The 72,089-nt window shown below is 44.3% G+C and overlaps 1 protein-coding gene across 1 annotated transcript; it reads left to right on the top strand.

The window, feature by feature from the left end:
* The first annotated feature begins 26,740 nt into the window (after nt 1-26,740).
* Nucleotides 26,741-71,411, top strand: uba2 (ubiquitin-like modifier activating enzyme 2). The gene is made up of 17 exons (XM_084317175.1): nt 26,741-26,920; nt 28,531-28,614; nt 30,268-30,338; nt 31,011-31,075; nt 31,298-31,398; nt 31,826-31,947; nt 32,914-32,981; nt 41,222-41,343; nt 42,141-42,240; nt 42,844-42,995; nt 43,980-44,073; nt 44,470-44,582; nt 55,136-55,291; nt 56,713-56,809; nt 60,305-60,410; nt 64,488-64,636; nt 69,846-71,411. The coding sequence occupies exons 1-17, from the start codon at nt 26,780-26,782 to the stop codon at nt 70,061-70,063; spliced, it is 1,959 nt and encodes a 652-aa protein (XP_084173301.1). The 5' UTR covers nt 26,741-26,779; the 3' UTR covers nt 70,064-71,411.
* The last annotated feature ends 678 nt before the right edge of the window (nt 71,412-72,089 follow it).

The following is a 72,089-nucleotide window of genomic DNA, read 5'->3' as shown; positions in this document are numbered from 1 at the left end:
ACTCTCCTGCAGGTCATTAGGACAGCAGCACTCTGTGGAACTCTCTCCTGCAGGTCATTAGGACAGCAGCACACTGTGGAACTCTCTCCTGCAGGTCATTAGGACAGCACTCTGTGGAACACTCTCCTGCAGGTCATTAGGACAGCAGCACTCTGTGGAACACTCTCCTGCAGGTCATTAGGACAGCAGCACTCTGTGGAACACTCTCCTGCAGGTCATTAGGACAGCAGCACTCTGTGGAACACTCTCCTGCAGGTCATTAGGACAGCAGCACTCTGTGGAACACTCTCCTGCAGGTCATTAGGACAGCAGCACTCTGTGGAACTCTCTCCTGCAGGTCATTAGGACAGCAGCACTCTGTGGAACACTCTCCTGCAGGTCATTAGGACAGCACACTGTGGAACACTCTCCTGCAGGTCATTAGGACAGCACTCTGTGGAACACTCTCCTGCAGGTCATTAGGACAGCACACTGTGGAACACTCTCCTGCAGGTCATTAGGACAGCACTCTGTGGAACTCTCTCCTGCAGGTCATTAGGACAGCACTCTGTGGAACACTCTCCTGCAGGTCATTAGGACAGCACTCTGTGGAACTCTCTCCTGCAGGTCATTAGGACAGCACTCTGTGGAACACTCTCCTGCAGGTCATTAGGACAGCACTCTGTGGAACACTCTCCTGCAGGTCATTAGGACAGCACTCTGTGGAACACTCTCCTGCAGGTCATTAGGACAGCACTCTGTGGAACACTCTCCTGCAGGTCATTAGGACAGCAGCACTCTGTGTAACTCTCTCCTGCAGGTCATTAGGACAGCACTCTGTGGAACTCTCTCCTGCAGGTCATTAGGACAGCACTCTGTGGAACACTCTCCTGCAGGTCATTAGGACAGCACACTGTGGAACACTCTCCTGCAGGTCATTAGGACAGCAGCACTCTGTGTAACTCTCTCCTGCAGGTCATTAGGACAGCACTCTGTGGAACTCTCTCCTGCAGGTCATTAGGACAGCACTCTGTGGAACACTCTCCTGCAGATCATTAGGACAGCAGCACTCTGTGGAACTCTCTCCTGCAGATCATTAGGACAGCAGCACTCTGTGGAACACTCTCCTGCAGGTCATTAGGACAGCAGCACTCTGTGGAACTCTCTCCTGCAGGTCATTAGGACAGCACACTGTGGAACACTCTCCTGCAGGTCATTAGGACAGCAGCACTCTGTGGAACTCTCTCCTGCAGGTCATTAGGACAGCACACTGTGGAACTCTCTCCTGCAGGTCATTAGGACAGCACTCTGTGACTCTCTCCTGCAGGTCATTAGGACAGCAGCACTCTGTGTAACTCTCTCTTTTATTGTCTTATTTGTCTTTATTTCTATAATTTTTACTTAAATATTTTAGTATAATTTGTATCATTATTTTATGTCGTTTTTAAAAAAAATTATTCATTTATGTCTTATTTTACTGTTATACATTTTTTTCTTATTGTTTACTATCTAATTTAGCTATTTTATTATTATAACAATTTCACTTTTCGGTCTTTATTATTATTTTATTTGTAATAATTTTTATTGTCTTATGTTATTGTCTTACTTTTCGTCTTATTTTGCTATTTTTACTATCTTATCTCGTTGTTTTATTCCCGTTTTTATCATTTTAATATCTTTATTATTTAATTAATACTTTTGAATTTTTTTTAAATGTATCCTTTTTTTTCGTTTTTTCTGTAAAGCGCTTTGAGCTGCAATCTGTATGACACTGGTGCTATATAAATAAAGTTATTATTATTTTACATTTATTTTAATTTAAATTACATGTATTTTATTTTAAGACTTTAAAGAATGTGTTTTTAGACATGTCTATATTATTAAAATGGGAGCTAAATATATTATACTTTATTATTATATTACATTATATTATAATATATAACATTACATTACATTATATATCATACATATTATTTATATTATTAAAATGGAACTCAAACATGTTCCGTTGTGATGTCACAGTATGATGTCACAGTATGATGTCATAATCAAACATTCTAGAACATTTGTGTATCTATTCAACAATTCTCTCAGAAGATCTCAGATCTCAGAAGACAAGTGACGATATCACGTGACTTGTTGTGTCTGGCTACAAGCACAATGTCCTGTACAATCCTTAATGAACTGCGTCTGGAGGGAAGGTTCTGTGATGTGGTTATTAAAGTCAACAGCACTGAGTTTAACGCCCACAAGGCAATCCTGTGTTGCTGCAGCACATATTTCAGGTAAGTTTAGCTTGGTTCATGTTAGCTTGGTTCAGGTTATATGGTCGTACTGGCGAATCGCGTCTCGCTCTTTCGCCATATCGAGATATACCTCATCTCCAGTACCTACTGTACTACATGAACGAAACAAAGCACCCATGCACTTGACCAGGCCCCGCCCCAGTGACCTCCTATAAGGCACCAGGTGTGGTTATACTCGCCCTTCCTCTTTTTCCTTTTCCATCATGGACGTGCTTTGCATCCCATGTAACTAGCTGTGATGAAATGCAGAGAGAAATTGAACAATGTTGGTTTTCGCCAGAGATTTTCCAGCCCCTGGAATCTTCTTGGCATGTTGCAACGGCGCGTCGGGCCTGTCCTGGGGTTTCCTCGACTTTTGACAGCAAATCGAGGGACGTCACGCGATGTTTAGCTATCGGGCTAACTCGCGTCCAGGTAGGATCTGCGCCACTAGGCATAACAATGCTGGCGTTGGTGATGCTGCTCGAGTTGTCCCGGGAGACAACCAAGTTGTGTATTGGCGCAAGGGGCAGGATATCTGGGTAAACGTTGTTGTTTTCCCGGTTATCCTGGAGCAGGCGGCTAACGCTATGCTATATGCTGGGTTACTGTTTCTGTTTTTGATTCTCCGCTGAGGGCTGTCTTTCTAAAAGGTCTTCCCTCCTCTTAACCATTCATGCTGACGGTCAATCGGTGTCTACTGTTGGGAGTATTGACGGGGGCTTGTTTACCTTTTTCATGGGTGAATGGGCTGAGGCCTAGGGCTGGTGTGCTTTTTGTGAATATTATGAATGGTATGCGGGACTGGTGTTCTCTGGTCCGCATTCCTTTAACATTGTGTGTATGGGCTAGCCCATTCTACAGTGTATTGGTGGTGTTTTAGTTCATTTATTCATTAACCCCTTCATGGGTGCACACCACAGTGGAGGTTGCTGGTTGCAACCACCACTGGTTCTCCGTGTTTATGAAGCAGGTGGCATCAGTCCTGTGCCTCTGGCATGTTGAAACAGTGCCCCGCCCGGCCGACGCCATGAGGTGAGTCGGCCCGGCGGGTGGCTGGTGGGCTGTTAAGCCTATGGTGTCTGGTGGCGGGGCCATGAGGGCCAGCCAACGTCGAAACATCGCGCGAGGTTTTTGACGTTATTAGCTTTGACCTAGCCGCAAGCTATAACCGCAGGGAGGGCTAGGATGCTGTCAACGCTTGTTTACAGACATCTTGGTTGGATTAGTCTCCCTTTGAGGGGGTGAGAAGTTAAAAAAAATGTTTCCCTCCTCAGGGCTCCCCTCTCCGCAGAGGATCTTTGGTCTTCCGCTGGAGCGCGGGCGGTATTTGACCTAGGCCCCACACCGCCTCACGCCGCGCAGCCAGAGGTGAGAGCACGGCCTCGCCAGCGGCTGTGGCAAGGCCCTCGACCAGCGGCCATGTTTCCCCCGCCTGAGGTACCCTGGGCTCAATGTCAACAGGTGTCCACAAGGCCGACAGCCTTGGCGGCCAAGGGATCGGCTACATTGGATGAGCACGCCCTAAAAAAACGTCGCCGTCCGGCTGTGTGCAGCCCGCTCTCCGGTCACTCCCTACCCCAACACCAGCGGAAAAGGGGCTCTGATTTGTTTCCTTTGGCTGCGGGCCGCGTGTCTTCAATGAAGCGCAAGCGGCCCCACGTTCGCTTCTCATGGGGACAGGGGCTGACACCCAGTTGATGACTGAGACTGGGTCTGTCCGTGAGAATGTTGTGCTGTCAAGCGGCTCCCAGACCATAAGCTGTGTTTGGTTGAGCCTGGTGTTACGTCTGTCAACTACAAGGGTTGTCAGCAGGGGGGCTCGAGACCTTTTGAGGCAAACAGTGCGGGCTTCCCCGACCTTGCCTTCGCCAGGCCGGGTATCACGTTGGTGCCTCCCACTCCCGCAAGATCGGCAGTGGTCTGGCAGCCGCGCGTGATTTGGGTGGTAGTAATATCACTGCAGGGCTACGGTGTGTAGGAACCCATGGGGGCCTCACACCTTGCATGTCCAGCTGCAGAACAACTCCTCAGCATGTTCTGGAGGGGTGTTCAGTGGGGGAGCTTTTGTCACCTAGTATGATGTCAGTTTCCCCCGTATCAAACCGGCCCTTTCTGTCGGGGTCCCCCCTTGGGTGCGATTGCCTCGTGGGTAGTGTCAGGGTCCGATGTCCCGACTCCACGGAACGCTCTGCTTGCACGGTTAGCGGGTCCAGGGTTGGCTACGCACAGCAGGTGGGACCGGGCCGCCTATCTACAGTTCCTAGCGGACCAGCGCCAAATGGCGGCGGGTGCGTTTGGGAGTATCATCACATAATGGTTACGGCAGTACCATATGTCGAGGTGGATGGAGAGAACGCTGAGGCGGGGACTTGTGTTTACACAACCCCACCCGTTTTCATGTTTGGTACAGACCCTATTGTCAGGGTCACCAGCAGTGACAGCTCTGGTCAACGAGATCCAATCTCTGTGGGCGAAGCAATCCATCGTCGTGGCGTTTTCCTCCCGGTATTCTCTGGTGCCCGAGAAATCGGGAGGGGGGGGGGGGTGTCAGACCCATGCTGGACCTGTCCCATGGGAAGGTTCAGAATTTTGGACCATCTCCTACCTGTTGAACACTGTCAGGTGGGGGCCTGGTTCTCCTCCATAGACCTGTAGGATGCGTATTCGCATCCCCGATCTTCCATCCTAGGGCTTACCTACGCTTCCTTTGCAGGGTTTAGCGTATGAGTACCAGAGGCTGCCGTTCGGCTTTTCTCTGGCTCCCCGCATCTTCACCAAGTGTGTGGAGGCCGCACTGGGGCCTCTGCATCGTCAGGGGTTACGAAGTGTATTCTACCCTGACGACGTTCTGGTCCTTGGCGGTCAAGGTGGATCGTCAGGTCTCATACCAGGCAGGTGGTGGAATTCCTCACCAGCCTGGGGTTTGCTGTACACTGGAAGTAGAGTACTCCTCTTCCCAGTCAACGGGTGGAGTACTATGGGCATCCCTCTCAGAGCATGTTATCGACATGCTCGGGAGGTTCCGTCCTAGGACGGTTACGGCGCTGTCCGTGATGCGCCTGCTCGGTATGATGGCATCTGCTCATTCCGTGGTCCCTCTTGGCCTCCTCTTCACCTCATGAGGAGGATACGGAGGTGGTTTTCCAGTATGGAAATAGACCCGGTGAGAGGCAAGTGGAAGCGGCTAAGGTTCCCGTGTCAGTACTGGGGGACCTCGCCCTCTGGGGAGGTCCCCATGGGCAGTAGGCTGTCACACATCACGGTTTTCACCGACGCCTCCCTCACTGGGGACGCGTCGGGCCAACGCAGTAGGGGGCAACTGGCAAGACCATGCTGCCCTGTCTGCGCTACGCTCAATGTGTTGGTATTGAAGGCGGTCCTTCTGGTCCTCAAACGGTGTTTTGATCAGGACGGACAATACGATGTCAGCGTCGTATATCGACAGACAGGGAGGAGTACGCTCCCCCCGTCTGCACCGGGCGGCGGTCGGCTGGCTATGGGCGTTCTCCATCTGCGCAGCCTGAGGGCTCTCCACATCCCCGGCAGGGTGAATGTGGGTACAGGTGTGATGTCGCGGGGCGGTCCTCACCCTGACGAGTGGGGATTACGTCCGGACATAGTCGGGCAGGTCTGGGACCGATGCCGTGGCCGCCTGGGATTATGTACGTTTTCCCCCCATACATCTGATAGGTCAGTTGTTGGTGCGGATACGTCGGGAGCGCAGGACCTTGGTCCTGTTCGCGCCGGACTGGGGCACAGCTGTGTGGTTCCCGGTCCTGATCCAGCTCTTGTTAGCCCCGCCGTGGCCTGTTCCTTGGTCGTCGCGGGCCCTCTCTCAGGCGCACAGGTCTCTGTGTCAGTTCCCTGTGCTGGGCCAGCCTCTGATGGTTTGGCTGGTGAGAGGGTGAGTCTGGAGAGGATGGACCCTTCTGTGGTCGACACCATCCGGAACGCGCATGCTCCCTCCACTATCGCGGGTTACGCGGGTAGGTGGCGTATTTTCCAAGAGTGGTGTAAGGTGGGGGGCTGAGAACCGGTGTCCTGCCCCCTGGATGCTGTCCTTTTCCTTCCTTCAGTCTATTTTGGATAGACTGTCGGCTTCGACCGTGAGGGTATATGCCGCGGCTATATCCTCTTGTCATGAGGGGTTTTGATTCAGCCACCCTCTTGTGAAGCGTTTCCTGCTTGGCGCTCGGCGCCTTAAGCCGGTGGAACATTCTCTGTCTCTGAGTTGGGACCTCCAACTGGTCCTCGGCCGGTTGTCCGAGGCCCCGTTTGAGCCTCTTGAGCAGGCGTCTTTGGAACAGCTGTCTTCAAGACTGCATTCCTGCTGGCCATCACCTCCGCTAAGCGCGTGGGTGAGCTCTGTGCTCTCTCGGTGCGGCCTGAGTGCTTGTCTATTCGTGTCAATAGCGGTGCGACTCTGAGGCCTAATCCAGTCTTCGTGCCAAAAAATATCCGGAGCTCTTTTCGCTCCAGGGATATTGTGGTTCAGGCGTTTCATCCGCCTCCTCACGCTGGTGAGTTAGAGGCGAGCCTTCACCTGTCGTGTCCAGTCCGGGCTTTGGGGGTTTACCTCAGCCGGACTCAGGACCTCAGGGCTACCGATCAGCTCTTTGTTTGTTACGGTGGCTCTCACGCTGGTAAGGCACTGTCGAAACAGCGCCTATCACATTGGTTGTGCGAGGCCATTGCCCTTTGCTACATGTTGGCTGGGCTCGGTAGAGGACATCTGTGCTGCGGCCTCCTGGTCCTCCCCGGATCCTTTCGTTAGGTTTTACCTCATGGACATGACTGGGGGTTCTGTCTCCCAGGCGATTCTGAGGTCTGGGACCTCCCCTGCGTCCCGCCCTTCGGTGGGTTAGCAGGGATGTGTGGGTGTGTGCCACGAGGTGATGTGTCACACGTGGTCCCGCCTGTGCTGTGCGTTTTAGGGGTTTCTAGTTCCCCCTTTTTGCACTTGGGTGGAGTTGACTGCCGCCCCCTCTTCGCTAGGAAGGGGGGGTGACGGGACTCCCCTCCCCCTTGGTGGTAGGGCTTGCGGGTCCTCAGGGGGTACATTTGTACATTTGTGCCCTGACACCCCCAGGGGGGGCCAGCCCAGCCAACGTGTAGCAAAGGGCAATGGCCTCGCACAACCAATGTGATAGGCGCTGTTTCGACAGTGCCTTACCAGCGTGAGAGCCACCGTAACAAACAAAGAGCTGATCGGTAGCCCTGAGGTCCTGAGTCCGGCTGAGGTAAACCCCCAAAGCCCGGACTGGACACGACAGGTGAAGGCTCGCCTCTAACTCACAAATGTACAAATGTACAAATGTACCACGCCTGGTGCCTTATAGCAGTGGTTCCCAATCCTCTCCTCGAAGCACCCCAGCCGTTCCATGTATTTGTTAAATTCAACCACCAGCACACCTGATTCAACTTAACTAGCCCTTTATTAGTTGAATCAAGGTGTGCTGGTGGTGGAATTTAACAAATACATGGAACAGCTGGGGTGCCTCGAGGAGAGGTTTGGGAACCACTGCCTTAAAGGAGGTCACTGGGGCGGGGCCTGGTCAAGTGCACGGGTGCTTTGTTTTCGTTCATGTAGTACAGTAGGTACTGGAGATGAGGTATATCTCGATATGGCAAAAGAGCGAGACACTCAGCCAGTACTCATATAACTAGGTTATATACATAACGTTCAGTTCAGTTCAGTTCAATAGTTTTTTATTTCGGGCTTTGGACACATAACAACGGTCATTCCTTAAATCACCAAAGTTTTACCAGCTGCTATTGCAGCATTGTCCAATTGTCCGAAAAGGGCTAGGGAGAAGCACTAGGCTTGTCGGGCCCTACCCCTGAAGACTTACGTTTCATTTTTTTTTTTTTTTTTTATTTACATACATACATATTAGATACATATAGTACACATTACAGTACACACATATAGTACACATTACAGTACACATTACAGTATATTATACCTGCAGTATATAATAGTATATAGTACATAATAGTGTATACAGCACATATATAATGTGATGTGAGATATATAGTACATGATATATACAATATAATATAGTACCATAATATAATAGTATATATTGCAAATATAGTTCAATATAATATACAAATTAACTATAATATGATTATATAATGTGATATGATATAGCGTACAATACAGTATCATACGTATTTAAAAAACTAAATAAATTATTATATGCAATTAAAGCTCTTCTTCCCTTCTGTACCTATCAAAAATTGATTTTTTTTGTCTAGATTTGAATTGATTCATGTTTTCACAATATTTTAGTTCATCCTCTAGCCCAGGGGTGGCTCTTTGCCCGTCAATGTGCGGCTCTTCCATCCATAAAAAAAGAAAAAAATATATAATAATAATAATAATATATATATATATATATATATTTTTTTTTTATGTCACTCATTCCATAAGGACGTAGAATAAACATTTACAAAAAAAAATTTAAATGGTCCATTTGCATGTTCTTGGTATCTGAATCTAGGGACATATATGGATCAGTGTCAGAAATAGTGTGTCTGTTACTAGGCTTGAGTAAATTGTAATGAACCAAAGGAGAATATCAATTCTATTTAAAAAAAAAAATTATCTTTGACTGTGAATAACACCATGCTAAAATTGACCAGACCTGAAAAATCTAAGCAAATGAATAAAGGGAAGATGATTAAACAGAAGTGTTGTGAAGGGCCAGATTAAAGCTGAGAATCTACATTTATTGTTTTATATACATTGTATATTATTTATATATACACGGTATATCCCTTTAAACCTGCGTTCGAACCATAGTAATATTCGCTCTCCTTATTGGCTAACGCCCGTAGGCGCCAGCCCGCAAGCCCCCAAAGTCAGGTTCAAAGACGAACCCAGGCATGTCGTAACATGCCCGGAGACAGCGTATTGATTCCAGACAAGAACTGAGGTTTGGGACTAGATAATCACTTAAGTATATATACGGCGCAGGTGTACACGGCAGTACGTGTTCGGTAACAGTGAAGTGAGCAACCGTGCGTCTAACAGAGCGTTGAGAACCACGTGCGAATTGAATAGTAAAGTGTCAGAGTTTAATGCAGTAACTTCAAGTTCGACTTAGTTTAATGTGAAGTAAATAGTTGTTCATTTATTGTATATCGTGCCAACCACAGTTAGTTCGTGTGTAGCATTACCCAGCGGTTCGTTCTTGTTAGCTAGTGGACCTTAGCCAGTGCGCGTGGACTAAATACCTTAGTGCCAGCACACGAGGAGGCCTAGTCGGAGAACCTGCTAGACATGTGCACAGGAGAACCAGCGGCGGCGATTGCAGAACCATTACTGGTTGGATTATATTGATTGTGGAACGTGTTACCCGGAGAAGAGCATCGTTAATTCCCACTGTCGTTTGGGATTTAACCTCGTGAGGATTTACATTCGGGCTGGCCTCATGGACCGAGGCTGGCTGGCTATCATCGTTTGCTATCGAGCATTGGATTACAGTTATTGCTTTTGTTGCTGATCGTTGGATTTACAAGGACTGGCTTCTGTACGTGAATCCCCTTATTCTTCATTGAATCAGACTGAGTATCCGAACATTCCTCTATCCTGAGTCCAGACCTTACAACTCTGGGAGGAACCCAGTGTCTCCAGGCGGTACCAGCGTTGCCTTCTATAATTGCTATTATACGCCAGGTGGCGTCAGCCTAGTACCCATCATAGGAATCATTCTATTCCCAGTGACTTATGCTACTGACTGACTTTATGCATATTCTTCGCCATACAAGCGCGACCCTAATTCTCATTCTGTAACCTAATGTTGCATAATAATAAAATACCCTCAAATACTATTTCTTTGTCAATGCCGTGTTATTATGAGTGCCCACCATATCTATTCGATGTACTGTCTGGCCAGTAATTAAAGTACATACCTAGCAGTGGTTTAATCTATCACAATCTTTAATACAGTCAGGGTTTTGTAACCCCTCAGTTACAAGAAGGTTTTGTAGATACAGTACTGAATTTTGCCATCTTTTTTATAATGTAAATATCTCCACAATTTTTCATCGTATTGCAACACCGTTTTTTGCAAGACGTTCACAGAAAGGTAGAGAAACTAACTGCGTTCTGTTTTATGGCAATAACGTTCAGGTTTGTGGGAGATAATCCCAAAAAATAAGAGAAATAAAAAAGTAAATCCAGAAGTCAGATGATTGACAGGGGCTGGTGTGCGCTGGGTAGGGTAGTTTTTCTAAATTCGAAAGCCCTGAATCTCTTCCTTCAAAAGACTACACTCACTTTTGGCTGTCTCACTTCCTCCTGTCAATATGCGCCGGTTTCCGACTCAATGCCCTGAGATTTCTATAATCTTATATTTCACTAATAACAGTTAAAATAATTGGTAAACAAACGTAATGCTGAAAATATACACTTTTACTGTATATCTCGGGCTTAAGAGGTTAACCCTGTGAGGCCCAAATTAAAAAGACATTAGCAACTTCAGAGGCCAGAGGGTGGGACATATAAACACATTTACTATCAAATAGCATTGTGAGGCTGAACAACAGGACCAATTGACTATACTTGTGCTTAATTTTTTTTAAATAAACATTCTTTTTTTAAATGGATTTAAAGTGATTTTGTAATTTTGCAACCGTGGGTCTCACATGGTACTTTTAACCCTGTGAGGCCCAAATAAAAAAGACATTAGCAACTTCAGAGGCCAGAGGGTGAGACCTATAAACACATGAAGGGTGCCGTGACTGAAAAAAACTGTGAAAAGACCTTATGCTTCTGTGAAAATACCCTATACTGTACTTCTACTGTAAACAGATACTATACTGTACGTCTACTGTAAACTAAATATTATACTTCTACTGTGCTAAGACCCTATACTTCTACAGTGAAAATATATTACTACACAGGACAGAATGTTGCTTACTGTTTACTCATCAGATATCTCTATACTCTGCGTCCCACAGAACCCTCTTCACTCGCTGGAGCGTCTCAGAGAAAGCAGTCTACACTATCCCTGGGGTGTCCCCTGGTATGATGCAGCTCATCATAGAGTACGCCTACACACGCTTTGTGCCGGTGACAGCAGAGAACGTGGAAGAGCTTCTGGTGGCTGCAGACCAGCTTCTCGTCACTGGCATAGTACGAGCGTGCTCTGACTTCCTAGAAGGCCAGCTGTCTCTGGAAAACTGTGTCGGCATCTGGAGGTTGGCGGACATCTACTGCTGCCCTGACCTGAGGCGCAAGGCCCATCTCTTCATCGTGTGCAACTTTGAGGAGATTCTGCGCGTCTCACAGGAGTTTGTGGAGCTGTCCCTGCAGCAACTGGTGGAGATCATCGAGAGAGATGACCTGAACGTGAAGAACGAGGAGACGGTGTTCGATGCCGTCCTCCGTTGGATCGACCACTCCCGTGAGGAGCGTAAAACACACATCTCTTTGCTGCTGCCCAAGGTAACTAATTGTATCACTGCAGTGGCGTTGCACAATATGTCGGGGCGCAGGTCGGACCATGGGGCCCCGCCCCCTCCCCTAAATCAATAATATAGTGACATGGGATAGACATCGCGGCCACTTTTTTAAATGTTTATTTTTTCAGGCATCTTTTGTAAACAGTATAGGGTCAGTAGGAACTTTCTGTATAAAGATACATCTGATTTAAACAGTAGGGTCAGTAGGAACTTTCTGTATAAAGATACATCTGATTTAAACAGTAAGGTCAGTAGGAACTTTCTGTATAAAGCTTCATCTGATTTAAACAGTATAGGGTCAGTAGGAATGTTTTGTATAAAGATACATCTGATTTAAACAGTATAGGTCAGTAGGAACTTTCTGTATAAAGATTCATCTGATTTAAACAGTAGGGTCAGTAGGAACTTTCTGTATAAAGCTTCATCTGATTTAAACAGTAAGGTCAGTAGGAACGTTAGGTTATGGCTATAACCAAGTTCTGTTAGTTAGGGGCGACGCTTGGCATCACCTTACTGCACTATCTCGCATATGTGCACGCGCACTGAATAAAGACCACAATGTACCTTTAATCCCAATATTCGTCTGACCACACCCCTCATCAGCTTACCTTCATAAGCAGGTGTGTGGTCACCTGCTCTCCTCCTTCCCAAGCTTTCACCACAAGGTGAGGTCAAGGGCTGCAGCGGCCGTCTGATGCCAAGCGTCGCCCCTGACTAACAGAACTTGGTTATAGCCATAACCTAACGTTCTGTTTCGTTAAGGGGCTCAGCTTGGCATCACCTTACTGCACAAGGGGAGGCCAAGCGGAGCCGCTGGCTGACAAATACACCCCGCTGACAGCCCCCCAAAACCATCAGAACAGGGAGGGCCGAGCCCCCCCGACCCCCCCTAATGGAGGGTATCCCCCCTATTAGGGGCTTCACGGGAAGGCGACGGACCCGACCGTGCGAAGAGGCACTCAAGCAACTCAACGCACAGGGTGAGCAGACCGTGGCTTGACCCCACGACTACACACACGCACAACCCGCATGCCACCCGGGAACGAACACAGGCCCCTCTTCGCCATGCGTGAGAGAGGAGCGAAAAATAATGGAGAACCAGCCCCTAAGCACACCGTACTTGGTATTCCCAGGCGGTCTCCCAACCAAGTACTAACCAGGACCAACCTGTGTAGCGGCCGAGATCCGACGAGATCGAGCGTGTACAGAATGGCATGGCTGTAAGCCATTACGACAGTGCTGAGTAAAAACGTACCCAACCAGGGTCTCCATAGCGCTTAACCCTGTGACACCCAGACCGACCTGGCATTTTTCCCCCTGAAAAAAGCCCAAGTCCCTCAGGGTACCAGAACAGCAGATCTGCATCCCCGGCGGACAACGGGTTCAACTGATCTGGACCAGCGTGACCAGAACCAGTCCCGTGCCCTAACCACGCCGACATGCCTACTCCAGGAGAAGGGCAGATATGCGTGTCGATCTTAACATGAAAAGAAGGCGCCACCCAGACGTTCGGGCGAACCGCGCCTGGTGGCCCACCCCAAGGGCGTGAGACCCCTCTACATATGTTCAGATCCATTCCGTCATCATCCCCCAGACATGAACGAGAATCCGTCGAAAAACCAACCCAGGTCGTGGGATTTGGTCGTCGGAAGAGGAAAAACCCCCATCTCAGCTGCTTTATAAAAACGCTGTTTCAACCACAAGCAACCAAGGCGTGCCAGTCAATCGCCTGTTTACAGCGAGCTAGCACTATACGTGCGTCGGGACACACCCCCATCAATGAACAGGCTATTTAGACCTGTCATTGAATCCCCAAGGCGCCCAGGGGAACGACAAGAGGGGTGTGACACTCCCTAACTCCAACACTTCTGGAATAGAAAAGAAGGAAGCATCAACAGTATGTATCCCAGTCTACACAGCCGGGGTAAAAAATGTTCACATTTTTACATCCCACCACCCTCCCATAGGAAGGAGACGGGGATCCCCAGAGAGACTTCCCACGCGAGCTGTACAGATTGAAAAGAATATATTGCACCTTGAGCCATGTAAAAAATTGGTTTTAGGGCTCTCCGGGGAAGAGGCACTGAACCCATACACACTCAATAAACGAAGTGAATCGAATACATATACAATAGAATAGGACCCTTCTAGAGGGTCCACTCACTTTGACAATCTGAGGAGGAAGGCTCTGTACTCTGATGGAGGCTCCCTCACATGGAAGAAGGAGTCCGAACTCACAGAAGGCCCGAATAGGCGCTTGGTGAGGAGGAGCCCTGACCACCCCCCTGAAAACAGATCCATCACATGGACCTGAACAGCACACGGAAGTCCTACCAACAGAGACGCGCACGGTGACGTACTCTATGGCGGGGGAATTCCTGCGGTGCACACGCCCAAAATACCAGGCCGTGGGACCAGGAACTCCCTACCCCCCCCCCCGTAACGTGCCGAACCGCCACGTGACGGGAACCTTGAAGGACAGGGGGTGTACCCCTGACCGACAGAAAACAAGGGGGAAAGGAAAGGTTACCAGTTCACCCCTTTACGACCCCACACCCATGATACGATGTAATGACAAAAAGAGAATATGACACAGTCATAGTCAGCTCTATGAAGCGTTTGACAGCTCCACACAGCGCATGAGCTAACCTGCTATCTGATTTTTACTAAGGAAAAACACAGAATAGAGAGGGCTCTAAGAGCCCCGGTCCAACATACACATGTGCTTCTGTGGCCAGTCCAACCCAGTTGTAGGTCACATGACACACACAACCCATCATCACCTACAAAAAATGGCAAAAAACACTCAACAGAGGAACGCCGTTTTTTCACAATGAGAGAATACATCATTCTCGATTAGTACCGGCCACAGGCCTTGCTAAGCACACATGACAGCGACCAAACCATTTTCTCTTTTAGGAAAATAAAGTTTCTCCAGCAGATTTAGCACAACCTCAGCAATCAAGCTAAGAGTTACATCGCATCCCTACCACACAAAAGACACAATTAGTGCACAAACATGTCTGATAGGAGGATGAAAAAGTCCCCAGGGAACCGGGGGGAAAACACAATCCTCCTATTTTACCCTCAATACGGCCAGTTAAAACAGGAAAACCTGTTAATATGTGAACACACTGTTCATTGTCATCACAGTTTGAGAAAAGAACATTCTTTTACTCACTTGTCACCAAGCATAGCTTCATAGGTTAGTTACCTTAGTTGTGAGTACACGGTACATATAAACACCATGATGTTTCTCACACAACAACCAGATCATTACATCCCGATTTGCACGGAGAAGCTAACTGCCAGTGACAAAAACAGCTCACACATAACCCGCAACGTATCCTAAATGCATTGCAGCAACACACATTTTGGGAAAAACATCGTTATTCACAATACATCTAGAAAGGTAAAACCAGAAGACGTGTTATAAGGTCTGGTCAAACCCGTTCCTACCCGGAACGCAGATCAGCGAAGTGCAGTCACAGACACCGTAGGAACACAGCCGCTCCTGTGTTGTCCGAACTGGGCAGCGTCACCGCTCCAACCCGCACTACAGTCCTCTGTTGATGCAACCTTGCCGTCCTGGCTCAGGGCAGGGTCGACGAAACATCCCCTGTCAAGGATGACGTCGTAGTCAAGAGTGTAAAACATGTTAAAATCAAAGCACGTTCAACAGAATAGCATCAAGCTAACGGCCGCTCCAACCGTTCGGGTGCTACTGCTTCTGCTCGCGAGACGCCGAGCTAACGACGCACGCGATCAGAAGCGAGCTCACGGCGGCGCGCGAGAAGCTAAGCTACCCCGCGCCAGGCCATGGCCTATAGCAGCAAGCTAACGTTACCTAGCGATCACGACATGCTAGCCCCGCAGCTAACAGCTGACTGGCTAACAGTAGGCCCAACCTGAGCGATCCCAGCAGGCTAACGCAGCAGTTAACAGCTGACTGGCTAACCGTAAGCTAAGCAGCTATCAACTGAACCTGTAACAATGACATAACACTCACCCAGACAGGCCGCCGTTCTGAACCTCTCCTCACTTTTTAAGAGAAAAGAGAAAACAAGATGTCAACACCGCTTCACAACGGTGATTTTACCAACACCCGACGGAATCAGCACAATACCAACTGGCCTGTGTAGCTGACTTTGAACATGAATCTGCCGCTATCGCACATTCATGCACATATCCCCTCGTGAAGGAATACTCTCATTTGGATATGAAAGATGGGGCCTTAACACGGTGACAGAGAGAATCCACTCGTCCAAAACACACAGGGATCACCAGTGTTAATGGTCGCGGCCCACTAGTTAAAACTATAATGGTCTTCAGACCAAGGCCTTCTGTCGCCTAGGTGGCTGAACAAAGGACCCTAGCCTGGGGCCGGTTTCCATAAACATTGTCAAGTAGCCCCCATAGCACTAACAGACAAGTGGAGCCTGCCAGCAAAACACTACTCACCCAACCTGGAACGCACCGCTTCTCACAACAGCGGCATGTCCGACAGTTCAGCTGTGGCCTGACAGGTTTCACCCCAACAAACACAGCAAGGAACTGCAGTTGAGAAGCATGCAGCGGCGTGCTCCCAATACGAAAACCGGTGGAGGATTTTTAGAATGATCAACATCTTCCAGACACTCCAGTACGAAGACAATATCGCCGTATTTTCTCGAAAATAGTGAGAGAGAAAATAAAGATATGATGTCAACGTATCCTTGTTTCCCAAAGCTGTTCCTAACCCAATTTCTTCCATCATCATGGTGTCAAGTGTGGGGATCTACCGAGGCACTTATTCCTTGTGGTGAAAGCGAGAAGGAGGAGAGCAGGTGACCACACACCTGCTTATGAAGGTAAGCTGATGAGGGGTGTGGTCAGACGAATATTGGGATTAAAGGTACATTGTGGTCTTTATTCAGTGCGCGTGCACATATGCGAGATAGTGCAGTAAGGTGATGCCAAGCTGAGCCCCTTAACGAAACAGAACTTTCTGTATAAAGATACATCTGATTTAAACAGTATAGGTCAGTAGGAACTTTCTGTATAATATACATCTGATTTAAACAGTAGGGTCAGTAGGAACTTTCTGTATAAAGATACATCTGATTTAAACAGTATAGGTCAGTAGGAACTTTCTGTATAAAGATTCATCTGATTTAAACAGTAGGGTCAGTAGGAACTTTCTGTATAAAGCTTCATCTGATTTAAACAGTAAGGTCAGTAGGAACTTTCTGTATAAAGATACATCTGATTTAAACAGTAAGGTCAGTAGGAACTTTCTGTATAATATACATCTGATTTAAACAGTATAGGGTCAGTAGGAACTTTCTGTATAAAGATACATCTGATTTAAACAGTAGGGTCAGTAGGAACTTTCTGTATAAAGATACATCTGATTTAAACAGTAGGGTCAGTAGGAACTTTCTGTATAATATACATCTGATTTAAACAGTAGGGTCAGTAGGAACTTTCTGTATAAAGATACATCTGATTTAAACAGTAAGGTCAGTAGGAACTTTCTGTATAATATACATCTGATTTAAACAGTATAGGTCAGTAGGAACTTTCTGTATAAAGATACATCTGATTTAAACAGTAGGGTCAGTAGGAACTTTCTGTATAAAGATGCATCTGATTTAAACAGTAGGGTCAATAGGAACTTTCTGTATAAAGATACATCTGATTTAAACAGTAAGGTCAGTAGGAACTTTCTGTATAATGATACATCTGATTTAAACAGTAAGGTCAGTAGGAACTTTATGTATAATATACATCTGATTTAAACAGTATAGGTCAGTAGGAACTTTCTGTATAAAGATACATCTGATTTAAACAGTAGGGTCAGTAGGAACTTTCTGTATAAAGATGCATCTGATTTAAACAGTATGGTCAGTAGGAACTTTCTGTATAAAGATTCATCTGATTTAAACAGTAAAGTCAGTAGGAACTTTATGTATAAAGATACATCTGATTTAAACAGTAGGGTCAGTAGGAACTTTATGTATAAAGATACATCTGATTTAAACAGTATAGGTCAGTAGGAACTTTCTGTATAAAGATACATCTGATTTAAACAGTATAGGTCAGTAGGAACTTTCTGTTTAAAGATGCATCTGATTTAAACAGTATAGGTCAGTAGGAACTTTCTGTATAATATACATCTGATTTAAACAGTATAGGTCAGTAGGAACTTTCTGTATAAAGATACATCTGATTTAAACAGTAGGGTGCGGGGGCCTCCGCTACGCCAGTGTATCACTGTATATCTTATGTCATGTATGTCATACATGTCTTGATGAATTAAAAATGGGGGACCCTGATGTAAACAAGACAGAAGTCTTTTTCTGGTCTGCATCATTACAATTGTTTGTATTGAGCCGTACTGTACCCATCTACCCATTCTGCAATCTGTTAATAAAGTTTTCAATCAATCAAACAATCAATACAGTGGTTCTCAAACATTTGGGTCCAAACTGTTCCCTAGAAACAGAATTCCAGTGAAACCGTCTACAACCGCTGTCTAAGTTGTACCCGCTGTCTGCTTGTCTCTTCCCAGGTTCGCATGGGTTTGATGAGGCCTGACTACTTCAAGAACAACGTCCAGAACAACCCTGTGGTGAGGGACAGCCAGGACTGCAGGCCCCTCATCCTCAGCATCCTGAACCCCCCTGGCTCTGACAGGCTCCCAAACCCCCTGACCCGCCCACGCCTGCCCCAGGAGGTCCTATTGGCCATCGGAGGCCGGACCAATGACGGAGGCAGCACGAACAATGACATGGAGGCTTACGATATCCGAGCCGGTGGATGGATGGATGTGAGCGTTGAGGCGGAGAGTCGCCGGGACTCCCACGGCACCGCTTATCTCCACGGTCTGGTCTACTGCGTCGGCGGCTGGGACGGCATAGAGTATCTCAGCAGTGTGTGCAGGTTCAACCCCGTCACTCGCAGCTGGCTGCAGGCGGCTCCCATGCACTCACGCCGCTGTCACGTCAGCGCGGTCGCGTTGGACGGCTGTATCTACGCCATGGGAGGGTACCACAGACACGTGCAACTGAACACCGCCGAGCGCTACGAGCCTGAAACCAACCAGTGGACAGTGATTTCACCCATGCTGGAACACAGGAGCCACGCCGGCGCAGCAGCCCTCCACGACAAGGTGGGTGGAACTGAGGGGCACAAGGTGGTAGATGAACCCAAGGAACGTTAGATCAGAAATCATAAATGTCTTTATTGCCAAGTAAGCTTGCACAAACAAAAAATTTGTCTGAGTCCTTTGGTGCATCAACATTAACAGACAATTAAAGTAGAATGAAATAAAATGGAATATATAAACTAAATTAGAATATTCTTTCTTATTACAGGTTTACATCTGTGGTGGCATCAACAGGATGGAGTGTCTGTTCACAGCTGAGTGCTACAGCCCAGACACCGACCAGTGGACTCTGATCGCACACATGAGCAGCAGGCGTTCCGTAGTGGGAGTGGCTGCGTACGGAGGACAAGTCTATGTGGTAGGTGCACACAGAGACAAATGTTTTATACTAGATCTTTTTATAGTTATGTATCATTTGACTTGCAATGCTGCTGTGACGCCCTCATTTCCCTAAATGGATTAATACAGTGTCTGCCTGCCTGCCTTAACCACACACTAAAACATTCCTCTCAATGTGTCCTGTCCTCAGGTGGGAGGGACTGACGGTGAAAACCACCTGCGTAGCGCGGAGGCCTACAGCCCCTTGACTGACTCCTGGCGCGCCCTGCCCACCATGCTCACCCCCCGCATCGACTTTGGCATCGGGGTGCTGGACGACCTGCTCTTCGTGGTCGGAGGCCATAATGGCTTCACCACCCTCTCCAACATGGAGCGCTACGACCAGAGCAGCGACAGGTGGGCTGTAGCCGAGGACATGAAGATCCGGCGCAGAGGCCTAAGCTGCTGCATAATGCATGGCCTGCCTAACATGAGCCAGTACGCTTTTCCCCGTGGCGCCCTGCAGTGACCCCTGGAGGAGGAGGAGGAGGAGGAGGAGGAGGAGGAGGAGGAGGAGGAGGAGGAGGAGGAGCAGGAGGAGCAGGAGGAGCAGGAGGAGGAGGAGCAGGAGGAGGAGCAGGAGGAGGAGGGGGAGGAGGAGGAGGAGACAACGGGGGGATCCATCTAAGAACCTTAAACATGTATTAGACCAAAAGAAATCCTAAGAAATTAATAAATGACTATCAGCCAAAGGTGGTGATGTTTCTTTCTTCTAGTAATTCCGACAATATCTGTTTTTAGTTTGTGTAATGTAATGTAATATCTGTTTTTAGTTTGTGTAATGTAATGTAATATCTGTTTTTAATTTGTGTAATGTAATGTAATATCTGTTTTTAGTTTGTGTAATGTAATGTAATATCTGTTTTTAGTTTGTGTAATGCACATAATATGAGTACTTACGCGACCAAGGTACCCATGTACATGTCAAAATACTTCCCAAAGGTCAGTGAATACCACGATCACAACACCAGAGGGAGCTCCACAAATCATGTAAAACCCAGATTCGGCTCAAACAAGGGACTAAACACGTTTCGCAATTATGCCACATCAATGTGGAACGCCCTGCCTAAAGCTGTAAAGGAATGTGAATCACTACCCACCTTCAAAAACACTCTCAAAAAACACCTACGTGAGACTGCAATTCGAAACTGGCCCCTACAAATGTCCTAACCTAGTTGTACAGTAAATTACCAAGTAAGGCTTTGTCAATATTCCAATGTACAGTGTAAAATGTGTGTGTGTCCCCTACCCAACCCCCCCCCCCCCCCCCCCCCCCCCCACCTCCAATGTACAGCCCTCACCCAACCCACCCAACCCCACCCCACCAACCTCCTCCAATGTACAGTTTCTACGCCAAATGTATATACACTCCTTTTCTGGACACTTGTATCACAAACAGTACTGTATTTGCAAATCTGATATGTCATAAATGTATAGATGTAGCAGTACTGTCTATCTGTATGTCATGTATGTCATATATGTTATGATGAATTGAAAATGGGGGACCCTGATGTAAACAAGACGAAAGTCTTTCTCTGGTCTGCATCCCCTTAACAATTGTATGTATTGAGATGTACTGTACTGTACCCATTCTGCAATCTGTTAATAAACTTTTCAATCAATCAATCAATTACACCCCCAACCCAAGCAGATTGCAGATACTGGACAGTGTTTATTAGTAAGAGTCAGATAGTCCTAACAGTGTTTATTATTAACACTTTCCGTGCCACACACGAGAATACTCTGGTTTATTTATAGGTGGTTGAAAGCCACTCACGAGATTTCTCGGAATTATATATATATATTTTTTTAGCGATCTGAAATCATATTGCATCACCCGAGCCTACCCGAGTATAGCCGAGCGGCGCCGGCGATCATTGTGGAAAAAAGCGCCCCCTGTCGTCTCCCAGATGACATAAGTGATTTTGGAATGGACTCAATGAAAATGAATGGGGGAAAAAATCTGGTACTCCACATTTTCCAGTCCACTGATGCAGCCGGGGTTACCACAGTTCATTCTGGATCCTCTGAGCCCCGCGGATCATGGAGTTCTACTGTATCGCGTTGGATCCATACACTTATCGATTTTTTCGAATGGTGATCAGGAATTGGAATATACCAGTTGGATACCATCTGATGTCAGGTAAGGACTCTATGTTATCAGTGTTAGGATAATCAGAGTAAGTTTGATGAAGTTATAAGCTGTTTTGTGAAATGTCTTCTTTCGGTTTCACTGTAAAAGTCCGAGAGGAAATCAACGGGGCGATTATCCGTGCGCGGCCGTAATGTGCTTGCGTGCACGTATAATATTGATCATCTAGCGTTTATTTGAAAACGATTCATAAAAAGGCCGACGAATATCAACGTTGTGGAATATTCCAGTAAAAGACGATTTTCATAGAATGCTCCAGAATGGGCTGTTTTTTATCTGAAACGGGTGCTTTTCTAAATGCTCTGAAACGGAAACGACGCGATAAAAAAACAATCTGCCTCGACAGCACTGACTGGAAAATAGTCTTTGATAATGCGATGGGCAGATTAGACACATAGCCATAATTTAAAACATAGATTAGGCGATATTAACGTTAACATTGGCGCAGATGGTGGCATTCAGCGGGTAAAAAGGAAAACCCGGCGTGAGTCAGATAGTCCTAACAGTGTTTATTATTAAGAGTCCTAACAGTGTTTATTATTAATTAACGTCATAAACCAACTACCAGATTTATTTTGCACCAGGGAACTTGAAGGTTCCTGCCGCTTGTGCTCTTGGCAAAAGGGGGCGGGCTAGCGGCATGGGGTCGTGGCCAATCAGAGAAAAGCTGAACACAAGTTGGTTGCCTTTAATATTCACGCATACTGGACACCTGACAAACACGCACACACACGCACACACACACACACACACACACACACGCACACACGCACGCACGCACGCACTCACGCACGTAACATGAATGTAGTTCAGTGAAGTGTGTGCTCTGTTGCAGTGGTTTTTTTTGTGGAGGCTGCGACATGGTGCACAGCATGCCAGCATACGCCCCTTTTGCCGGGGTGCTGTTTCAGCAGACCCCTTTGGCACCTGTCTAGTCCGCAGTGCTCCAGGCTCAGGTCGAGTGGCCTGTTGCCTGGATTGAGGGATCGACCTCTTTTGGGGGTCGTCTCCCCGGTACGCTGCCTGGTCCCGCTGTGGGTGTAGCCTCTTGAGTGCTTCGGGCGGCGTGCTGTAGGGGGGAAGGGCCTGCTCTTGGATGGGCCCTGTCCGAATACGCTGGCGATGTGGGGGGTGGTGTCACTAGAGACCACCTGGTGGGGTCTCGATGCTGCGGCGTCGTTGGCCTCTCCAGGCCCCCTTTTCCGGGGGGTCCAGTCCCTTCCTGGGTCTGGGTCCTCCTTCACGCTCCGCTGCTACGGCCTTGCCACGGGGTTGGGCTTTTGCTCTTGACCCTGTGATGTTGGGGTTGTAACAGGGGTTTGTTCCTTCCGTTCGTTCCCTAGTGGCATGTGGGTTGCGCGTTTGTGTAGTCGTGGGTAAGTCCCACGGTCTGCTCACCCGGTGTGTTGAGTTGCTAATCTCCTCTTCGCACAGTCGGATCCGATATTAGGGGGGTCCGGGGGCTCGAGTCCTCCCCGGGTCTGATGGTTGTGGGGGACCTCAGCAGGTACATTTGTCGAGCTCTCGCTCTGCTTAGCTCCTGTATTACAGTATGATGCAGAGCGGAGCTATACGATATATAACGTACGGTTATGTATATAACCATAGTTATATGAGTATAGTGACGCTCTGCGTCGGACTCACTGAGGACCCCGTGGTCTTGCCTTTGTGGTGAAAGACTTGGGAAGGAGCTGTTAGTATGGCCACACCCCTGCTTATGTAGAGGAGCGGATGGGGGTGTGGCCAGACAGATGAGGTGTGTAAAGGTGCATGTGAAAATGTATTCAGTGCTAACACTGACATGGAAGAGTATTACAGTATGACGCAGAGCGTCACTATACTCATATAACTATGGTTATATACATAACCGTACGTTATATGTTGTAGGTGCTGTGTTGTAAAAGAATATGCTGCGTTCAGAACATGCCACAGCACTGAAACTGCTCTTATTAGTCAAGTAATTAGCTGGTCTACTCAGATCTAAGCTTTAAGTCCCACATTAACAAGGTGACAAAAGCATAATTCTTACACCTTAGAAACATAGCTAAAGTACAACCATTTATGAATCAAAACGCTGAAAAACTGATCCATGCCTTTATTTCAAGCCGACTTGACTACTGTAATGCACTCTTTACTGCCCTCCAGGGAACATTTATAACTCATTTTAAGGTCCTCCTCCTTAAAGAAAATCTGGGATGCAGCCGTTGCTAATTACACACCAAAGCTATGGAAAAGTAATCTCTTCACCGTAGCCTTTTAATTCATTCTGCAACTTTGTCTCTTGTTTCTGTATCCGATGTTGCTGGCTCTGATGAAAGAAGAGGAGGAGGTAGCCCTCAGGATCAAAGACTCTGAGAAAGAGGTATGCTACTCTGTGTTTGTGTGTGTGTGTGTGTGTGTGTGTGTGTGTGTGCGTGCGTGCGTGCGTGCGTGCGTGCGTGCGTGCGTGCGCACGCGTGTGTGAGATCAGGCAGCACTGGTGTGGACTCAGACTACAGGGAAAGCTAGCTTGTTTGGAGTTTGCTGACCACTCAGTCTCACACTCAGTGTATAAGAACGCTGCTGTTGCCTGTTGGTGAGGATGTTTTAAAATGTACCATCAAAGCAAGACTGCAGGTATTACCCACTCAATACAATCTGTCCACTTGGTATCCTCAAACTCACAGTCCATTCTGTTTAAACAATCAGGATTCACAACACCTAGAATCCATTGCACACATAACAAACGGATGTAATGCATACAAACACCTGCACATCGCTCGTCATGACCGTATTGTGGACATTGTGTCTGATGTGGTACGGAACATATCACCATCTAGTGCAGCAATGTACAAACATGCCAGAGTGAAACCAGAGTGGTTTGGCCTTACCAACAATGTTTTTGCTAACATACCAAATACACCGGACGTTGTTTTTGTTGACACCAGCCACAGGGAGGTGCTGGTCATAGAAGTAGGCTGTACCTTTGATCTGTACATGGACCAGGCCTTCTGGGACAAGTATATCAAATACCAACCACTGCTCAGTGTGATGGCTGACCTTGGGTATAGATGTAGTGTACTTGTGTTTGGAAGTCTTGGCCATGTACACAAATGCACCATGACCGGTCTGAGAATTGCTGCAATGTCTAAAAGAAAAGCCAAACAAATTGCCAAATATTGCTCTGGCTCAGCTATTATTGGCAGCTTAGCCACGTGGAGAAGGAGGTGCTATGTGTACCCTTAAGTGTTCAGTGTGTGTGTGTGTGTGTGTGTGTGTGTGTGTGTGTGTGTGTGTGTGTGTGTGTGTGTGTGTGTGTGTGTGTGTGTGTGTGTGTGTGTGTGTGCGTGTGTGTGTGTGTGTGTGTGTGTGCGTGTGTGTGTGTGTGTGTGTGTGTGTGTGTGTGTGTGTGTGTGTACCACAGCACCAAAAAAACAAAGTTATTATAAATCGGATAGTTCCAGCTAAGCGATCTGATTGGTCAAACGTAATTGGGCATTTACTCTGCAATTACTCTGACTCTTGTGGTACAATGAGTTGGTAACTGCTGTAGAAAAGCCATTATACCCTGGCAGGCATTCTACACTGTGTCTGTGTGAATCACAATATATGAATGTTTGTACAACCAAACAAAAAAAATTACCCCTAAATTGCTATATATTTATGAGCATGTGTGTGTGTCTTTATTAATAGTAATGTTAGTTCGTTTAGTAATGTCAGTCCTCCTCGCGACGTGTCTCCTGGTTCAATTGTGACTGTCAAATGAAGATTGAGGATTGTTGCTACAATGCTGCAAGATAAACTGGCCATGAGAACCAGAACCAGAAATTTGCAAGCAGCTTGACCGTTTAATGCGGAAATATTGCAGGGATTGGTCAAATTTGCAAGCTGTCGCTAAATCCTGGAGGAACTGGCTATCTACGGTGCATCCACAGACCTGAGGTCACAAGATGAAATGTTGCTTTCCACCTCATCCTCGTGGACACTTCATGCAATGGAAAAATAAGTATACATACTCTTTAGGCCTCCACCTTTTAACCAGTGTGCTTGTGTATGTGCTGTATACTACATTGTAGTCTGACCCTATTAGCAGACGACACTGCAGACAGTTGGTTAGAAATCATTAGGCACAATCACTGATCCAAGCGGGAGATTAAAGGCACACATTTATATCAAGGCATTTGCTCTTAGAGTTATGAACAGTGCAGAAATGGAATATATGGACAAATTCACCAACAGGTCATGAGTTAAGGTCTATATTTTCATAAAGCAGCAAAGGTAGCATGGTAGGCCAATTTGGCATCAACTCACAAAGATTAGATTAGATCATGATGCAATGTATTTGTCATTGCATCTAAAAAAATTAGACTCACATTCAAAACACTCTTAATCAAGAGCAAGCAAACATTTAGGGCAATATATCAGAAGTCGGCAGACAAAGCACCACAGTCGTACTCAAAATAAAAAAGCAGGCCAACAACAGGCACATTCTATGAGGCAGCAAAGTTCTTAAGGCCAGTTTGGTATATTTCTCTCCCACCCACCCACCCCCTCCTAATGTACAGTCTCCTCCCCATCATATACTCTGTCAGGATCTATAGGTAACAGTACTGTATATTTGCATATCATATATGTCACAAATGTAACAGTACTATATACCTGTATGTCATGTATGTCACTATAATAATAATAATAATAACTTTATTTGTATAGCACTTTTCATACAGGGGTTGCAGTTCAAAGTGCTTCACAACAGTAAAAAATACAGGCATAAGCGAGCATAAAAAGATAGACAGGTAGCAAGGTATGGCAAATCACAGTGTTTCACATTAGGATCTAGCATCCCAATAGGCTCTCCGCTTACAGTTTTCAGTAACACAAATAGTAAAAATTGTTTAAAATGATTCAGTTTAAAAATAGTCAAAAAATTATAAAATAGAACGGACATAAAAAATACAGGCATGAGCGAGCATAGCAAGGTATGGCAAATCACAGTATGTCATGTCATACTCATACAAATGTCATGTATGTTGTGTATGTCATAAATGTCACTATGAATTGAAAATGGGGGACCCTGATGTAAACAAGACAAACGTCTTTCTCTGGTCTGCATCCCCTTAACAATTGTGTGTATTGAGCCGTACAGTATTGTACCCATTCTGCAATCTGTTAAATAAAGTTTTAATTCACTCATTCATTCATTCATTCATTCATCATTGGTAGCACCCCCACGCCTGTCCAACAGGTGTCGCCACCGGTTTACTCCCACCCTGTGCCCCAAACATATCAGTGGGTTTTCCCCCCGACAGGCAGCTACTGCTAGCAAGTAGCTAACCGGTGTTCTGCTGTTTCTGACCCGAGCTGATCATCACCACCATCATGGTACAACTAGTGGGTTCACTCCGAAAAGAGCTCGCCGACTCCCTCTCCACCTGTCGGGTACTGGTGGTCGGAGCGGGAGGCATTGGCTGTGAACTTTTGAAGAACCTCGTTCTTACCGGCTTCAAAAACATTGAAGTGGTGAGTAGTAACGTTGTGTGTGCAGCTAGCTAGCTAGCTCCTAGCGTTAGCATGCTGTGTCTTTGTGTCCAGTGGAGACCAGTGCAGGCAGCTAGCTAGATGGATGGATTAGAAAGAGGAACACATGATGGGAGGGTTTTGTTGTGTAGCTGCTTAGCTGTTACTATCTTCCTTGTTGTGGTACATCATGGTTTATTGATGCTACTTGCTACGTTTTGAAAAAGAGCAGTTGGTTTTATAGGAATCCTTGATCAATGACGCGCCATGCAACATCTCACACTGCACAGAGGTGCTGCCCAGTGCCTTTCTTTGTCATTTGCCTGATTGGTTTAATGCCAAAATACTAGTTACGTTATTTTTAAATAAACAAAATAAATAAATAACAATGCCCCCCCCCCATCACCACTTGTCTCTTGTATCTACACAACTATCTCGAAAATGAACACGTCTGTATGAATGAAAAACTTTATTTAACTGATTGCAGAATGGGTACAATACAGTACGGCTTAATACACACAATTGTTAAGGGATGCAGATGCAGACCAGAGAAAGACTTTCGTCTTGTTTACATCAGGGTCTCCTGATGTGTGAGGCAATGCAACAACCAATGTTGTCCAACAAAGTCTCAAGCTGCTGTAGGCTGTCTACACTGGAGTGCAGTGTCACAGTAGACAGGACTACAGACAGTCAGGTACCCTGAGCATCTCAAGTAGATCCAGCTGCACACAGACAGTCAGGTACCCTGAGCATCTCAAGTAGATCCAGCTGCACAGTGTAGGTTCGTTTCTCTTATGCAATGGCTCATAACAGCTGTAAGGCATAACAAAAAATATAGTTTGTTTCCTGTTGGTTGTCAGTTAAGGCCATGGGTAGGTAGGGAATTTATTTTATTTTTTATTTTATTCTTTCCCACGGCGACTATGGATAATGGAATTTCTTTATTTAATAAAAATGTACTCTGCCAGCATGTTTAATATCCATAATACTAAAGGTTAAAATACAAAGACACTGTACTACAAAAGTACAATGTACAAAGGTAGTAGTATTAAAAATGCCACACCTAAATACTACTCACTAAATAAATATTGTGAAATACTTGCTTTTTATATATTCTCATTATTGACATGGACTGCACCGGAAACAAACCATTTTTTAGGCCTAATCAATGGCACGAATAGGCCCACTAATCCGTTTCAAACCATCCCTTACAATGGCATTGTAATATCAAAGGTGTGTGGTGTATAACGGATGGTATCGTGAAGCGCAGTCAAGAAGTGCTGGTGTGAGTAGCGGTGCTATGGGTTAAACGCACTCTCACATCCTCAAAAGACGCATAAACCCATTACTTAGAAGTGGATTCACCTCTTGGTATAGCGGTCTGTGTTGCTGCCTGCGGTGTGGGAGACCGGGGTTCGACTCCCACTCGGGGCATCGAAGTTTGAGGTGACGTTGTCACAACCGTTACATATACACCTCTAACCGTGTAGTTGTAAATTGGGAACGTGATTTATCTCCCAGACATTTCGAATGGAGATTTCGCATCCCCTGCCTGTAAGTGTATTATATCCCTGCGTGACTGAATTACCAACCTGTTGCTTGTTGCTGCCTAGATCGACTTGGATATCATCGACGTCAGCAACCTCAACCGCCAGTTCCTCTTTCAGAAGAAGCATGTTGGCAAGTCTAAAGCACAGGTACCGTCATGCCAGTTTCAATGAACTAACCTTTCGCAGGTGCTCTGTGGGTCAGCAGCACATCTGGACGCATGCACTTAATGTGACATGAGTCTTAAACCCTGTGTGACCTGTCCATTTCCCCCATTGTCACTCTCCAATGTAGTCTGGTATATCAGAAATGCATAATAAATTATATTAAAGTAAATGGGACTGCTGGGTACTATTGTTGTAAAATGTTGATATACCAGCAGTGACTCAAATTCAACAGTTTGTCAATGTTGTAACCGTTAACCACCTGTAAGAATCTTGACTGATCCTCTCAGTTAAATGGCTAATTGCCCTATTTCATAATGTCTGCTTGTGTGAGATGTCGGTAAATGACACTTGCTCTTATTGAAAACTAGCTGTATTGAAATTAACATTGTGCATTGCCAAATTCTAACAAAGTCTCTTAATTCATTGTGACTGTAAAATCAATTAATAAACACATCAAAGCATTAGGGATGGGTACCGAATTCGGTACTTTTGAGGTACCGAACCGAAACACGTCGGTACTACCGAGTATCGATTCAAGTGAGATACCAAAAAAATTAAACGTTTTTTTTTTTACCTTTTTTTATTTTCATGTCAACGTTCACACGCACAATATATGCTTACCTAGGATTTGACTTGATTCAACAACAAAGCAGTCGGAGCAATGGCAAGCCGAAAACGGTCGAAATTGTAGTTATTTGAAGTTTGGATATTTTTTTTTCACGACTGAGGTAGGTAAATTAAATTTCTTGAGACTAAAGTACAGAAAAAAGGTACCGTTGGGTACCGGTATCGATTCACAGGTACCGGTACCGTATCGGTTCAAATGTGAACGGTACCCATCCCTACAAAGCATCGTCTTTGGCTTTACCCACACAATATCTTTATTTTTTATAAATAATTTTTCCATTTCATTGCTAGAGATCAATGATGTGTTTTTGTTTTATATTGTTTTTATTTACATGTTCAAAATAAAGATTTCAAATAAAATATCTATCTCCAAAGACAATATCTATCCAAAAACAATATCTCTCTCCAAAACAATATATATCTCCAAAAAACTATCTCCAAAAATAATATTTATCTCAAATAATATGTAGCACCAAAAACAATATATATCTAAAAACATCTGGCGCCAAAACATCTGATATCCAAAAACAATATCTTCAAAAACCACATCCATCTCCAAAAACCACATCCATCTCCAAAAACAATGTTCTCCCCAAACAAAAGTGAAACTGCTCTGTGGTACTTAACTAAGTGATGTTGTGAGTGATGTGTTTTTTAAAGTGCATTCATTCATAAAGATTGATGAGCCTGATGAGCCTGCAAAGCCAATCAAGTGATATATTGGGGAAATTCTGAAACTACTGGCAATTTGTATTTATTTGAAGCTTATCTGTTAGCTGCTGATGAATGTCCATGGCATTTCATTGTATACCTGTATGCCGTGACAATTAAAACTCTTGACTTGATGACCTGTTAGAAAACAGCCACAATCTGAATTCCAAGGGATATACTTTTGATGCATATACATTGTATTGTTGAATTAAAGCAAAAGAAAATGTCAGGGTGAATAAATAATTGTCTGTCTCTTTTGGTGCGTGCCATTTTCATCTCTGTCCTTCTGTATTGCAGGTGGCCAAGGGGAGTGTATTGCAGTTCTGTCCAACAGCTAACATAACAGCCTACCATGACAGCATCATGAAGTAAGAAGTCAGCCCACCTGTCAAAAACACTCATTGTGTGTGTATATATATATGTGCGTGTATGTATGTATGTATATATATATATACACACACCATTTGTTTTGGTTGTAGGGCTAATAAATGGTAAATGGTGCATTTATATATTTGCATATTATATATCCAATGCAATTTGTTCCTCACATTTGACCCATTCACTCACACACCGACGGCGGAGGCAACCATGCAAGATGCCAACTTGCTCGTCGGGAGCAATTAGGGGTTAAGTGTCTTGCTCAAGGACACTTCGACATGCTGCCCAGGAGGAGCCGGAATCGAACATGGAACCTCTGGATTGCCAGACGACTGCTTTACCTCCGCCACTGTCGCCCCAATAGGAATAATAGGCTATTGTGTATTCCCTGAAATTAACTTTCTGACTAGATGGCATGACAAATGATGGCATGCAGACAATCTTTTCATTAGTTTGGTTGAAACCCGGGGCGCAGCGTAAGTTACTGAGGCGATATACCCCAGTTAGAAGTGAACCACCTCAGTGACACTGACGGTATACCTCAGTAACACCATCATCTAGCTTCATAGTATAACCCCCCATCTCCATATAGATGCAGTATCTGCTCTGACCTGCTCGTGTCTTGCCAAGTGTTAATTATGGTACGTCTGTTTCCATGGCAGCCCGGATTATAATGTGGAGTTCTTCAGAAACTTCACACTGGTGATGAATGCTCTCGACAACAGAGGTATGAACATGCACATACACACACTGTCGATGCCCACATACAGAAACCTACTTCACTGAACCGTAATTTCATCTTATACTCACTCACTCGCCCATCGCCGCCCTCCTACCCTTCCTCTCATTCACATGCATGTTACATTATGTGAGTCAAGATGTCCACTGTTTTATCACTGAAAAATACTATTATAGACTGATTTAAATGTTAATATTTCTGTGTCGCCAGCGGCCCGTAACCATGTCAACAGGATGTGTCTGGCAGCGGACATCCCACTGATAGAGAGTGGCAGTGCTGGCTACCTGGGACAGGTCACGGTCATCAAGAAGGTAACAGGCCTTACACTAACCCTAACCCATACCATTACATGCCTAACCTTATAGTAAGTCTAACCTTAACCCCCAAAACAACCCTTAAACCTAAAATGGCCTATTTATAATTGAGGACGGGGATAATGTTCACTTGAACAGATTGACCTCATCTTTCTGACTCTGATAATACCTGTCTCCGCTTGAATTATTTATTAAAGGGGCACTTCACCCAAAAAAACTGTGCAGATTTTATTTTGCACATAATCTCACACACATCCAAAAACTAAACAGTTTTGCACACGGTAATTTAAAGTAGACCAGTAAAATGCATGTTGTAATCTGTGGACTTGACATGAAATGTAGAGTTGCCTCTTGGTTATTCTGTTAATAGGTTTGTTCATTCATTCACTTATCAGTAATTCTCATCCTCTTTGTCTGTCTGCAGGGTCTAACGGAGTGCTATGAGTGCCAGCCGAAGCCCACCCAGAAAACCTTCCCAGGATGCACCATCAGGAACACTCCCTCTGAGCCCATCCACTGCATTGTCTGGGCCAAGTACCTCTTCAAGTAAGGGTTAGGGTTAACACGACCCACCTCTTCAAGTAAGGGTTAGGGTTAACACGATATAATATAATTTTTTTTCATACAGTCATACCTTGCTGACATAATACCCCGGTATTATGCTAAGCGGAGCTAAGTTAACAATATACTCGTTATCACCATACATAACGCTTACCGGTATATTGAAACACGTTGACATTAGGGCCGTTCTTTCAACTTTAAAGTGCACTTTCTTCAACCTCGAACCTAAATTCCTTAGCGACCCGTGTTGCCAAAGTAAACAAATCAGCGCGCACATTCGAGACAACACGACTCACCTCTTCAAGTAAGCCCAACACGACCCACCTCTTCAAGTAAGCCCAACACGACCCACCTCTTCAAGTAAGCCCAACACGACTCACCTCTTCAAGTAAGCCCAACACGACCCACCTCTTCAAGTAAGCCCAACACGACCCACCTCTTCAAGTAAGCCCAACACGACCCACCTCTTCAAGTAAGCCCAACACGACTCACCTCTTCAAGTAAGCCCAACACGACCCACCTCTTCAAGTAAGCCCAACACGACTCACCTCTTCAAGTAAGCCCAACACGACCCACCTCTTCAATCAAGGCTCGCTGGCGTCCTATTTGATTCTTTAAACTTTTCTCATCTCCACGTGGTTATCCTGCTAATGCTGAGGGAAATAATATAAAACGGTAGCCTGTGCTTTAGCCTTGCCAAGCACTTACCAGGGCCACATAACTGAAAGAGTTCTGACATTTTCTATTGCTTTCTTTTTAACTCTATACTTTCCCCTGATGACTAACACTTCAGTAGCTTCTCTGCTTTTGTCAGACGGAGCCCTATACCCTCTAGTCTAGGGTGTGGTACTATATTAGACCCCAGTGCTGGGGGTCTTCCAGGCGGTGCCTCAGGCTAATTGTCTGTGTTGCCGTGGTAACCATGCATTGTGTTTTCTATGCCAACCCCAGTCAGCTTTTCGGGGAGGAGGATGCAGACCAGGAGGTGTCACCTGATACGGCAGACCCAGAGGCTTCATGTGAGTACAGCACTGTCATACTGAACAGCACTGTCATACTGAACAGCACTGTCATACTGAACAGCACTGTCATACTGCACTGTCATACTGAACAGCACTGTCATACTGAACAGCACTGTCATACTGAACAGCACTGTCATACTGAACAGCACTGTCATACTGAACAGCACTGTCATACTGAACAGCACTGTCATACTGCACTGTCATACTGAACAGCACTGTCATACTGAACAGCACTGTCATACTGAACAGCACTGTCATACTGAACAGCACTGTCATACTGAACAGCACTGACATATACTGAACTGAACAGCACTGACATACTGAACAGCACTGTCATACTGAACAGCACTGACATATACTGAACTGAACAGCACTGACATACTGAACAGCACTGTCATACTGAACTGAACAGCACTGTCATACTGAACAGCACTGACATATACTGAACTGAACAGCACTGTCATACTGAACTGAACAGCACTCACTGTCATACTGAACTGAACAGCACTGTCATACTGAACTGAACAGCACTGTCATACTGAACTGAACAGCACTGACATACTGAACAGCACTGTCATACTGAACTGAACAGCACTGACATACTGAACAGCACTGTCATACTTAACAGCACTGACATATACTGAACTGAACAGCACTGCCATACTGAACTGAACAGCACTGACATACTGAACAGCACTGACATACTGAACAGCACTGACATACTGAACAGCACTGTCATACTGAACTGAACAGCACTGACATACTGAACAGCACTGTCATATACTGAACTGAACAGCACTGCCATACTGAACTGAACAGCACTGACATATACTGAACTGAACAGCACTGACATACTGAACTGAACAGCACTGACATACTGAACTGAACAGCACTGACATACTGAACTGAACATCACTGACATACTGAACTGAACAGCACTGACATACTGAACTGAACAGCACTGACATACTGAACTGAACAGCACTGACATATACTGAACTGAACAGCACTGTCATACTGAACAGCACTGACATATACTGAACTGAACAGCACTGTCATACTGAACTGAACATCACTGACATACTGAACTGAACAGCACTGACATATACTGAACTGAACATCACTGACATACTGAACTGAACAGCACTGACATATACTGAACTGAACAGCACTGACATATACTGAACTGAACAGCACTGACATACTGAACTGAACAGCACTGACATACTGAACTGAACAGCACTGACATATACTGAACTGAACAGCACTGACATATACTGAACTGAACAGCACTGACATACTGAACTGAACAGCACTGTCATACTGAACAGCGCAGATATCACTGACATACTAAACACAGCACTGACGTACTGAACTGAACAGCACTGACATACTGAATAGGGGTGGACGATACATCGATCCAGATCGATACATCGATCTAATTATCAATGATCCAATAGGATCGATGCAACATAAAAAGATTGGTTCATATCGATCCTCTTACGATCATCAAGCGAGATGTGAAAACAAACCATCTGGCAGAGTCAGGTTAGCGGGATGGCTATACGCCCAACAACTGCAGCAGAAATAGGCTCTGTCACCGTGGACAAACGTATCCGGGTCTATCCCAATACGAAGCTGTGGATGACGGGAGAGGTGCAGCGTCTGCTCAGAGAGAGGGACACCGCCTTCAGGTCTGGAGATAAGGAGCTATACAGCACTGCCAGAGCCAACCTGAAGCGAGGTATCAAGAGGTCCAAGGCCGACTACAAGGGGAAGATTGAGGACTGCTTCCAGAGCAACAACACCAGACGGGTATGGCAGGGGGTCCAACAGATGACCAACTACAAACCCAGCCACTCCTCAGCCAACGAGGGGGACCCTCAGCTGGCGGAGGAGCTGAACTCCTTCTTTGCACGATTCGAGGCGGACGGAAACAGCCACACTGCACATCAACGCCACCCCCGAGGTGTTGCCGACAGAAGCAGCCTCACCACACTCGCCAGCCCTCAGCAGCATCATCCTCACGGAGCACGAGGTGAGACGCACACTGAAGGGAGTGAACCCGAGGAAAGCAGCAGGGCCGGACGGTGTCGTGGGACGGGTGCTGAAAGACTGCGCCGACCAGCTGACGGGGGTCTTCACTAAGATCTTCAACCAGTCCCTGTTCCCGGCCATCGTCCCACCCTGCCTGAAAACCTCCATAATCATCCCGGTCCCGAAGAAGAACTCCATCAGCTGCCTGAACGACTACCGTCCAGTCGCACTCACCTCCCTACCCATGAAGGTCTTTGAAAAGACACTCAAGCCCCACATCATCTCTAGCCTCCCACCCGGACTAGACCCCCTACGCACAGCTGCTCTTCGTGCACTTCAGCTCGGCATTCAATGCCATCCTACCTGTAACTGAGGGGTACAATTCCCTGACTGTATTGATAAGTATGGTATTATTAAACCACTACCGCTTGTACTTTAACTTCTGGCCATCCAGTACATGATATAGATATGATGAACACTTTCCCACCTGATGAAACGAAGTCCACACAAATGTATAAATCGAATATTTTATATAGCAAAGGGTATATACAACGTTCACTTAATGACATTTATGATTTGAAATGCACTTGTAAGGCAAATGAGTATTCGTAGGTAAATCAACATTGAATGTCCAATCTCTGGTTACGCAGGGAGCAAGTATACAACCTGGTTCTTTAGGGAACTATAGCGATGGTACTTAAATGATTATAGCTGGATACACTAAAGGGGGGGTCCTGCTGGTTGTAAGACAGTAGGGGGGGTTAGGCGCACGGTGCCCACAGAACCTCGGTCCACAGATGAATACAGCTGGACCCTCTGGTGGACGGTAGCTGCCGGTCCACAACGAAGAGACGTGAGGCGACCTCACTCGGGGTAGAGCGCCGTCTCACCTGGACTCCTCTCGGGGGGGTAGTTCCAACACTCAGCAGTGTTGGCCGTTATCCATGGAATAATCAAAGCACCCAAAGCATGTAGATAATCCAAGCCGTGGAAGGCTCGCCGTCGTCCGGGTAAAGTAATCCAATGTACAGGTCCACTCGTCCTGGCCCGGAGCTCCTCGGATGCAAGCACCACACGTGGTCTGCCCAGCCTGGTTAAGACTCCAGATAACGTCAGGAACGATGGGGGTACTGCTCACTTTATAACTCTAACCGAACGATGCACCATACATAATAGACTATTATTAACTTAATAGAAATACGTCCCACTCGACGGTATAGTGCCAAACTATGACAATTCAACTATTAATCCACACGATGTCTCAATGCCTATTCTGAGGCCAAGTAGGCCTTACTGCACCACACGTGCGTCGTGGGTGAGGCTTCGCGTCTGTTACTAGGTTGGAGGGTAAAGGACTAATGGACTAAAAGAAAGTTCTACTTTACTTGCGCCATATATATATGCGCTGTGAACAAATAGTACCATTCGTATTTCGCCAGACGTATTCCTACGCGGAACCGGGCTTGTAACGACATGTTTGTCGGCACGATTGAACTTGAACCAAGGGGCATGGCTGCTGGTGCCAGGTTCTCGTCCAATGGTAGAATGAAACTATTATGGGCTGTTAGTAGACTAAAGGGATATTCAGTGCATATTGTACAAGGAATATACAGGGGATATCAAACGATATACAAATACTATTAAATATATATCCATAAATAAATATATATATTCGGTTTAATCTGATCCTTCACAACACTACCTGACAGACTAGTGCCTAAACGCCTATATCTTGGACTAAACCACCCCCTCTGCCGGTGGTCCAAGGACTTCCTGTCTGACCGCCCCCAGAGGGTCAGGATAGGCCCCCACACCTCCACAGCCATCAGCCTCAGCACCGGATCCCCCCAAGGCAGCGTGCTGAGTCCCTTATTTTACTCCATTTACACCCACGACTTCACCGCAGTCCACCCCAGCAACACCATCATCAAGTTCGCTGACGACACCACCGTGGTGGGCTGTATCTCAATAGGTGACGAGACTGCGTACCGCGATGAGGTAGAGCAGCTATCAGCCCTGTGCAAAATCAACAACCTGCAGCTGAATAAGCTAAAAACCCAGGAGATAATCGTGGACTACAGGAGGAAGAAGACCGACATACAGCCCCTGTACATCGACGGGGGAGGCGTGGAGAGAGTCTGTCATGAAATTCCTGGGCGTCCACCTGGAGGATGACCTGACCTGGAGAACCAACACCAAGGCGATCGTGAAGAAGGCACAGCAGAGACTCTACTTCCTGAGAATACTGAGGAATTACCACCTCAGACAAGACCTGCTTGTGTCCTTTTACCGCTGCTCCGTGGAAAGCATCCTCACCTACTGCATCAACGTGTGGTTCCTCAGCTGCACAGCCGCAGAGAGGAAGGCGCTCCAGAGGGTTGTCAACTCGGCCCAAAAAAATCATCGGATGCCCTCTCCCCTCACTGGAAGAACTATATAACTCCTGCTGTCTTAAAAAGGCAGTCAAAATACTTAAGGACCCACACCACCCTGGCAACAAACACCTCATACGGCTGCGCTCGGGCAGGCTTTTCAGCGTCATGCCCATCCGGACTTCAGTTTTTATCCCAGGGCCATAAAAGCTCAAATTTAAAGCAACAATCTCCCCTGCACCAAGGGAATAGTGCAATCTTCTTTTATACCCCCCTGTTTATGTCTATTATGTCTCACTCTTGTCTTTATTATTTTAATACTGTGTTTTAGGACTGTGTTGTTATTATCTAGGACTGTGTGACTGTTGGCATCTAGGGCTGCATTTTAAATTGCGTTGTACCATTCTTGTGACAATGACAATAAAGATCATTCATTCATGTGAAACGCCCGTGTGTGAAGACGTTACAGCAGGGCTCCAGAGTGCGCCTATTTGGTTGCATTTTGCGACCCGAAATAAGTCCCTGCTTTTTTCCCCTGCAACGGGTCCAATGCATCTAACATGCTTTGCATCCTCGCCATTCCTGTATGCCTAACGAACCCTGCACAGAGAAAATAGCGGAGTTCCATTAGTGAGGAAAGGGGGGGGCTGAGGCTTTCTCTCCCTCTCTCTACATTCAATGATTTTAAGTAGCAACACGTTACACTATCAAAACTAACTGGATAGTTGATGATAATAACAGGGTTCGTACGGGTGCTGGAAATCCTTGAAAATGCATGTATTTCAATGTGCTGTTTTCAAGGTTTTAAATGTGCTTGAATTGTGTATAAAGTGCTGGAAAGTTATTGAAATTGTAATTGCACTTTATACTTTCATAATAAATCGCTATTGACTGAATAGTTTGGTTTTTAGATTAAGAAATAAAATAAGTCGGAGCGACTCGAGCAAGCCTAATTGCGTTCGCCTTTCACGCAAAATGAAATGTGGCTGGGCTCGACCCGTAGTGTTTTAATGAGCTCTGGCTTGGCGATATAAAATATAATTCATGGTTAAAACATCCCAGAGTAGCCGTGTGCAAAATATGCAGAAAGATTTTTACCATGGGGGAGAGTGCACTTTCGAGCCACATGAAAGGTGAGCCAATGAGCCATGGGTGTTATTAACGTGTCTTGGCCTGGCTCGCCAGGTACTACTAAGTTTGAGACTACAAGTGCTCCACACCTGTCTCCGTAAATGTTCGTTATAAAAATACCACTTCAATAATCGAAATAGTCAAGTAACAGGCAGAATACACGATTTGAATTACAAACTTGTGTTTACCGCACTCTTTTCACCGCAGTGTTTTGAAATAGGCAGCATGTAGCCCTAGCCTAACGTTAGCTAATTCCCTTCCATGTATTTCAAAACATGAAAACTTGTTGTGTATTGAAATGGTATTTAATTTTTATAACGGAACATTTACGGAGACTGGTGTGGAACTTGTGTGGGGCAGTTGTAGTCTGGAACGCAGTAACGTACTGTATATGTGTCATGTATGTCATAAATGTTTTTTTTTTATCCACTTTTTCTCCCATTTTTCTATATTTTTCTCCCATCCCAATTTCGTATCATCCAATTCAACCCTCCCCTGTCACGAACGCTGTTTCTTGCCTCCCACAAGCCGGCTGCAATGTGGACTAAGTCATACATAGCACAAGTCCCCTCCGGTACTTGAGGTAACAGCAGTCGCATCTTTTCACCTGCGCAGCTCGATCTCTCAGTGTCGAGGAGTAACGCGTGGGAGGCTCACGCTGCCCCCGACACTTCCTGATTCTACTGCGCAGGCGCACCAACCGACTTGTAGGAGTCGCTTGTTCACAACGTTCGATCCCCACCCTTCAGTTTTCCCTCCCCGTAATACGGCCAATGTGTATTACTGCGGACGACCAGCTAAACTGAAAACAATGTGGAGAGCTGGATTCGAACACGCGAATCCTAGCGTCTCCACACTGGTGGCGAGTGCCTTGCCCACTACACCACCTAGCCGCCCTTGTATGTCATAAATGTTATGATGAATTGAAAATGGGGCACCCTGATGTAAACAAGACGAAAGTCTTTCATTATCCATGTAATTTGCTGTAAAGTTCACCTTCGCTGTTAGATTGCATATTCCATAAATTAACATGCTAAAATTGGCCTGGCTCGTCACGTTTGATTGATTGAAAACTTTATTAACAGATTGCAGAATGGGTACAATACAGTACGGCTCAATACACACAATTGTTAAGGATGCAGACCAGAGAAAGACTTTCGTCTTGTTTACATCAGGGTCCCCCATGTTCAATTCATCATGACATTTATGACATATACAACATACGTACTGCATAACACATCGGCTCAGCCAGGTTATATATGATGCCAAGTCTACATAATTTTGGTTGTTTATAGCACAATAACATCTGATTTAATGTGATGGAAGAAGTGAAAGAATCATTTTGAGTAAATATTTAATTTACCACAGCCGCATAAGATGCTGGAAAATCTTGAAAATGCACCTTGAAAATGCTTAAAGTGCTTGCATTTTGCCTTGGAAAAGGTGTACAAACCCTGTAATAAACATTTAAATTCATTAGCTGAAATATTCTAAAATCATTAAGTCTGCTATAAACCTTTCTGTGTGTGCGTGCACGTGCATTCACGTCTCATCTCTGGTCTTCGGAAATACCAGATGAGGTCAGAGGAGTTTAATGGTATTTACTGAGGATGGCCAGATAATATTGATATTTAAACATAAAAAATACATAATAAATGTATACATGATCATGCAACATAAAGTAAATTGTTGTAGGAACGGTTTGGGAGAGAGAGGTAGGGAGGGGTTTTATGTCTGGAAGAAAAATGTCAAATAATATTTTCGTTGCCTTTTTTGAGTTTATCTAAATGTTACTGATTGTGTTAAACGGGCATATGATATAGTCTCATAATATCGATCGCAGGCACCTGAATCGTATCGTATCATATCATGGCAGACTTTGTGATATCGGCAAATATCGTATCGTTGTCCAAAGAATCGATATCGTACCGTGATGAAACTGGTGATTCCCACCCCTAATACTGAACTGAACACCACTGACTCACTGAAGAGAACAGCACTGACACACTTCATACCATCATTTGTGTTTTAACTATCCGCTCATATTGTCTTGTACTCCAATTATCTGTTCATATGTGAACTTTGTACCTTAGAACGGGGGGAAAGGCGGAGTATATGAGAGAGACCTATGGCTCTGACAGCTCTAAACATATAAATGTCTATATTATGTGTACCAGTGATAATCAAACCGTAAACCAAGAGGCCTATTGAGATGTTGGATCCTAATATGAAAAACTATGATTTAATGTTCTATGCCATACCTTGACTTTGTCTATTTTATGCTCGTTTTATACTTTATATCTGCACTTTATGCATTGCTTTGATCTGCTAATTTTATGTCTGTTTTTTTTTTACTGCTATGATGTGAAGCACTTTGAGCTGCAATTCCTGTATGAAAGGTGCTATACAAATAGTTTATTATTATATTCTATGATTAAAAAAAAAAAAAAATACAATAAGAAATAAAAGAAAAAGGTGTGACCCTGGGACCGAACATACATACATCATACATACATCAAACATAACATTGTAAAATGTCAAAGGCTTAGGTGTCAAATAGAGTGTGTGTAGGACCGCAATGGAAATAAGCTGTAAGCTTTATTGCGTTTTTATCCTTTTGATAATGGTGGGCCTTATATGTATACTTGTATATGTTTCATTATCAATAAAGATCTCTATCTATATCTATCTACACAGGGAACCCAGAAGATGCAGCAGCTCGTGCTACAGCTTCAGAAAAGGATGGGGACATCAAGCGCGTCTCCACTAAGGAATGGGCGCGGTCCACAGGCTACAACCCTGTCAAACTCTTCAACAAGGTACCTCACAGGCAAATGTAAACGCATACCTTACAGTCCCTTGTAGGGCTGTCAAAATCAGCCTAAAATGCCTATTCATTCCAAAAAAATTATTAACACATAGGTTCGAACCATTCAAATATCTATTATTGCACTTAATCCACAAAAGGGCAAACCAATGCAACGTGAGCCATTGTGAGGAGAAATTGTTGCTAGATTGAGAACAGGCTGTCTCGGAGCAAGATCAAGTGAAAAGTTGACTGTACATGGAACGGACATTCATACACGGCAATACGCCTCCGACACTGTTTGCTCGAGAGGCATAATCCATCACTGTGTAATATTACTCTTTTTAGCTGTGCCCTGATGTTTCTCTGGCAGACTGAACACTCATCATCAAAGACACTTGCATAGCTGAATAAGGTGCTTGGGTGGAGCAGAATTGATTGGAGGATCAAGAAAAGAGGGCAGGGTTTGAGATGGGTAAATTCCAGACTGATATGGAATATATTACTTCATTGTACTTAGGTTGTACTTTAGTCTGTATATTGTGTAGTTATTCTTCTTTTACTTACTTTTTTACTGTATGAAGCACATTCTCAGGGACTCATACAGAACCAAGCATTTCACTGTAATGTACATGTACCTTATACGTGATGAATAAAAACAAACTTGAACTTTAATAATAATAATAATAATAATAATAATAAGGAGCAGGTGTGGGCATCTGAGAGGAGACTTATTGAACACCAGCGGTTGGTTGAAGATGCTGCTCAGGGCTGGTGTGACTTCCTGTTCTTGTGTTTGATTGGCTGTAGCTTTTCAAAGATGACATCATGTACCTGCTGACCATGGACAAGCTGTGGAAGAAGAGGAAAGCTCCGCTACCGCTGGACTGGCAACAGCTGGAGAAACATGGTCTCTGTCTCTCTCTTCATCTTTCTCTCTCTCGCTCTCTCTCTCAAAATATTTCATAATGAAAGCTCCTCTACTGCTAGACTGGCAACAGCTGAGATAACCATGGTATCTCGCTCTCTGTTGGTCTGGTCTGTCTGTCTCTCTGAATCTGTCATAACAGCCCAATCTCACTTAAAATATGTAAATAAAGTACTAATTGTCCACAGGAACATCATTTTATTGTTATAGCATCTGCAATGATTGTTGGTTCTACTTGGCTCGTTTTGGACCTTTTCTGATACAATACATAAATATATTACTTTGGCTATAACATAACCTACATTATGTACCTTTTTTCCTGTGATTGATTAGTACTTTATTAAAATGTTCTGTGTTGATCATAATGACAGTGGAAAGCATTACTGCTAGACTGGCAACAGCTGGGAGAACCATTATATCTGTTGTACTGATCACTAGTCGCAACGCAGTTGGAGAGGTTTGACTTTGTGATTCTAAAATTCAGTTTATCTCTGTCTGTCCCCTACCCAAACCGCCTCGCCCTTTGTATGTGTGCGTGCATGGGTCTGAATCTGTGTGTCCTTGTGTTCGTGTGTCTTACCCCAGCCTGTCCTCAGAAGGAGTGTCCACGCTCGGGGCTGAAGGACCAGCAGGTGTTTGGTGTGTGGGGCTACTGTCAGCTCTTCCAGCACAGCGTGGAAACTCTCCGCTCACAGCTGAAGGAGAAGGGCGATGCGGCCGAGCTGGTCTGGGACAAGGTCCGTATAAAGACACACGCGCACACACGCACACACACGCACACACACAGACACACACACACACACAGGGGAGGATTAGATGTAGAACAGCAGTTCATCTGTCCACTATCACTTTTGTTAAAGGGGCACTTCACCAAAAAACTATTCTGATTTATTTGGTACATAATCTCAACACATTTTCGCACATTAATTTAGTTATGTTATTGAGAGTAATTAGTTTGAATATGGCCATCACCAGTGGCATATAGAATCATTGTGTCGTGATAGTTACAGTTTACGTTCAATGTCCCAGATGACATCACTTTTGGCCATATTCAAACAAATATACTCTTAATAACATAACTAAATGAATATGTGCAAAACTATGAGATTATGTGCAAAATAAATCTGCATTGTTTTTGGAGATGTGCCTCTTTAAATGTATGGTGACAAACCTACATTACATGAAACTAATTGGTACTGTAGTAGCCACTTGTCAAAGAAATCAAAGCGCACATTGGACCAGAAAGGCACTACAAAAAGCGGGGCGTTCTTGAACGTAAATAAGGAAGTACGTGCACACAGAGAGAGAGGGAGAAACATGTTTTCTAAGGAACAACCAGTTTGTTAGCACAACCAGGAGGGTAGATTTTTATATATATATTCTTTTTTTAATGTAAAAAAGAAAAGAAAAAAAAGTAAGCTATGCTCAGGGACATGGGGGTTATGGAAGATATGTGCAGTAAATGTGAAGTAATATTATTTTCAAATGTGAGCAGATCACCCACTGTGCACATGTAGACACAAAACTAAATGGAATGTTTCCATGTTAAATTGTGGAACCTGTAGCTTCAATGTGCTGGCTTTATTTATGGATGGATTGGATACGCACATGTGCACACACACTTACAAATACACACTTGAATACATGTAGCGAGTACTGGCGACATGTATTTTGAATGGCTGATCTATATCTGTGTTGTTCCTCTACCCTGGTGTTGCCAGGACGAGCCTCCAGCCATGGACTTTGTTACGTCTGCTGCCAACCTGCGCATGCACATCTTCAGCATGAACATGAAGAGTCGCTTTGACATCAAGTGTAAGTTGGCTTATAGGACGTTAGTTACATAAGAGCGAATGCAAAGTTAGGGTTGCCCTCTCTTTAATCGATTGGTTTGGTTTTAGCCTACAGTGAAGTCGGTGAAATAAACTACCGGTAGTCAATTAGTCGACAAATCCTATGACTGTTAGTTGAAATAAGAATTTCTTTAGTAGAAGACAGCCCTAGCAAATTACAAGATTCTCTTAAATACATTATGTCATTGCCAAGTTGTTTTAAGATCACAGTGCTCCTAAGCCTCTGGGGAAAGAACTTTAATGTAGGATTCCTTCCTTCTGAGTTTTTAAATGGGTTGGGGATGGATTTATAGGCAGAATCTGATAAAAATGTTGTGAGTCATGTCATACATTTATCATGTTTGTTTATTGTTTGCAGCCATGGCGGGTAATATCATCCCTGCCATCGCTACAACCAATGCTGTCATCGCTGGGCTCATCGTCTTGGAGGGCCTGAAGATCTTGTCTGGGGAATTTGAAGCCTGTCGCACGGTTAGTTATCTACTGCTAGTCTGCTACTTTATCCTTAACTACCATACATAACCTTATACCTGGCTTAAGGGGGCATTTTCCCATCATTTGGGATCTAAATGAATAATGGGGACAACAATTTTTGTAATTGCTCCAGTATTGCGAGAGATCGCTTTGTAATCACATGGGACATTCATGCACGTCAAAGTACGTCCACTAAAAGTTCATGCCTTTGGCACTAGTGTTGCACAATACACGGATACTAGAAAAGTATTGTGACACCCAGCTGCTAAAAACGGTTCAATACTCCATTTTATTAGTATCGATACTTTTAGAATAATAAGCCGGATGTGGTATTTTCTACGAGTTGAGTGGATGCGTGACTTGCGCCGCACCTGTGTGTGTTTTGTGTGTGAGAGAGAGATGGCGCACACTTTGCATAGTGGGCGTGTCGACAGTGTCGACTGAGCATAGGGAAAATAGTCCCAGACATCCCCGAATGTTGAACGTTTCTGAATGGACGTTTGGATTAAACCAAGTTGTATGCAGTGATGAACAAAGTTGTATGCAGTGATTAACAGTCTTTCCCAGTGGAACACAAGTTACTTAACGTTACACAGGTCATGCTCCAGTATGTATGCTTAGCTTGCTTGCTAACGTTAGATGGCAGGAGCCGTCTGCCAACAAAAATGTTTCAGCAAATTTATTCACAACCAGGGGTTCCCAACCTTTTTTCCCCCAGGGACCCCCAAACATCTCTGATGAAATTCCTGGACCCCCCTCCTCATAAAATACCATAAAATACTTTTTTTTGTCATTTTAATAACACACTGCTTATACACAGGCATATGCATCATAATTAGACCCACTATGCTTCTTTGACTTGTGCCTTCAATCAACAAATCTCATCTTGCACCATATGTATTTCAAAATGTTGGCCAATATTCAAATCCTGTATTCATCCTCTCAAATCAGGCCCTAATGGTGAACGGTTTGCATTTATGTTGAATGAAATAAGAATCCACTGCAGTAAAAATATCCTCACCTCGAGTGGTGGTAGTAAGGTTGACTGCCATGAGAATGTCCTGCTTCAGATCCTCATTTTCGATATACTGCACATAAACAATGAGCACAGCCTCGTCTACGACAGTTGTAGTTTCATCAAGTTGTATGGCAAATGGACCCTTTCTAAGCTTTTCTGACAGCTGCTGCTCGCAATCACTTGACATCTTATCAATTCGGTCTTTCACTACATTGTTCGAGAGTGGTACTGATTTTAGTTTATCCGCCACCTGTGGGCCGCACAGTTTCTTTTTTCTTTTTTTTAACTTTGGCCATTCCGCTGGCTCTTTTTTGCGTTTATCGCATTTACTCTGGTCAAGGATGACCGACAGAAACAGGCTGAATGGGGTACAGATGGGGGGAAGACACTCTGGGAAAGGCACGGCTGCAGTCCGGGATTCGAACTCGCTAAACCCCAGATCCGTGACGAGCACGGTTGTCCCCGGCGCCGAAATAGCGCTCGAGGTACGCGGTGAGCTACTGGAGCTCCCCGGGCCGCACAGTTTCTAAACCATTTTGATGCAGGCTGGTTTGATGAGCTGCTCGCCAATATTGTGCGGTTTCTTTGCTTTTGCAATTAAAAGCGAACACTCAAAGGAGGCTTCGGTAGCCTTCTGTAAATCACTGCCACCCCTGCTCCACGCTACTCTAACATCAACGGGCTTGTTCGCCTTGAGAGACTGTTCTTTCCTCCGAAAAAAGTCTGGATCCTTCCCAACGGTTTCTGGGTGCTTAGACGCCTGATGTCTCTTCAGCTTGCTGGGCTTCAGGCTCGAGTTTGCCAACTTTTCTCCACAAATCACACACTCAGGTCGTTTGTCTGGTCCCTCAGTGAAGCCCATGGTGATGTAATTTTCGCGATTGCTGTAGGTCCTAACTTTTTTTGCAGATGAGCTGCCGTCATCTCCTTTTCGTTTGTCACACATTTTCGCCTCTGGCGGCTGACTGCAGACGAGCCGAGAAAGTTAACTAGCGTGCTAGGCTAGCTACGGAAAGTGATACAGTCAAACTGATTCGCGTTTTAGCAGCTACCCGGTAGCCTACTGTTAACGTTCAAAAATCATGTCTAGATGTTTATTTATTTATCTTTATTTTTTATTGTAGTGGAGAGACTATTCATGTTTCTGATGATACAAATATGCTAACCCCAGGTTGGGAATCACTGATCCAAACGATATTGAAGACTCCTGTGACCAGTAAGTAACTAAGTTCAGGGGAGGAAACTAACTTTTTCGCTTACCAGCCAACTGGCGAGTAGATGATTTTTTACCAGCCAAAAATAAATCGCTAATTGTGATAACTACTTCTTTGTATGTCTTCGTCTAAATTGATTTTCAATCATAGTGTCTCTACTCTTTAAAATATTTATTAGCATAAAACATTAATAACAGTGTCTCTACTCTTCACAATATTAGCATAAAATATATTAACATGAAAGAGGGAACTATTCTGGACTGGGCAGTGAAAGATGCTGGGTTGGGCTGGTCTAGGTTGGACTGGGTTGGCCAGTGAAAGCTGCTGGGCTGGACTGGGTTAGGCTGTGCTGGGTTGCACTGGACTGGGTTGGGCTGGACAAGAGATGCTGGAATGGACTGGACTAAATATTGGATTGAGCGGGGCATTGTGAGTGTTCATTTTCCCCCTTCCTCTCACAAACTTCCTACAATTGTTTTATGTTGCATGATGATCATGAATACATTTTTTATGTATTGTATTTTTTATGTTTAAATATCAACATTATCTGTCCATCCTCAGTAAATACTATCAATATAATACATCTGGTCTTTTCAAACGCACACACACAGACACACAGAATGCCCCTCCACCAGTCCCCACACAGAAAGGTAGACTGTCCCCCCCCCTCCTTCTCCTCTCCGTCTCCTGTTCTCTCTCAGGGTTAGCTGCTTAGCTTAGTTAGCGTAAGCAACTAACGTAATTTAGGCATTTAACGCGACGTGGGCATAAAGGAATGGCGACGATGCAAAGCATGTTAGATGCATTTGACCCGTTGCGGGAAAAACTACACAGACTTATATCGGGTCGCAAAATAGGCGCTCTGTAGCCCTGCTGTGCTGTACAGAGCTACACGGCGTTTCACACTACTATCCGTATCGCAATATGAACCGATCGTTTTTTGTTTTGTTTACTACTCGCCAGTGTGGCGAGTGGTCTTCATGAATCACTCGCCAAACATAGAAAATACTCTCATTCGGCGAGTAAAATGGCCTAATTTCCTCCCCTGACTAAGTACGTCTAACTTTTCCTAACCATTTTGTGGCCGCAACATTTGCTACGCAATATGCGCCGATGTGCTACATTAAATGTGCACTATGTGCAAGCTTTTCACTCACATTTGCGACTAAACAGTGAACCGGAAAAAATATTTAGGAGCAGATAAGTACTGATAAGTACTGCACAACACACTATCTCACCTTGACAGTCAGAAGGGGGGCTATGTGAGATTGCCTATAGTTCAGCTTTCAACACCATAGTCCCCACCAGACTGGTTGACAAGCTGATCGATCTGGGTCTGAGCTCTGCCATGAGCGCCTGGATCCTGGACTTTCTAAGTGACAGGCCCCAGGCGGTCAGGGTGGGGGGTCATACCTCCAGCAAAATCACCCTGAGAATCGGGTCCCCCCAGGTAGGGGTGGACGGTATGGTCTAAAATTTATATCACGGTATAATTTGAAGCATAGACGGTAACGGTATATATCACGGTATCAGTGTTTCTGTTAGAATAATTTTTTTTGCCTGATAGGCAGGCTATATAAAGAATGACATCCTCAAGGCATGTAGATTTATAATATTTTAACTTAAAACTAGGCAACTTTTGCGTATAAAGTCATTATATTCCAAATAAAATAAGTCCAGAGTCGAGACTCCTGCTCCCATTGCAAACAGCGGGGCTGGATTTCGCTAGAAGCATATGTAGCTGCAGAGCCGCAGAGCGAATTGAATTGAATAAGAATTGAGACAAAGGTGCCACTCATCCTCAGCTTTAAGAATTGACAATTGTGTCAACAAATTGACACGTGTCAACAAATTGACACATGTGTCAACAAATTGACACACAAAATGCTTAGAGACGATGGGGGTCAGAACGGCGCAAGGGTGGGGGGGCGCTGTTTGACGGGCCTGTGACCAGACCTGAAAGAGCCACTGGCTCTGCGGCTCTGCAGCTGCATGCTATTCGCAAATCCACTGCTGCACGCCTTCCTCCCGGCTCCCGCTGCTGCCGTCGTTATCATAACCAGTGTTGCGTTGTTATTATGGACTGAGCCGGCACGCAGGATAATGACGCCGCGCGCACGCACGCGCGGCCCCGCGCGCATGCGCATATGTTCCCTCGCGCACAATAATACACTTTGTTTGTATAGCCTTTCATACAGAAACTGCAGCTCAAAGTGCTTCACAACAGAAGAAAGACATAAGGCATAAAATGAGCACATAAAGTGCAGACATATAAAATCAGTTTTTCACATTAGGATCTAACATCCCAACAGGCAACCTTGTTTATGGTTTGATTCAGTTTTAATATAAATAATAAAAATAAAGAGAAGATTAATTAATTATCTACTCAGTCCCAAAGTTTGTGATGTAGATATGGAATGTCCCGGGTTGCTGCTGTTTGCAGAGTGTGTTGTTGTCCGGGGGTGAGTGGTGGTGGGTGGGGGGTTGAATCAAAACAGTTGTCAATTCGGAATTGACGGCTGTTTTGATTTGGCCCTTCGTTCGCCGTCGTTCACCTTTGGACGGCGGTGCACTCTGTGGGCAGCGGCAACTTGGGACGTTCCATATTTACATCACAAAGAGTCCCCTGCGTGGTTGAAGACACCAGCCTATAGCGGCTATTGTTATGATAATGCGAGGTAGCGCCGGGGCCCGGGAGGCAGGTAAACACAACGAGCCAAGTCGAGCGCAGCGCGTTCTCGCGAGCGCGTGCACGCGCTTCTGCTCAAATCTTTAATACTCAGTGAGGTAGCACACCGTGCTACCCCGTCCCATGAACAACGCATGCCTGATCATAACACTACACACATATCGTAATGTTTACAGCAAACTGTAGTTGATCACCAGGTATGTTTTATTAACGTAGAATAATTCATATAAGAAAAACGATAGGGAAATATCTTACCTTTCTCCACTGGTTAAAAATGCCAGGAACTGAAATTGAAACTTGCTGTGCGCCGCGGTGATATGTGTTTATTATGAAATGACCATTGCGTGTTGACACGCCCACTGCGCGAAGCCTCCTAAATAACTTTTTCCAGTTTGCACATATCTATTATCTATGACTAATTCTATCTATTTTTAGGGGCAAATGCGATTGAAATAGTCGCGCTGTGGTTACATGACGTCATTGCTATTTTAGAGCTGCTCTACCGGTTAAACGGTATAGTCAAAATCCATACCGTAGAGCAAATTAATACCGTTTATACCGTATACCGTTTATACCGTCCACCCCTACCCCCAGGGCTGCGTTCTGAGCCCCCTGCTGTATTCACTGTACACACATGACTGTGTGGCCAGGTTCAGCTCCAACTCCATAGTGAAGTTTGCGGACAACACTGTGGTAGTGGGGCTGATCTCTAACAATGACGAGAAGGCCTATCGGGAGGAGGTTGATGAACTGGCACACTGGTGCCAAGACAACAGCCTACTCCTGAACATTGGTAAAACCAAATAGCTGATCGTGGATTTTAGGAGAATACAGCAGGAGACACGCACGCCGTTGTGGATAAACGGGGCTATCATGGACAGGGTGAGCAGTTTCAAGTACCTGGGAGTCCACATCACAGAGGACCTGACATGGTCTACACACATATATTCTGTGGTGAAAAAGGCGAAACAGCGCCTCTATCACCTGAGACAGCTAAGGAAGTTCAGAGAAGATACTCCACTCCTATTCCGGGGCTGTAGAGAGCATTCTGACTGGAAACATCACTGCCTGGTTTGGAAACAGCATGGCAAAGAACAGGAAGGCACAGCAGAGCGTACTACGCAGGGTGTGAAATTAACGGGGGCTCGGGGCAAAATGCCAGTGAAAATGGACAAAATGCCCTCGAAAATCATTTAAGGGGGGCACAAAATGCCCCCGACAGTTTACTGGTGCGGGAGCTTGGTGCTGGATTAGCGAGAGGCGTGCAGCTGCGGAGCCGCATAGCTCACAGTTGTGCCCGCACAGTGCAGTACTCCAATTCAGCCATTGGCAATTCAGCCATTGGGTGGGTGGCGCTGCGGAGCGGTCCCCAGACCGGACCTGATAGTGCCGCTGGCTCTGCGGCTCTGCAGTTGCATACTATTGGGATGAGTTTATCGCTTCGTTGGGAGGCGAAGGTTGTCGTTGGTTTCACGCAGCGTTGGGGGGCCGGGGGGGACAAAAAGCCCCAAACAGTTTACTAATGATATATATATATATATATGGAGACATTATTAATGTCTAACATTACGTTATCAAACATAGTATAAAAATGTATATTACTATTTATTTAACCGACGAGTGAAAGACGTGATTTATTAAATCTGTTTTGATCAGACGCCGATGTCAACGTCACTCTCCCCACCCTCTCACATTAGCAGGTGAGCAGCTCACCAGCATTTGATGGCATTTTGAAGACAGACAAGATGGAGCGTTTTTTATCAAACTATAAAAACACGAAGGAAAAAGAGTCTGAGAAGCAGATTCCCCAGGTCCTCAAATAAAAAAAATTAAAGCGGAGTACGATGGAGTCGTGGGGATTAGACTGGGTAGGGGTTGAGGAGGATGCTACCGGTCAACATATCATTTATTGCAAAGCTTGTCGTGAGACTCCGGCTGCAAACACGGCTAGTGTTCGAGGAGCTTGTGTGGATATTTTTGTCCGCGGGACGAAGACTGTAAAAAAATTTGGATGTAAGGATGTTTAATAACCATTTTCATCATAAAAATGCATTGCCCCCGAAATACAAAAAAAAGCCCCCGAAAATCAATTAAGGGGGGAAAAAAAAGCCCTTGAATTTTTATTTCTAACCCTGGTACTACGGGTATTGCACTACCACCCCTGCAGGACTTATATAACAGGAGGTGCAAATCCAGAGCCTGCAGAATTATGAAAGACCCCCACCACCCCAACAACAGCCTGTTCAAGCTGCTGCGGTCAGGCAAGCCCCTACGGACGCATGCAAGAACTCCGGCTCAGCTTCTTCCCCCAGGCCATCAGAACACTGAACTCTCCACTCACAAGTAGGGATGCACCGAAAATTCGGCCACCGAAAATTATTGGCCGAAAATGGTTGGCTTTCGGCCGAAAGGGTTTTAGCACCGAAAATATATCACCGAATGTCAAAGAACAGGGATACGTAACGTTCATAACCGAAAGTGTTGTTGTGATGACGTAATCAAAACGCGTAACGTGAGCAGCTTGGCAGCTCTTCCTGCGTTCTGCAGCCTGTGATAACTAACTCAAGTCAAGAGTCAAGTCAAGAGTTTTAATTGTCACGGCATACAAGTATACAATGAAATGCGGGTGGTCTTGCCCGCAACGATGTGCAATACAGTGGTACAACATATAATAGAATCCAATAAAAAGAACAACATTGTGCAATAAACAGGTAACAGGTAACATGGTGTGACATCTCGGTATCTGTACATAGTTATTTACAGAGCATATAGGACATGCTAGGTAGTTTTGGTAGTGCAATACACTGTTCCTGTTATACTAATTTAAAGTGGCCTTTCCTTTTGGCCATAAGTGTGCGTGTGTGCCCGCTCATGTTAAAGTGTTAAGTGGCTGCTAGTGTGTGAGCGTGCACAGCGTGCGTGTCGTGTGTGTGCTCATGTGTGCTTATGTGTGGATAGTTCAGTGTTCTGTCTGTGGTACTCAATGTTCATTGTTCAAGACTCTTGATGGCCTGGGGGAAGAAGCTGAGCCTAAGCCTCTCTGTCCTAGTAGCTGGGGTTCGCAGGCGTCTGCCTGACCTCAGCAGCTGAAACAGGCTGTTATTGGGGTGGTGGGGGTCTTTCATTATTCTGCAGGCTCTGGATTTGCACTTGGGATTCGCGCTGTTTCTATGTAAACTCTGCGACCGCGAGCAACGCATCCAATAAATGCGTCTTTAACATGCTTTATATCCTCGCCATTACTATATGCCCGTCGCGGTTAAAACATTTTGAACTAACGTTAGCGTTAAGCTAGCTAACGCTTCCATTCCTCTTTGACCCGTCTCTCGTAAGCTACGTCATCCCCCGCTAAGAGTCATGGGAGATGTAGTAAATACAACAGTCCTGTGTGTGTGTCTTTATGCAGATCGTTATGCAGTTTTAAAGCACCTTGGCTTTGTTCAGAATGCACTTTGTTGTAGTTATCCTACAGAGAAAAGAAAATGCACTTTACTTTAAAGGGGAACTATTTTACTATTCCTAGCACTATTTGGGCAACTTTAAACAATTCCTGTCAGTCTATTGAAGACATCTGTACGTTTAAAAAAAAATGCATTGGTTTATATTTCTAATCAAGTACTCAACCCCATCATTTTTAAGCCACAAGAAATCAGGCTGTTATGGCCTGGCTCCGCCCATAAGCACTTTGAGTGACAGTCAGTCGAGAGAGAGAGAGAGAGAGAGGGGGTGTAGACAGACAGACAGACAGACAGACACCCTATGTCTATACGTTGTGTTAGTTTGCTGCTGCTATGAGAGAGAGAGATAGAGAGAGAGAGAGAGAGAGAGAGAGAGAGAGAGAGAGGGGGTGTAGACAGACAGACAGACACCCTATGTCTATACGTTGTGTTAGTTTGCTGCTGCTATGAGAGAGAGAGAGAGAGAGAGAGAAAAAAAGTGTAAACACTGCGTGTCCTCCCGGGAGAGGGAGCCGGGAGGACACGCAGTGTTACAGTTCTCTCTCTCTCGGTTCGGGAGCTCGTTTACAGTTCTCTCTCGGTTCGGGAGCATGAGCTGTAGCGCAGCACGGTGGTGGACTTCCTCGAGAGGGAGAGGGAGACACGCAGAGCGTTTACAGTTCTCTCTCGGTTCGGGAGCATGAGCTGTAGCGCAGCACGGTGGTGGACTTCACTTCCTCGAGAGGGAGAGGGAGACACGCAGAGCGTTTACAGTTCTCTGCTTCTCTCGCTCGGCGGGCAGCTAGAGGGGGCGGGTGTTATTATGCAAATGCACCATATGACGTCCCATATAGGCAAATTTTCAGATGACTCACTTGAGGGAGGGACATTATTGTGAGGGGAGAATTGGAAGAATGCGCCAAATCGAGAATTAGAGACATAGATCCTATTACTATAAGTCCACATAGCTAGAAAATAACCCTAAACACTGGAAAAGGTCATTTATAAGATAGTTCCCCTTTAATGCACATTTTGTTGTATGCAAAGAGAAAATGTTTAAATTGTACAATCTTTCAGCAGTCAGTCTGGAATTAATGTATGCATTCAAAAGTGCTGAATAAATGTTTTATGGGCCCATAATAGTGATTATTAATATTATTTAAGTAAAGTTTTGCAATAATCATGTCTTTTGCCATAATCGGGTAGCTGAAAAAAAGAATTATATATATATTTATATTCATCATTTTCGTCCTTTCGGCATTCGGTTTTCAGCCAACTGTTTCCTATTTTCGCTATCTGTTTCGGCCAAGAATTTCCCATTCGGTGCATCCCTACATCCCTACTCACAAGTACACATGAGCACACACACATGCAGCAACCGCTAAAACGATCACTTGAACAAAATGTCACTTTATAAAAATAGAAAGTCACTTTAAAGGAAGGAGGTACTAATAGTATAGTTTAGACACAGTTTAGACCAGTTTCTCAGGAACTCAGCATGTCTTTTTTTTACCATGCATATCTTACCTATTTTATTTTTTCTATGTTTATTATTTTCTATGCCTATTTTATTATTGTATTTTGCACAATCAATGCGGGCAAGACCACCCGCATTTCACTGTATGCCCTGGTATGTATGTGACAAATAAACCTTGATTCTTGAAAAAGAAAACCTTCTCAATTGTGATTCATGAAAGAGATGAAATTGCCCTTATATGATCTTCTGCATCTTCTCTATATTGTGTGTTGTATATTGTGTCCTATATTTAAACTTTTGTCTTTATATATATATATATTTTTTTTTATTGAGATATATATATATATATATATATATATATATATATATATATACACAGTGGGAATGCGGGGACGCAATAAAAAAATTCTGTATCTTGCACAAATAGAAGATTTACAATAAAGTTAACTTTGCCTTCTGGTCGGGTATGACCTGTTCCATGAAATCCATAAAAGGCTACGGCCTTGTTTCTAAAGCATGAAATGTGAACGACGCAAAACGTAAAACAGTGTTCAAAGTTACCTCGCTTGGAAGAAATTATTATTTTCTTTTTTATAGCCATTTTCTCGTATCTGCCGTCTACATCTAGTTGCATCTCACGGCCACAGGGTGCTGATCTTCCATAGTCCAGCTTTAATGTCTTGTTGTTTTTCCATCATGTCACGACTGTTTCTAGATCTTTCTGAACAAGCTGCCCAACCCCAGGAAGAAGCTGTTGGTGCCGTGTGCCCTGGTCCGCCCCAGCCCCGACTGCTACGTCTGCGCCATCAAGCCAGAGGTCACCGTCAAACTCAACGTCCACAAGACCACAGTCCTTTTTCTCCAAGACAGGGTAATTTGACGGGGCTATAACTATTAACCTACCTACTAGGGTTGGTCATCGTTTGGATTTGAACGATTCCGGTTCCGATTCTCCATATCGATTCCTGTTCTAAACTATTCTCTGTTCCGATTCTTTGAGGTGCAGGTCAAAACAGGTCACAGCTTATTTCGCAGGAGAAATATTTTTTTTTTGGAAAATTTTAAAAGCAATTCATACTATTCACATTTTCAGTTGACTTGATACAGTTAAATTCTTTTTTTTTAAGAATCGAAATGCAAATATGTTACTCCCGGTTCCAGAACCGGAAGTTAGGAACTGGTTCCTAATTAGAACCGGTTTTCGGTGCCCAACCCTAGTACATACACACACTCTGACCATAGGCGGAGTTTGAACTTGACGGCAGGGGGTGCGACTGCTTGGCGAACTATACCCGGATCAAACAATTTTTTTTTTGACCTTTATTTTATTATTTTAGCGTTTTTACAATGCCCTAACCCCTAATTTTTTATTTTATTTAGGTAGTACAGCAGCACACACACACACTCACACACACAGCACTACGGGGGATCATTTTTAACTGACTTAGGCTCTAATTATTATTATTCATAGAGACTCTCGAGCAATAATAATTATTACAGCCTCCATTTTTCGTGGACGAAAAATATACCAGGCTATAGATATCAATTTTCCCGAAATAACGCTACCTGCCTCGACAAAATTCGTGCATTGGTTATCCAGATACATTAATTATCATCTCAGAATAAGTGGCTTTGTATCGCGCTGCTGCTGCTGCTGCTGGCCGCGCGTTGCCGTTAACCCTTTCACTGCCACACTACAGAAGGTTCGCCTTATAATGTGACATGATTACTACTATAAAATGAATGTATTGTAAAACAAAACATAATAGAATTCAGATTTGTTTCTCACAATTATTATAATTTTATTAAAATAAAAATAATCTTGATTAAAAAAAAAGAAAAAAAAAAGAAAAAAGGCAATTTCACCCCCGGCCACCAGGGGGTGCAATGCACCCCCTGCACCCCCATAAACTCCGCCCATGACTCTGACTCGTGCGCACAGACACACACACACACCCTCTGACTCGCGCACACACACACGCACACCAGGGATAGTGATCCTTGGTCATTTCACTGAATCATAGATGAGAAATGTACACAACCCGTGTAAAAGTAGAAGGTTGCTTCAACAGAAATAATAGACCGCTTTTTCTCAAGGTGTGAGTTACCTGGCAACCCAATTCTAACATGCCTGCCCTCGTGTCGGGGCTTGTGTCCACATAGTGTTTGTTTTTTCTACTCTCAAAGAACCATCTGATATTCAAACCGAAATGATCCTTCAATGCGTATGGTTGTCTGTTAAAATTGCTATTGTTTTATCTTTATTATTTTCTTGTCTCTTTGTTTGTTTAGATCCTGAAGGAGAAGTTTGGCATGGTGGCCCCAGACGTACAGATAGAAGATGGAAAAGGAACCATCCTCATCTCCTCTGAGGAGGGAGAGACGGAAGGTAGTTAGGAGGAGGAAGGGCAGGGAGGGAGATGGGCAGAAATAATGTGTCCTTGGGACAGAGAGACGAAATAAAGAGGAGAGGAATAGAGAGAGCATGCACATATACTCAGGAGAGGGACAGATGGGGAGGCTATCCTTATCTTGAAGAAAGCATGACTAGATAGATTGCAAGGAGGGGGTGCATTAATCTTCTATTGTTAGAAGGAGATCAATGGAGGATTAAGAGGGAGGGTTAGAAACGGGAGGGAGGGAGGAGGAATGAGGAACTGATGGGGGAGAGGGAGAGGGGAAGGAAGGACAAAGGAAGAGGCGTAAAAGGGAACAGTGATGAGAGATTAAAAAGAAGGGGCAATGGAGAAGGAAATGTGTATGAGAAAAGTAGATGAAAGAGAGAAGTAGAAATGAAAGAAGATAAGGTGTACGAATAAAGTAGATAAAGTAGAGATGAAAGAGTAGGTAAGGTGTACGAGAAAAGTAGATGAAGTAGAGATGAAAGAGAAGGTAAGGTGTACGAATAAAGTAGAGATGAAAGAGTAGGTAAGGTGTACGAGAAAAGTAGATGAAGTAGAGATGAAAGAGAAGGTAAGGTGTACGAGTAAAGTAGATGAAAGAGGAGAGATGAAAGAGTAGGTAAGGTGTACGAGTAAAGTAGATGAAGTAGAGATGAAAGAGTAAGATGGGTGTACGAGTAAAGTAGATGAAGTAGAGATGAAAGAGTAAGATAGGTGTACGAGTAAAGTAGATGAAGTAGAGATGAAAGAGTAGGTAAAGTAGATTAAGTAGAGATGAAAGAGAAGGTAAGGTGTACGAGTAAAGTAGATGAAGTAGAGATGAAAGAGAAGGTAAGGTGTACGAGTAAAGTAGATGAAGTAGATATGAAAGAGTAGGTAAGGTGTACGAGTAAAGTAAATGAAGTAGAGATGAAAGAGTAGGTAAGGTGTACGAGTAAAGTAAATGAAGTAGAGATGAAAGAGTAGGTAAGGTGTACGAGTAAAGTAAATGAAGTAGAGATGAAAGAGTAGGTAAGGTGTACGAGTAAAGTAAATGAAGTAGAGATGAAAGAGTAGGTAAGGTGTACGAGTAAAGTAAATGAAGTAGAGATGAAAGAGTAGGTAAGGTGTACGAGTAAAGTAAATGAAGTAGAGATGAAAGAGTAGGTAAGGTGTACGAGTAAAGTAAATGAAGTAGAGATGAAAGAGTAGGTAAGGTGTACGAGTAAAGTAAATGAAGTAGAGATGAAAGAGTAGGTAAGGTGTACGAGTAAAGTAAATGAAGTAGAGATGAAAGAGTAGGTAAGGTGTACGAGTAAAGTAAATGAAGTAGAGATGAAAGAGTAGGTAAGGTGTACGAGTAAAGTAAATGAAGTAGAGATGAAAGAGTAGGTAAGGTGTACGAGTAAAGTAAATGAAGTAGAGATGAAAGAGTAGGTAAGGTGTACGAGTAAAGTAAATGAAGTAGAGATGAAAGAGAAGGTAAGGTGTACGAGAAAAGTAGATGAAGTAGATATGAAAGAGTAGGTAAGGTGTACGAGTAAAGTAAATGAAGTAGAGATGAAAGAGTAGGTAAGGTGTACGAGTAAAGTAAATGAAGTAGAGATGAAAGAGTAGGTAAGGTGTACGAGTAAAGTAAATGAAGTAGAGATGAAAGAGTAGGTAAGGTGTACGAGTAAAGTAAATGAAGTAGAGATGAAAGAGTAGGTAAGGTGTACGAGTAAAGTAGATGAAGTAGAGATGAAAGAGTAGGTAAGGTGTACGAGTAAAGTAGATGATGTAATAATAATAATAATGCATTTTATTGAAAGGCGCCTTTCTGAGCACCCAAGGTCACCGTACAGGGTTAAAAACAAATACAATTTCACACAGTAAAAACAGTATTACAGAGTTACATAATTACATAGGGTAGCAGTTGTAATAAACTTAAAATGAAAGTGAGTATGCCAGAATGAACAGATGTGTTTTGAGTAGTAGAGATGAAAGAGTAGGTGAGGTGTATGAGTAAAGTAGATGAAAGAGGAGAGATGAAAGAGAAGGTAAGGTGTACGAGTAAAGTAGATGAAAGAGGAGAGATGAAAGAGAAGGTAAGGTGTACGAGTAAAGTAGATGAAAGAGTAAGATGGGTGTACGAGTAAAGTAGATGAGAGAGGAGAGATGAAAGAAGGTAAGGTGTACGAGTAAAGTAGATGAAAGAGTAAGATAGGTGTACGAGTAAAGTAGATGAAAGAGGAGGGATGAAAGAAGGTAAGGTGTACGAGTAAAGTAGATGAAAGAGGAGAGATGAAAGAGAAGGTAAGGTGTACGAGTAAAGTAGATGAAAGAGGAGAGATGAAAGAGTAGGATAGGTGTATGAGAAAAGTAGAGATGAAAGAGAAAGAAAGCAATGAATTGAAGGCAACAAATGGGGAAATCTGATATAGGACAATAGAGGATGAGTGTTTTAGATCCCATCTCTTGTTAGGACAATGGAGGATGACAGTGTTTTAGATCTCATCTCCTGGAAGGACCTCGGCTCACCTTGAAGTGGGTTGTGCAACCTATCTCTTACCTTACCCTTAACGGCCACAGCCAACGTCCCGCCAGGTTGCGTGAATACTTTCCCTAAGGGGGTTGTACTTTTGCACGATCTGATTGGCCACTGACGTTTCTGGTCATGTGACATGTGCGCCAATTGTGTGAAGGCAAGTTCTGCCACCGGTTAAGCTTAGGCACTCTTTCGAAGTTGGTTAAGGTTAGAGTTTGTCTTAGAGCAGGGCGATGGAACACCAGCCCTGATTCCAAACTCTAACCTAAGCTTAACCTTTGATAAACTAGGCGTTAGGTAGTTTGCAGGCTGTTAGACCCGGAAATAGGCGCAGAACTTGCCGTCACACGATTGGCGCACATGTCACATGACCAGAAACGTCAGTGGCCAATCGGATCGCGCAAAAGTACAACCCCCTTAGGGAAAGTATTCACGCCTCCAGGTTATGGGATCTAGACACTACCGTGGAGGACTGGGGGAGTTGACGGTAAGACGCAGCACTGCAGTTCCCTTCAAGGACAGAAGATGGCGCTCAGGCAGCGTCTGTTCAGATTCTGAGCTCCACATACTAGCTACCTAGTCGAGGTCGATAGATGAAGAGGTTGAGTACTGATTTGAGAAAGTAGGCAACACAAGGACTTGTCATCTCCACAAGACCAACATTTACCACTTGGTCCAAATAGAATTCCGGTTCCAGTGCTGCTGTTAGGGTTGCTGGACTTAAGATAAAATAAAATAAGACGAGGTATTCCTTTATTGATCCCCTTGGGGGAATTCAGGACTTGTGTTCTTGTGGAGAAAATGTGTTTGTATTGTCGTCGGTTTGTAGAAGTGTAATGTAGACCTTGGGATAGTCGGAGGGGTTGAAGGGGTTAAAACAAATGATGACATAACGGCAGGTTATGGTTATTTCCAGGTAAAATGGAGTGAAAGTACTGCTTCACCAGCTCATGGTCCCGTCTGTCACTCCTCGCAGGCAACAACGGCAAGTTCCTGTCCGACTTTGGCATCCGCCATGGCAGCCGTCTCCAAACCGACGACTTCCTCCAAGACTACGCACTTCTCGTCAATGTCCTGCACACGTACGTGTGTGTGTGTGTGTACATGAATGTGTATGCAGGATGTTATGTCTAAGGAGCTGTGTCCACTGGGCATCATCTTCTAGCTGGCTGCACTAAACGGATGCTTGAGGAAAAGCACTTAGAGAAGCGCTGCTAATATCGTTGCTAGGCGCAGACCTGCCAACCTGTATGTATTTTACATACGCAATTCCACATCAAAGTACGCTGGTACGATTCGTCACTCAAAAGTATGTGCGAGTTTGACCTGTTGTGCAGTAGGGATGTAACGGTAGACTGCTATGTCTACACGGGTGTGGAGCAAAACCATGGTTCTGAACCGTGAGCCTTTCCCTGTAATACTGTGCCCACAGTATCCATGTACGTATGTTGCGCACTGTGTATATGCCACTGCGCCACACGCCTCTAACAATGGAGTGTTGCCTAGTATCCACCGCGCCGCTTGTGACAGCCGGGGGAAAACATTTAAAGGGGACATGTACTGCTATTCCTAGCACTATTTGGGCAACTTTACACAATTCCTGTTAGTCTATTGAAGACATCTGTAAGTTTTTTTTCAAAAAAATGCATTGTTTTATATTTCTAATCAAGTACTCAAAACCATCATTTTCCAGCTTCAAGATTTCAGGCTGTTATGGCCTGGCTCCGCCCATAAGCACTTTGAGTGACAGTCAGTCCACACAGTCTGCGACTGGTAGACAGAGAGAGAGAGAGAGAGAGGGGGGGGGGGGGGGTGCGAGAGAGAGAGGGAGAGAAAAAAAAAAAAACAGGCCGTCTCTTCCTTTCGTTTTTTCTCTCCCTGCGGCAGCTTGTGGGGGGGCCTCCCTTCCTCCCCTCTCCCGTGTGGCGCGGCAGGTCCCCCCCCCCCAAGTGCTCTCTGTCTCTCCCTCTCTCCCTCCAGAGTATGCAGAGGTGTCGGGTTTCACTGCCTCGCAGTATGAGGAAGTGGTTTTCCACTCGCTGTCTAGTCTGCGTGTATCGTCTAGGTAGATTGTGGGCGGGCATTAGCTACAACCACAGAGCCAATCACATCACTGTCTTCTACCCAGAGCCTGAATGACGTGACTCAGGCCTTCAAATCAGGATGGACTAATTTACTGGAGCAGGAAATTATCTGAGCTGAATCAGAGCAATCCGCCAATATGGTATTTAGACACTAAAACACATTGATACTAACTCCTATTACTATAATACAATGCTAGAGACTGAAAAATGACATTTATAGTACATGTCCCCTTTAAACTATCACATTTCAAGTTGCTAGCAGTACTGAATTTCAACAGTGGACTTTGTAATTTAATACACATTATTAAACTGCACTAGATTACAAGATTGTTGTGTGTATTTCCCTCCTTTAACACTTTGAGTGCCAGGGACGTCATAACTCGTTTTATTAGCCCCCCCCATTGAGTGCCGACGACGACAATTATCGCTTTATTTTTTTATTAGCGATCTGAATTCATATTCAGTCTCCCGTTGGTACAGCAGCTCCTCCAGGAGCTCAGATGGGAAAAAAGCGCCCCCTATCGTCTATCCCTGTGTAACTGCAGGTCAGTCGATTAGACTGACCTGGGATCTGTAGAGGTGGAGCCAACTGGCTCCATTGTGCTGGCGAGACGTCTGATCAAGAGGGATCTGATCGCGAGATGGAAATCAGCCTGGAATATATATTTACAGCAGCCAATAATCAATCAATAAGCGTGATCGATATTTGGAATGGCGATCATCAGGAATTGGAATAATCTTTTTGGATAACATCTGATCTCGGGTAAGGAATCTATTTTACCAGTTTTAGGATAATCTGACCTGTTTTCACGGAGATTTCAGCGTTTGCCCTATGTGTGATGTAGCTGTTTGGCTGTGATCGCTGATGAGGAAATAAGAGAATTGATTTTTCAGATCGCCTCTATAGCGTGCATACGTACACATATACTATCGATAATCTAGCGTTTATTTGAAAACGATTCATAAATAGGCCGAAAAATGACTACGTTTTTGTGTATTCTAGAATATTCCAGTAAATGTCTTTTATCACGGAATCTTTATATTTTCCTTGAAAACGAGGGCTTTTCAAACCGCTATAAAATGAAAATTAACCGATAAAAAAACAATCCGTTTCGACAATGTTGACTGCAAACAAGTCATTGATAAGCGACGGGCAGATTAGACACATAGCCATAATTTAAAACATAGATTAGGCGTTTTTAACGCTAACATTGAAGTGGATGATGGCATTCAACGGGGTAAAAAGGTAAACAAGGTAAGGCACTGATAGTGTTAACACTTTGAGTGCCGGGACACGTCTTTTCACGTCTTTGCTGGCCATGCTAAAGTTGCCGGGGGACGCTGTACAGCGTCCTTATATCAATATTTCAAAAATCTGCGATCGGATTCATAATGTCCCTCCGCTGGCCTGAGATCCACCAGCAGGACCCACTGAGCTCTCTGGCGGTTCAGGAGCGCCATCTGGTGGCCGATCGGCGCAATCGCCAAACAGGATGTTGAATAGAGGTTGTCCTAGACGACCGTAGTACTTCCGGCGCTCGCTATAGGTCCCGCGACTCTGGCTCGTCACACTACACAGTGATCGATTGCCAATAACTCGATAAACAACATGATTTGGACGTATATACCATTATACAAGCTGGAGATGGACCGGGTAAATTTACATCCCATAATGATAATTTCAACTCGACGATGATCGCCCAACGGCGCGCGGAGACTGGGGTGAGTTTCAGCGTGTAACGTTACCCTCTTCGATACTAACTGCTATTATCAACATTTGACCCACATTAGATGATTGGTATAACGCTGCCCACGGAATTATAAACGCCCCCTAGCCCATCCGGTCAACATCAGATGACGTGTAGTAACTTCTAGAAGTACGTCTAGTTGGAATTTTTTATATCGCGCTGATTGCCATAAAACTGTATTGCATCATCAATATAATGCATTTGGGGCTATAGATCACATTCTGGAGAAAGCTGCAGAAAGAGATGAAAACATACTTATACATTAGACCATACTTTACTATGAATATGTGAATGAAAAAGTTTAACGTTGCTACACAATGAACAATACATATAGGACTTTGAATGGGCCCTAATAATGGCAATGTAGCAATAGAATTTAAAAAGTTATAGCCATGCAAAGAAGAGGTACTTCTCCATAGACAAATAGAGCCGGCAACCTATGGTATATCATTAATTTAACCCAAGGCAACCAAAGTGTTAATGTAAAATAAACTATCCGATGTTGCACTGCAGGGTGCTGGGATATTAACCTTATCTCACTACTTGCGCAGCATTCAATAAAAAAACATTAATTTAAATAGACTGAAGACCTTTACTCACATTAAAGCAATATATATATTTATATTTGGGGCAATAGTACATTTAATTAAGGGTAGGGGTGTATACGCTGAAATACTGCAGTATTTTGGTAGATGCCGTACTGTGAGATTTCATACTGTTACGTCCCTATTGTGCAGTAACGTTACTCAAGTCTACACTAACGAGCGTCCAGTCTGCCGAAAAGAAGAAGAGTTCGACCAATCACAGCATCTTATCCCACTCACTCAGCCCTCCTCACTCTGTCTGGCTGGCTCCTCAAGTGAGGACTGTTCTTTAAATGCAACGTTATGTTTATATTGTCAAGTAAGGACTGTTCTTTGAAATCATCTGCAAAGGTAGACAGACTTGAGGGTTATAGGAAGTTGAGATTGTGAATTGAGTTAAGATAACATTAGTTAATTCTGATGTTAATACATTTGTGTATTATGTGTTTTTGACTCCACACATGTACATGCGCTGAAGATGTTTTTGGCAAAAGGTGGTACTGCAAGACATAACTTTCTAAAATAACACATTTTGCCATCCGTTAGATTTCTGGTAGAGTTGCTATAACATAACTGTAAAACCTAACCGATTAGCCTAAACTATCTGAAATCTATTCTTGACGCAGGATTCCCATTGACCCCATTGTTTCCTACTTTTGTTGTCCTGATCACGTGATGTCTTTGATATTGTTTTAAATCAATCAAATCAATCCATCTGTAAAGTGTCAGTGTGTGTTCTCCAGCGAGGAGCTAGAGAAGGATGTGGAGTTCGAGGTGGTGGGCGATGCCCCGGACAAAGCCCCGCCCCCTGCTCCCACTAACCAGGAAGAGGCCAACAGCATTGCCAATGGCAACAACAAAGACTCCGCCCAGCCCTCCACCTCCTCTAAAGGTCAGCAGAGGGAATGTCACCGTTGCTACAGTTAATAAAACCACCAGCACAGCGATATATCCGTGATTAATTTCACCTGGAGCCATAGAGGAACTACCAGAGCAGACGTTCCTCCATACATTCTACTGTATACCATGGGGGTGTCGTGTTACTCATTCAAGTTTGTAGATTTGTAGAAGGAGTAAATCAACAGTAAATCGCAGTGCAGAATTAGCTATATGTGACCGATCGAATGTGACTCCTCTGCGTTGTGTTAAATTTCGATGCCCCGAGGGACTTTCGAACCCGGGTCGGCCGCACTGCGAGCGACAGCATAGACCGCTATACCAAGAGGTGAATTCACTTCTTGGTAACGTGTCTGTCTTTTAACACTTTGAATGCCAGCCACGACATAACACGTGTTAACAGCCCGCCCCCTGAATGCCCAGCACGACAATTCGCATGAATTTTTTTTTATTAGACCACCCGCATTTCATTGTATACTTGTATGCCGTGACAAATAAATCTCTTGACTTGACTTGACTTGACTTGACTTGACGATCTGAATTCATATTTCATCAACCGAGTCTACCGTTGGGAAACCAGCCTCATCAGGAGCTCAGATGTGAAAAAAGCGCCCCCTATCCGTCTCCCAGATGGTAATGCACCCTTTTGGAATGGACTCAATGAAAATGGATGAGAGAGAAAAAACTCCGGAATCCACATTTTACTTCTCACGCATGTAACCGGAGATGATCCCAGTCATTGTGGAGCCTCAGAACAGCGTGTAATATGTCTTTACAGTATCTAGCATTGGATCAATAAAAGGATAGATTTTTGGAATGGCGATCAGGAATTGGAATAATCTTTTTGGATACCATCTGATCTCAGGTAAGGAATCTATTTTACCAGTCTTAGGATAATCAGACCTGTTTTCATATATCAGAGCAGATATCAGATCGCCTATATAGCGTGCATACGTACACATATACTATCGATAATAGGGCTGCAACTAACGATTATTTTGGTAATCGACTAATCTGTCTTATTTTTTCGATTAGTCGACTAATCTAATGATTATTTTTGTCACACCCTCAATCTCTGCTTCCTGTGGGCATGGCTCCTTCTCCAATGCATGTTTTACCTCGCATGCTCAAGTCTGCACACCTGTGAATGTCACCCTGTTGTCCAGTCCCTCTGCATTAACAGTTAACTTAACATAACATGATGATCCCATAGCAAATTAAAATAATGACTCATGAAACATTTGAATTTGGATCTTAAGCAACTTTAAATCAAAATGTATTTGAACAATACAACAATCACTCATAACAAGATAAATTAATTAAATAATACAAAATAAAGTGGAAGTGTTTAAATAACTAAAAAATATATATAGCAGACTTCTTAGCTTAACATCCCAGGGAACTAATGGGATAACTGGGGATGTTGTTTGCTCCTGACAAGAGTCTCAACGTCTGGGGTGATGGTAGACAAAGCAACTCTGAGGTCATGCTCAATGTCCAATCTGTTCCTCTGCTTTGTCTTCAGCTGGACCAGAGCTGAGAAGCCACTTTCACAAAGATAGGTAGTGCAAAAAAAATATATATATATATATAATTTTTTATTTTAATTTTTTTTATGACTAATCGATGCAAACATTCTGCGTCGACGAGTTTTTATGATCGACGTCGTTGATTATGACGACTAATCGTTGCAGCCCTAATCGATAATCTAGCGTTTATTTGAAAACGATTCATAAATAGGCTGAAAAATTAGAACGTTTTTTGTGTATTCTAGAATATTCCGTTTATTATGGAATATTTTTATTTTCCTTGAAAACGAGGGCTTTTCAAGATGCTATAAAACGGAAATGAACCGATAAAAAACAATCCGCTTCGACAATGTTGACTGGAAAATGAGTCATTGATAAGCGACAGGCAGATTAGACACATAATTTAAAACATAGATTAGGCGATATTAACGCTAACATTGAAGTGGATGCTGGGCATTCAAGCACTAAATTGTGCGCCCCCTGCTGGGCACTGAAAGTGTTAAGGGGAAGTGAGTTTAACTCGCAGTACCGCTTACTGCCACAGTCACTTCACAACACACGTCTATCGTGACTGTGGATATTACTCACGGACCTCCGTTACACTCGCCTCCCTAAACTCACGCCACCTCAGGACATCCGGGTTATACGGCACCAGTGTGACCGATCGTATGTGACTCCTTCTGCGTTGTTAAATTTCGATGCCCCGAGGGAGTTTCGAACCGTGGTCGGCCGCACCGCAGGCGACAGCATAGACCGCTATACCAAGAGGTTAATTCACTTCTTGGTAACGTGTCTTTTAACTCATTCAGAGCCACGCCCTTATGACCATATTAGGGCTAGCGTGCCAACACTGAAGTCAATGGGAGGACGGGGAAATTTGCGAACGCTTGAACTATATCTTAAATTATGGCTATGGGTCTAATACACCCGTCGCTTATCAATGACTTGCTTGCAGTCAACATGTACGAAACGGATTGTTTTTTCATTGGGACATTTCCGTTTTATACCGTTTTGAATACAAGTATAGTTTTGGAGATGTCTAGTAATTCTCTTTAACACTTTCAGTGCCACCAGGTGGCGCCAGAGTTAGCGCTTGAATGCCACCATCCACTTTAATGTTAACGTTAAAAAAAACAGCCCATTCTGGGCCATTCTGTGATAATCGTCTTTTACTGGAATATTCCAGAACGTTGATATTTTTCGGCCTATTTATGATAGTTTTCAAATAAACGCTAGATGATCAATATTATACGTACACGCACGCCCATTCGAGCCGTGCGCTGATAATAGCCGTGTTCATTTCCTCATGGATTTTACAGTGAAACCGATAGAGGACATTTCACAAAACAGCTTATATCTTCATCAAAATTAGTCTGATTATCCTAACACTGATAACATAGATTCCTTACCTGACATCAGATGGTATCCAACTGGTATATTCCAATTCCTGATCACCATTCGAAAAAATCGATAAGTGTATAGATCTAACGTGATACAGTAGAATTCATGATCCGCTGCGCTCAGAGGATCCATAATGAACTGTGGTAACCCCGGCTGCATCAGTGGACTGGAAAATGTGGAGTACAGGATTTTTTTCCCCATCCATTTTCATTGAGTCCATTCCAAAATCCCTTATGTCATCTGGGAGACGATAGGGGGCGCTTTTTTCCACATCTGATCGCCGGCGGCTCTCGGGTAGACTAGGGTAGGCTCGCGTGATACAATATGATTTCAGATCGCTAAAAAAAAAAAAAAAAATCCGAGAAATCTCGTGAGTGGCTTTCAACGTAATATTAATAATTCCGAGAAAACTCATGAGTGGCTTTCAACGTAATATTAATAATTCCGAGAAAACTCGTGAGTGGCATAGAAAGTGTTAATAGCTCTTTAGTGGAATACACAAAACACGTTGTAATTTTTCGGCTGATTTATGAATCGTTTTCAAATAAACGCTAGATTATCGATAGTATGTGTACTTATGCACGCTAGAGAAGCGGGCTGAAAAATCGATTATCCATGCCGTGGTCAGCGCTACACGCTGCGATGGCGGAGAAAAAAACATTTGATTAACCCAAGACTGGTAAAATAGAGTCCTTACCTCACATCAGATGTTCTGCAAAAAGATTAATTCAATTCCTGATCGCCATTCCAAATATTGATCGCGTTTATTGATCCAACGTTATAGCACCAAAACTAGGGATGTTCGATATTGGCTTTTTTACCGATACACCGATATTGTCCAACTCTTAATTTCCGATACCGATATCAACCGATACCGATATATATGCAGGGTTTCCCCCCCAAACTGAATAATTTCAGGTAATTAACATTACATATCTCTTGTCGTGTAATTAACACAACATTATGCATACTTTGACAATAAATTAAATAATAATTTGGTCTTACTTGCTTGCCTGGGTAAATAAAGGTTAAATAAATGTAAAAAAAAGAAATATATATATATTATTTAGGATATTTTTTGGCGACCCCACACTTAATGTATATCAAAATAAAAGCACATGTTGTTGAACTTGATCATGCATATTTATTAGAAAATTAAATTATAGCACTTATCAATTAAATTAATGAATATTATCAACAAAAGCAACAGAATTGTTTCTGTATACACAAGCTCAAATATGTTGCCGGAACATAAATAAAGGAAAATGCGTTCACATGCGCTTTTCAAGAATAAAAAAAAAACAAGACATAATGGGAAGGGTGTGCTTTTGAACAGTTTCATGATACGTGGCTGCGTTGGGCTGAGAAAGAGGCGCAGATCCGCTTCTACTCTGAGGCGAGATCTGTATTTATTTTTTAATGTCTGTGCCGAAAATCTGGCCTGTCCAGTGAATTTAACTTTCTCGTCACACGAAAGGTCAATTTGCGCCTCCTGCTCAGACAGTGGGAGGCCTGTTGCGTCATGCTCAATGAACGGATCTAGGATCCAGCTGTCCAAATTGTCTGTGCTCTCCATGTAATAGTTCCGAAATTGTTCAATGAGCCCTTCTATGTGGCTACAGATGATGGGCTTCAAATGATTTTTTGCAACATTCTGTCCCTCCAAAAAGCCATCAAGCTGAGTAAATACCCCAAAATCTCTGCTGATTATCCTGGAGTGCCACAAATCGGCTTCCAGCTCTCTATTTTAGCCGCAAGTCCAAACAGGTCTGTGTCCCGACCTTGTAGTCCCAGATTCAACACATTGAGGCGGTCAAAGATCTCTGCTAGATATGCCAGTCTTTCATTATCAGCACATTTCTCTGCCAATGGGTTGTTTTTGTCTGCAAGGAAAGTCTGCACTTCTTCTCTCTCTCCCGCTTCTGACAACAAACCTATACATTGTGAGTGTCAAGGTTACACACAAAAGACGAGACGTGGTCTCCGCGGTTATATATGCGCAGGATGTAGTGAGATGTGTATTGGAATACTGTGTGGGTCTCCGTTGATGAAGGGGCGAGACTTGGCAAATACAATCCGAGTTGAGCTCCTCGTTTTTATTTATTTATTTCATTTATTTTAATGCACTGTCGCCTACCCGCGACCCCACTTTGGGTCATGACCCGTAGGTTGAGAACTGCTGGTCTAGACCTTGTTCTTTTATTATTTGCATCGCTACAGTCTGTTCTTTTGAGTGTGCCTGTTCTCTGAGTGTGACTGCTCCTGTCTGCCCAGCCCCAGCAGAGGCAGACGATGTCATGATCGTGGATTCCGACGAAGAGGAGGAGGCATCATCCTCCTCCGGCTCTGCTGCCGCGGCAACCAGCCGCATGAAGAGGAAGCACCAGGACGCGGAAACCGGCGAGGCCTCCGCCAAGCGCCCACGCACCGGCCAATCAGCGGCCGCCGCCGATGATGATGACGATGACGATGACATTATTGCTCTGGACTAGTCCCGCCCCCCTGGTCTCCTTTGAGAGACGGTAGACACTTGGCTTCTTCTTTTTTTCTTTGACTCAGAAGATGGACAGTTGGGTACAAAAAAACACCTTTGCTGAAGAACATTTGAACTGTTCTTGTCTGTCATCATTATCTTTTTCTCTGCTCTGTTTTTCATATTCCCTCCACTTTCTCTTCTCTTCCTGACATGATACTGTAAATAGATTCTATATGTACAAACACCTGTCTTGAGAGTTTGCCAGTCCATTTTCTTTTGTTGTCTGTTATTTACATGAATATCTGGTTCCTAAAAATGTGTCTCTTGAGACGTTAACAACAACGACAGCAACAAACAAACAAACAAACTTAACACACAATAAAAGCTTTGATTTTTTTTTGTATTTTTTATAAACGTACTGTATTTCTCATGCCACACAAGTCGGGGTGTTTTCTGTGCTAAGTTGTCAGGTTAGAGGTTACAGAAGAAGAAAAGATTAATAAAAACCAAAATGTTTTTTCCCCCTGTGTTTTAATATGAATCTCCTGTATCTGAAGGGACAGTAACAGACCTAGGGGGTCTGTCGTTAACTGCCTGAATCCCCCCTACAGACAGTCGTACCGTAGACTAGCTAGGGTGTCTGCTTCTAGGTGCTGTTCTTCGCCGTAGCCTGCAGATTCTTTTAGCCAGGGTCCCCCACTTTTATCTTCTGTACCATGCTGTAGTCTATGCAGTCTGTTCTGGTTAAGTACGAACAGGGTCATGGCCAGGCTACGAGTACTAAACTAAAATCACCCGTTCTTCAGTGATGTGAATGTTTGGTCGGTAGATTACGAGTCACCATTACTGGTTTTGAGGCCCTGTAGTGGGCGCGGACTACAAAGACGAAGCTCAAAACGGAACCAGAGATGTGTTTTAAGAGTCTTGTTTTTTACTCTTGATTGAACTAATCAAGCTCAAGTTTTGACTTCAGGGGTTAGATTGACCTATCTAAAACCCTGCCCTCTTTTCTTGATCCTCCGGCCATAACTGTTCCCTCGGGACAAACTTATGTTTGGAGGATCAAGAGAAGAGGACCGGGTTTGAGATAGGTCAATTTGGAGAATGTTAATGTGGGGGGAGCCCTGTGTTTGACACTGAAGCCTTTTGGGATTCTTTGTCGGATCAGTTATGCTCTGCTTGGTTGCAGAAACACCGGCTCTAAAAAACGCCTGAGTTCGCCTCCTGCCTCCTCCGCCCCCAATTTATCCCCTGTTCTGACTGTGTTCATCATTTCATGAATCATCTGTTGTAATCTGACCTAACGTTGAAAGGCTTTTAAGAGCCCCTTGGACCAATCCTCCGGTGAAGGCAGAATAAAATCATTCAGTGAAAACCTGTCTTTTCATGTGGTTTGTTTTTCTGTCTTACATTTTTGTTTATAGTCCTACATCCTTGGCAGTGTTAGCAGGCCACCAGGAGTATTTTTCCCCATGTTGACATGAAACACCATGGTGATTCTTGTCCAGTATTTGTGTGTGGCCAGTTCCAGGACCCAAGGATGGTTTTCTGTTTGGCATTTGACCCGTTTGTCTTCTGTTGTATTCTGATAGTGAACCGTGAACGTTAATGAAAGTGTTAAAGATCACAACAGGGGAAGAGGGGTAATGGAAAACAATTTATATAGGCAAAAACATTCTAGAGATCTATATAGGGAAAACATTCTGGAGATCTATTTATATAGGGAAAACATTCTGGAGCTTATATATTTATAAAGGCAAACCATTCTAGAGGTGATCTGTTGCAGTCCACCGCCCTTCCCATTGTTTGTCCAGGTGTTGTGACATTGCTAACTGTAGCGTCAACAACATGCTGAATTCGAACTTTTCTTAGGCAATCTTCAGGCTGATATTTTAAGTCCTGAATTTTCCTAAAATTTTGTACAATTTCTGCAAAAGCATGAGGCTACAAAGAAAATGTCTAGGGCACCTAGATAATGTAAAATATAATAAAAACATCTAAAATGACAGGAACGGCAGACATCTCAGTGACGCCCCCCATCA

Source organism: Notolepis coatsorum (assembly GCF_963971535.1).
Source record: "Notolepis coatsorum genome assembly, chromosome: 6".
Taxonomy (NCBI): Eukaryota; Metazoa; Chordata; class Actinopteri; order Aulopiformes; family Paralepididae; genus Notolepis; species Notolepis coatsorum.
Note: the sequence above shows the minus strand (reverse complement) of the source record. Positions and strands in the feature narration are given on the sequence as shown.

Coding starts and splice junctions, on each gene's coding strand:
- uba2 (XM_084317175.1), top strand. CDS start 26,780: ATGGTACAACTAGTGGGTTCACTCCGAAAAGAGCTCGCCGACTCCCTC. Junction 55,292..56,712: donor TCCTTTTTCTCCAAGACAGG/GTAATTTGACGG, acceptor TTGTTTGTTTAG/ATCCTGAAGGAGAAGTTTGG. Junction 64,637..69,845: donor GCCCTCCACCTCCTCTAAAG/GTCAGCAGAGGG, acceptor CTGTCTGCCCAG/CCCCAGCAGAGGCAGACGAT.